This window comes from Chaetodon trifascialis, chromosome 9, assembly GCF_039877785.1.
Source record: "Chaetodon trifascialis isolate fChaTrf1 chromosome 9, fChaTrf1.hap1, whole genome shotgun sequence".
In the NCBI taxonomy this organism is placed as follows: Eukaryota; Metazoa; Chordata; class Actinopteri; order Chaetodontiformes; family Chaetodontidae; genus Chaetodon; species Chaetodon trifascialis.
Genome location: NC_092064.1, coordinates 29098605 through 29166889, shown reverse-complemented (window position 1 = coordinate 29166889; position 68285 = coordinate 29098605). Strand labels below are relative to the sequence as shown.

At 46.7% G+C, this 68285-nt stretch overlaps 7 protein-coding genes across 11 annotated transcripts in view; 4 read left to right on the top strand and 3 right to left on the bottom strand.

Moving 5' to 3' along the window:
• plekhg2 (pleckstrin homology domain containing, family G (with RhoGef domain) member 2) overlaps positions 1-8071 on the top strand; it is a 61847-nt gene extending 53776 nt beyond the window's left edge. The window contains exons 16-22 of the mRNA XM_070969737.1: positions 630-779; positions 1099-1224; positions 1648-3664; positions 3800-4301; positions 4612-5538; positions 7499-7745; positions 7943-8071. Coding sequence (XP_070825838.1) covers positions 630-779; positions 1099-1224; positions 1648-3664; positions 3800-4301; positions 4612-5538; positions 7499-7745; positions 7943-8071 — 4098 coding nt within the window. The remainder of the gene's footprint in view (positions 1-629; positions 780-1098; positions 1225-1647; positions 3665-3799; positions 4302-4611; positions 5539-7498; positions 7746-7942) is intronic.
• Positions 8072-14036: 5965 nt separating this feature from the next.
• Positions 14037-20672, top strand: il15l (interleukin 15, like). 4 transcript variants are annotated; one of them, XM_070971104.1, is made up of 4 exons: positions 14037-15509; positions 16025-16072; positions 18047-18178; positions 20458-20672. In XM_070971104.1, exons 1-4 carry the CDS (start codon positions 15366-15368, stop codon positions 20563-20565), a joined length of 432 nt encoding a protein of 143 aa, XP_070827205.1. In that variant the 5' UTR covers positions 14037-15365; the 3' UTR covers positions 20566-20672. The 4 variants fall into 4 exon arrangements, with proteins under 4 accessions (XP_070827205.1, XP_070827206.1, XP_070827204.1 ...); XM_070971105.1 differs by having other exon boundaries at positions 14734-15509; positions 16028-16072; positions 20458-20671; XM_070971103.1 differs by having other exon boundaries at positions 15273-15509; positions 16028-16072; positions 18044-18178; positions 20458-20636.
• Positions 20673-25169: 4497 nt separating this feature from the next.
• Positions 25170-26675, bottom strand: triap1 (TP53 regulated inhibitor of apoptosis 1). The gene has a single exon (XM_070970679.1). It carries the CDS (start codon positions 26568-26570, stop codon positions 26346-26348), a length of 225 nt encoding a protein of 74 aa, XP_070826780.1. The 5' UTR covers positions 26571-26675; the 3' UTR covers positions 25170-26345.
• Positions 26676-27302: 627 nt separating this feature from the next.
• Positions 27303-41390, top strand: supt5h (SPT5 homolog, DSIF elongation factor subunit). Of its 2 annotated transcripts, XM_070970116.1 has the most exons (29): positions 27303-27425; positions 27617-27718; positions 27922-28072; positions 28171-28239; positions 31902-31971; positions 32426-32494; positions 32718-32783; positions 32880-32910; positions 33058-33126; positions 33412-33663; positions 33856-33945; positions 34078-34148; positions 34235-34340; positions 34476-34566; positions 34755-34891; positions 35006-35161; positions 35330-35476; positions 35582-35728; positions 35876-36001; positions 36185-36269; positions 36725-36832; positions 36934-37036; positions 37131-37258; positions 37374-37479; positions 37577-37735; positions 38084-38252; positions 38390-38587; positions 40260-40355; positions 40862-41390. In XM_070970116.1, the coding sequence occupies exons 2-29, from the start codon at positions 27635-27637 to the stop codon at positions 41000-41002; spliced, it is 3225 nt and encodes a 1074-aa protein (XP_070826217.1). In that variant the 5' UTR covers positions 27303-27425; positions 27617-27634; the 3' UTR covers positions 41003-41390. The 2 variants fall into 2 exon arrangements, with proteins under 2 accessions (XP_070826217.1, XP_070826218.1); XM_070970117.1 differs by lacking the exons at positions 27303-27425; positions 27617-27718; positions 27922-28072; positions 28171-28239 and adding an exon at positions 30958-31785.
• Positions 41391-41946: 556 nt separating this feature from the next.
• Positions 41947-47129, bottom strand: rnaset2l (ribonuclease T2, like). Its single transcript, XM_070970952.1, has 8 exons — positions 46938-47129; positions 45917-45984; positions 45617-45674; positions 45442-45509; positions 44975-45088; positions 44659-44707; positions 44438-44512; positions 41947-42272 (listed from the first exon to the last, which is right to left on the bottom strand). The coding sequence occupies exons 1-8, from the start codon at positions 47127-47129 to the stop codon at positions 42075-42077; spliced, it is 822 nt and encodes a 273-aa protein (XP_070827053.1). The 3' UTR covers positions 41947-42074.
• A 1448-nt stretch (positions 47130-48577) lies between these two features.
• Positions 48578-53110, top strand: cox7a1 (cytochrome c oxidase subunit 7A1). Its single transcript, XM_070970826.1, has 4 exons — positions 48578-48637; positions 51498-51584; positions 52204-52288; positions 52857-53110. The coding sequence occupies exons 1-4, from the start codon at positions 48623-48625 to the stop codon at positions 52910-52912; spliced, it is 243 nt and encodes an 80-aa protein (XP_070826927.1). The 5' UTR covers positions 48578-48622; the 3' UTR covers positions 52913-53110.
• A 1631-nt stretch (positions 53111-54741) lies between these two features.
• On the bottom strand, positions 54742-58194 carry chp2 (calcineurin-like EF-hand protein 2). Its single transcript, XM_070970866.1, has 7 exons — positions 58095-58194; positions 56732-56804; positions 56412-56492; positions 55916-56028; positions 55748-55809; positions 55091-55213; positions 54742-54843 (listed from the first exon to the last, which is right to left on the bottom strand). The coding sequence occupies exons 1-7, from the start codon at positions 58159-58161 to the stop codon at positions 54790-54792; spliced, it is 573 nt and encodes a 190-aa protein (XP_070826967.1). The 5' UTR covers positions 58162-58194; the 3' UTR covers positions 54742-54789.
• Positions 58195-68285: the final 10091 nt, after the last annotated feature.

The following is a 68285-nucleotide window of genomic DNA, read 5'->3' as shown; positions in this document are numbered from 1 at the left end:
GCAGAGCTGCTGATTCAAAACACGAGACCAGATCTGCTCCGCTGATTCAAAGGGATTTATTTTTGTCCAAGTGTGAATGCCAAGTTGTTAAGAGGATGTCAAAATATCATAACAACCTGATAACAGCTCTGTCTCTCTGCTCCCACCCACCTCTTCATCCGCCATGCTCTTCTTCTTCTCTTCTTCCTGGAATCCTGCAGCTTTGAAGGTAAGAAATGCATCAGTGCTTTCATGCTCCACTGACTGTGAAAGACATCTGGCATGCTCCTGTTTGTTTTGGAGTGTTGCGCCAGCTGTTAGTCACAGACTGATGTGGTTCAGATCCTCACAGTCAACCGGCAGCTTCCTTACTGACATGGATAATATAAACGTTAAGCTTATTTTTAACAAGTGGATTTCCATCCAAAAACTGATCTTGAGTCAATTACCCATCGTGTTGAGGGCCGTTGTCATTATCACTTATAACTAACTGACATGTCATGAAAAGGGGACTGGACTGAGGAAGGATCTGGTTCAGGAGTCAGTGTATTGCTGACGTAAACACCAGCCAACATGGTGGCCGTGCTTTCTCGGCCCTGGCAGTGGTCGTCTTTTAACGCTGCCTTCACGGTTTGTTGATGTTCCTGCAGCAGGCGGGCAGCGAGGGCGAGCTGTGCCAGGCAGACAGTCTGGGATCAGCAGGAAGCAGCAGCACACTCGCGTCCTCCGTCATCGAGGTGGAGGCCGAGAGGCCCGGACCTGGCCTGATGTCACAGCTGCAACCAAACCAAGAGGAGGAGGTACTTTACTGTGACAATGACATTAGATTACATGACTTTATATTCATATTTATGTATTACTGCTTGACTGCTGTGATGACGCTAAATTAGAGGAGACTGGATGTGACATAACGTGACCTGACTTCATTATATTGTTTTATATTAGAGTACATTAGAGTCGATCATAAAGATGGTGTACAGAGATAAATGTTTAAAACTGGCCTCAATCTAAAGCCATTGCCATCTTTAACTTGAAAGATGTAAAAAGACTTCTGCGTGTTTTAGTTCTAACAGTATTTTATCGTATTCAAATGTATTTTTTCCACTCTGTTCGGATGAGGAGGAAGAAGAGGACTTGACCCCCCTCAGCCCTCCCCCCACCCTGTCCATTACAGAAGAGATCCTGGAGTTCATCAACCAGAGTAGAGCCAGAGAGGGACTCGCTGCCATTCACACTGACACAACGGTGAGCTACACCCAAACAGCTTAAAGACCTGCCGGCGGCCCCTAGAGGCCGTCATGTGCTTTAAATACCAAAGAATAAAGTTTTGCACAAAATGAACAAAGTTCGTTGTTCTTAGCGTCTTGTCAGTAGTGAGACGTCTTAAATCTCACAAGTTTATCAAATTTGGGTTCATCAGGGGAGCATGAATAGGCTCAGTAGGTTTAATGTAATGTGCCTTCTAGGTGGTGATATTTATTAAATGTCTGGTGATAGCATTGTGGAAAGGTTCATCCTCTCTGCACCATGAATTGGTGATATATGTAATTTGGTGCTGATAGACGTCTTCCAAAAAGTCTCTTACGACATCTACCTGTTCGACTACTATTCAGAGCAGAGTTCATGATTGACTCATTCTAAAACACCTTTGTTTTACTTTTCTTCCAGGAGCAGGTCTCAGATCAGCCCAAAGAGAGTCCATCTAACCAGACCAACTTCACCTGTCCACTGCCCCCAGTTGCCTGCCCCTCCAGCCCAGAGCAAAGACCCACAATGCAACAGGAACAGGAGTGCGCAGAGACGGAGGATGACAGTGCTCTCCAAAGTCAGACTGGTGGTTCTGAAGAGGACAGTGGAGTTGAGAGACTTGATGAGACAACAGCAAATGAAGAAATCCCAGATGCTACAAGTCAAGTGGAAAAGGCAGTTGAGGCGGATGGGGAGACACAAGGAGATGTCATTGAAAAAGGGAAAGAGGAGAATAAAGGAAATAATGAAGAAGAGGAAGAGAGCATGATCCCTGCCCCCACATCAGATCTTCATCCCTCCTCAGCAGAGGAAGGAGGCGAGAACAGCAGTGGTTGTCACTCACCCAGGGAGGAGGCGAACACTGAGGACGCCACCTCCTCCGCAAATCCAGATCTCCTTCACTCCAACCAGAGACGCCATCCACCCACGAGAGGCTCTCACCTCACCAAACGTGACAAGAAGATCATTGAAAAGATCAGGAGTTATTACGAGGCAGCAGCCGAGGCCAAAGAGGATGAGGCAGGGGAGGAAGATGAACAGGGAGAAGGAGTAGCATCAAGAAGGAGAAACAGTTTCTCACAAATCCCATCTGGCTTGGTGAAGGACTCAGTCTCACGCTTTGATGTGGGTGGACCCCAGGGGGAGCCAGAGAGTCGACCGTCCAAGGATGAAACAACTGAAGCAATCGATAGGGAGACTGCTCCAGAGTCCCATCCCCCCCCTGACCCAGCCTCTTTCCAGACTCCACTCTTGACAGATGCAGAGAATGATGGGCAGACAGATAAACCAATCAGCTGCCTGGATTTTGAGGCAGAGGGCCCAATCAAGTCACCAAACTCTAACTTCATGCTGGACAAAGAGACCCCAAACCAAGTGGGTCTGACCCTGCAGTCGAACCCAAACAGCCCTGTTGGAGAAGAGGCTGAGATACATGACAAAAATGGAAAGGTCTGCAAAGGACCACTGGAGGAAGGACTGGAGGCAAAGCAGGAGGGGGGGGCAAGTGTTGTGGCTACTGAGCAGCAGGGTGGAAATTCACTGCAAGACATGAGACCTTCTTTTACCAAACAGTACAAGTGCAGAGATGGAACAACCAAAACCAGTGCTGGAAACCATGCTGTTATGAACGGGAATGAACCTAACCCAACAAGCCCAGCAGAATTGAATAGAAGCCACAAAGAAACCTCTACACCTTTGCCACCTACAGAACAACAGCAAAAAACTGAGACCAAAACTCAATCGTCTTGGACTACAACCAAACACAGAGAGCTGGCCAAGGCCAGAGTGAACCTTGAGGGTCTTCCCAGTCAGATAAATGTAGGACGATGGTCCCACCACTCCAGAATTGTCACAGTGAACCGTGCTTTATTTGAGGGCATGGGATCAGACGTGGCTGGTATTGGGTTATTTGAGGCCAGCCCTGTGGTGGACCCCATGTTGATGGAGAACTCAGAGCGTATTCTAAGCAAGGTCCAGACATTGGCCCAGATGTACAGTGCCAAAGCCAGCACCATGAAGGTCCCACTGCATCAAAAACGGGCCAGCACTGTACGTAACCCATCCTGGAGCTCAGGTAGACTGTCTGGACACTTAACTCAGACCCAGACTAGGAGTCAGACACAGGCTCAATCTCAGGCTCAAACAAAGACCCTGACTGAGTATCAACAACTAAACCAAATGGAAAAAGGTCAATCAGATACTCACACCGAGAAATATAGAACCCAAACTCAGCCATTTCAGAGCCAAACCACAACACAAACCAGGCAGCAATCGCAGATCCAAACAAAATGCCAGAAGTGGAGTCAGGCAAAGACACATTACCAAATGCAGAACCAGACAAAGACTTACAGCCAGCACCAGACCCAAACCATGAGCTGGCAGGACCAAACGATCCAGGAGGAGAGGACAATCAAGAGTGCAGAGAGCCTGACAAATGGTACGTGGCCTTTCTAAAACTACTGTCAGACTAGGTAACATTAATGCCCTAGAACCATGCAGCTCCATATTTTAGCAAGTGATGTCTTTGTGGTCAATTTCAGTCCATTTCTGAGATTTGTTCTCTATTGTCTAGATTTCCAGGAGACAGTGATGACTCCCTGTGAACCTCTGCTCGTTGGCCATGTGCTTGTCAGAGAGCAGCTAACTTCAGCCTGTCACCACCAGACAAATGGATTCACCCTCTCTAGGCCCAGGGACTTCATCTCTGCCTTGGCCAAAGAAAGAGACTCCGGTGTGAGCTGTACATCAGATGACAACTCCCAGACTTCCACCACGCCTGAGGAAAGTCCATCCATCTCTCTAAAAGTTCAGCCATCCAGCAGGTACACCTCCACGGATGCATCCTTGGCTTCTGCAGTATCCAAGAACCAGCTCAGACCACAACCTGAGGATCAGCGCTCCTCAATGTGCTGCTCTGCCAGTAATGGTCCCCTGATGTCAGCCATGACATTAGACTGTAGAGTCACCGAGTTCAGGGACTCCTGCTCTACCTCTTCCACAGGGCAAGATGACGCCTTGGGTCAAAACGGGGACATTTATTCAGATACTGAAGGGACAACCAAAGAAAGAGAGAGGTGAGTGAATAATATTTACACAATACAGAGGTGGTAAAATGACCAAACAGCAAAATGAGCTCAAAGGTAGGAATAGAAATGGCTGCTATTGTGGGAGTATCAGTGATAATTATACTGAATTGTGGCTTGAAAGGTGCAAAGATGATCTTTTGACTTCTATTGTAAATAAAGAATTTATTCAAAGGTGAAATTGGAAAGAGAGAACTTTTTTTGGAAAATTTAAACAAGAACAGCTTTAGCAGCTTTTTCCTCTTTAGCCTGGATGTATTTTCCAAAGGCATAATTTTATTCTACTCCTGGTTTTCTGCAGGTCCAAGCTGAGCCGTGGATGCCTGGTTGACTCAGTGAGAGAAGACTCAACCTCTGTAGACATCATTACCCAGCAAGCACACTCTGAGTCAAACCTCTCTGCTCACAGCATGCCACCGTGGGAAATTTCTAAAGATGGAGATGAGCAGGACAAATATAAGCAGGGTATACCAGCTGCACGAGATGTACAAGGCACACATGTACCAGAATGCAAAACTTCCACGGGGCATAATGACATCAAAGATGCGTCAACCAAAGATGTGCAGAGTATTCATACAGAGCCTGAATACTTGGTTTGCACAGGACCCAGGGATGGAGAGGCATCCTCAGGAGAGCTGGTAGCATCTACGCAGAGACTGGCTGCAGAGTACAGCGGGTCCACCATGCCCACTCACCCAGGACTGGTTGCAGAACAGGCCGATAGAGGAACTCTGTACCTGGTGGAGGGAGGCGCCACAACCCTGGGTTTGTCTGGAGGGTCGAAGAAAGATGAGCCCCAAAGTGAGCAGATGAAATTAAATGAGACAAAGAATGATCACTCTTCATCACAATCGAGGATGATTCTACAAGGTTCAACATTGATCTTTACAGGACAGCCAACTTATGACAGATCCTCAGGAGAACTGGTTGTTTCACTGCTGAGCCAACCCTCACACATGACCTTTGACCCCTCACAGGATTCTAGTTGTACAATCACAGAAACCCCTGGGGATCACAAAGGACAGGCAGCACCAAGTCCATCATCAATGGCTCACAACTCAGAACCGAATCTTACCCAGCCACGACTTCCATCAGTTCAGAATATGGACTTTTTACCAACGTTCACGAGCCAGAGGCCACCAGACCTGCCCACTACCATGGGTAAACGGGCTCTGTCTAACACCAGGAATATCACTAACCCTAACACCACTCCGAATGAACATAACAGGTACGTCTTTGGCAACCCTAACCCTAACCCTAAGATTACCTCCAGCCCAGACAGGCTTTTCAATTTTAGCACCGAACATAACACAGTAAGACTTTTACAGTCATTGTAATCACTTCAATTGGATTCTAAAATAAACAGCAAAGGTGTCCAAATGAAGTTTGATTCACTCTTTTGCCTTTTTCTATCCTGTGCAAACTTGTTTTAATCCACAGTTTATCCCCCTTTGTGTCCTTGATGTTTTTTGATAAAGCAAAATGTTAAATATAGAAATCTATTAGCATTTAATGTGGGTGTTTTTGTGATAAGGGTAAGCAAGGCCACGTGTTCTTTAAAGAATGTGCCCAAGGGCTGCGCTGCTCATGCCAGAGATTAATAACTCAGTATGGAATGTCATGGGGCTGCACGGTGGCGCAGCAGGTAGTGCGCGTGCCTCACAGCAAGAAGGTTGCCGGTTCGATCCCCGGGTCAGGCGGGGCCTTTCTGTGTGAAGTTTGCATGTTCTTCCCGTGCATGCGTGGGTTCTCTCCGGGTACTCCGGCTTCCTCCCACAGACCAAAAACATGCTCATTAGGTTAATTGATGACTCTAAATTGTCCGTAGGTGTGAGTGTGAGTGTGAATGGTTGTTTGTCCTTGAATGTGGCCCTGCAATCGGCTGGCGACCAGTTCAGGGTGTACCCCGCCTCTCGCCCATTGTAGCTGGGATAGGCTCCAGCCCCCCGCAACCCCGAAAGGGATAGGCGGTATAGATAATGGATGGATGGATGGAATGTCATCTTGGTTTGTCATTGGTAGGAAATTTGCCTTCAGCCATATCAGTGAGCTGTGTTACACTTTGAGTCTTTTTACGTGTGTGGGCTGATAACAAGTTTAGAGTTTTACCAAGCTAAAGGAACAGTAGCTGGTAGAAAACAGAATCAACAGCACAGAAGCAACTGTGGCTTTTTATTTTCCAAACTCAACCTTTTGAGCCCTGGGTATCATTTTCTGTTTTAGAGGTTTTATAGAGTTTCAGAATTATAAAAAAACAGTGACAAAACTGTACTGCTTACTGCACTGTAAACCATGATGTATTACTCAATCCCTTTCTCCTAGTCGGAGCTATGACTCCACAACCTCTCTGAGCTCACATGAGCCCAACGGAGACAATAGAAATATAAAGGATCGCTCTGTTTTAAATGCTACATATGGTGTCAATGATATTTGTGTCATGCATCTGGACCAGAGCACCAGCAATGGCTCCCATACAATATTCTCTTCATTAAATTACACTTTGTAACATGACCAGATGACAGACAGATGTTACCACAGCAGTATCTCTCTTTTTAAAACAATAACCAGCTTGTGAGTTCAGTCCACGGTCTCACTTTCCACTTTGCACCTCTTCACATGATCAGTCCTCTCTCATGGTGGACAAACCCAACAGACCCCAATACGCATGGATAGGTGGAACAAGTATAACCCATAAACCACTATACTTCACTCGCACACTACCCAGGACCTCCTCAGCCGATTGTGCAATGGGGGCAGTCTTTTTTTTATGTACAAAGTTACTCATATGCAGTGTCTTAGCCTCCACCTCTTTATTGCCCATTAAACTCCCACAGCATTCTCAGCTTCTTCCTGTTTTGATACAAGGTCTGTAGTTTTGACAGGAAACAATTCAGATTGCTTCTGATTCACCCACTGAGATCTGAACTGTGGTCGAAACTGAGATTGAAACTTCAGAAGTATCATTCAGGTGATATTTCAAAAGAGGCAGAGTAGAGAAAATCAAACAATCAATGCGTCAGAACCAACCGATCAATCAAAAATGTTTTTCTCAAACGCAATGTCAAGTAAGATGTGGATACAGCTGCCATGTTTATGATTATTCAGTCCTTTTTGTCTTTATTCTGTAATGAAAACACATCCTGTCACTCGAAGTAAACCACTGTTAATAATCTGCGCTTCTCTGTCAGTTCCAGGGAAACATACCAGCAGGCCGATGTTTCCATTTCCAGCCTCCCTTCGGGCACCTGCCAGTCCAGACCCTCCTCGGAAACATCCAGCCTGGTGGAGAGACCTAACCCAGCTATTGCCATCTCTGCCCAGGACACAGACCACACCACAGCCCCCTCAGCCTTCACACCCAGCCTCAGACATAGCTCCCCTTCCCCCATTAGAGCTTTCCCTTCCTCCTCCTCCTCCTCCTCGTCCTCTGTCCAGGCACCCCCTCATTCCTCACCATTTAGGATTGTTCCAGCATCATCTGCTGAAGATACCTCCCTGAACACTGTCTCCGGGGCTCTTCCCTATTTTTCTTCTACTCCCTCTTCTGGGAGGGGTTCCTCAATGCAAGCCCCCCCTGCCTCCTCTCCCACACCCTTCTCTTCTTTCATCCCCTCTTCCTCTTCTTCTGGAAGATCTTCATCCATAAGAGCAGGTCCTCCTTCCTCCCCTACCCCGTCTTCTTCTCTCCGCTCTCCTCCATGTTCTTCCCCCATCCCTTCTTCCTCTGCGTTCTCCAGATCCATAGCTGCCTCCTGCATTAGCCAGTCGATCAGTCAGAGTATGGCAAGAAAGAACTCTGGCCTCCAACAAGCCCCACCAATGAACACAGTAAATCAAAGCCCCTCCTCTCATCTACGCCGCCGCCCCCCCTCACCTAAACTCCCTGCTGGTCAGCAGGGTCCCAGCATGCCTGCACACACCCAGCAGGGGTGCACTCAAGATGGTTACCAACATCCAGGTTGTCCGCCATCCTCACATTGGTCGTCTTGCCCTTCTCCATCTCTCATGCAATCATCTCCTTCCTCTCTTTCCCTGCGCTCTCCCTCACCATCTATGAGTCTGGCCCACCATCAGCTTCCCTCCTCTTCCCCCGCTTCTCCTCGGCCCTCATTCATTCACTCTAAAAGCAACGCATCACAGAATGCAAACAACAACAATAACAACGTAAGCTTAGCTGCTGCAACCACAGCCATCAGCACTGTAAGTAATACCAGCAGCTGTAGCATTAACCGTGCCATCAGTAATGGGGGTTGGTCAGTAAGTCCGCAGAAAGCACCAATGGCTAATGGTAGCGCTAACACTCCAGTAATGCAGCAAACCCATGATCCTCTCTGGTTGGGGTCACACAACCGTGTAGCTCGACCTTTTTCTGCATCCGAACCCAGCTCGCGAGTTCAGTCTCCATCTCCCTCTCCAACCTCTGCCCCCTTTGCTCGCCTCTGCTCCCCACCCCCTCAACATAATTACTCCTCCCCCATGGCAAACAAACCTCCCCACCCCCGGAGCGCACGGGTCGGAGGTGCAAGTTCCCATAATCCACTAGGACTCACTTTGGAGCTAAACAGGGCCTCTTCAGCAAGCTTGGCATTTGGGCAGTCTTCCTCATGTCTGAGCCCTCGGATCCTGTCCCCGCCTCCTATTGGCGTGTCAATGAATGTTTGGACAAATAATGTTGCAGCACCTCAACCTAGAAACCCTAGACATGCTTCCTCTTCTCCATCTCCTTCCTTTTCTTCCTCATTGGGCTCACCGACACTGGAGAATGCCTCTTTCCCTACTTCCTCATCGTCTGTGTTTCCAATGCGTAGTTCAAGATCTTCCTCCCCTTCTGCACCCTGTCCTCCTGCACCCCAAACAACCTCTCAAACCCTCCGCAGGTCTTTCTCCTCCAACCTGGCTGACACACCCCCTAGCCCAACCCGGAGCAACCCTAGTGGACTGCGCCGCTCTTGGGTAGAAAGCAGCCGCAGGTCCCTTGGTTTTAGTGGTAGTGGGCGAGGGTCCTTTGACCAGCATGAGTCCTGTCCAACCAGTCCAAGGAGTGGATGGTCCTCATACGGCAGCTCACCATCCTGCCTCAGCCCTCGAGCTGGGCTTCAATCCCCACTCTTACCTAGCAGGCTTACACCAGGGAAGGGCACCCTTGGGGGGCAGCATTTCACCAGTGTGCCCTGGCCAGATGTACGAGAGCTTTCAAACAAATATAATGGAACTGATAACCTTGATACAAGTGCCACTTCCACCAACATCGCCTCCTCTCCCTCCCCTCTCTCCTCACTCTCTCACACCCTCCTCTCCTCTCCATCAGACAGCCAGACAGACTGGGGAGACCCACAGCTAGAAGAGGGTAACTGTCGTAGCCAGCTGATCTGCGCCTATGTTGCCCGGCCCTCCCATGAACAAAACCTCTCCACCTCATGCGTGCTTCTCTCCTCAGGCCTGACCTCCCCTCCAGTTTCCCCCTTCCAGCACCACAACTACCAATCCCAAGTTAAACCACAGCCTCAGGTCCAAATCTCCAACACAACACCTCCTATGCCCCCAAGCCCTTCCTCCTTGCCCTCAAGCTCATCACCACTTCATTATGGCCATTCATCTCCAACCAAACAGGGGAACCAGAAGACCAGTTATGCCACCACGGTCAACCTCCAGATCGCTGGAAGTGGCCGAATAACTTGCTTCAGCACTGCCCAAGTCAGTCTGACCCAAACCCTGCAGGGTGGAGCCGGAGCTGGAGGACCAGGACAGGGGCAGATGACAAGAAGAGTGAGCATCAATGGACTTTCACATCTTCCGTCCCCTCTTCCTCAGAACATCAACAGGCTATGAAAGAGTCTTTTTTTGTGGCCCAACAAGTCAAGAAGGGCGAACAGAAAAGGTGATCGAAAGAAAAAAGGCATTAGAAAAGACTGTAAATACACCCCATACCGCCAAGACACAAAGTCAAAAGACACAAAGTTGTGTCACTACTGGTTTCTAGTCTGGTTTCAGTGGTCCAGACCTCCAGAGCTATTCCCTGGCTTGTTGTTAAACATGAACACCCCTTACGCCATGAGTCCACCACGCTGAAAATGATCTTCCTCAAATGGGAGTGTACTTCCACTTGGGAATAATCTCACATCTGAGGGACTTAATGAATGTTGTCAATCTTATTCAACACTGATTTTAAGTCATTCCCCTCGGCCTGATAGGATGTGTTTTGGGTCACTTCAGACTACAAGCTGAATCTTGGTGACTTCTGGAAAAGCGCAGGCAACCTTCCAAGAATGAAAATTCTACCTGCACATGGCTCATAGTTTTCAATCTGGATTTGTGACTTTGAATGGATGCTAATGGAATAGCTTTAAAGATCCTAATATAAAAGTAAAGAAATATGGTGAGTGAGGAAATGAGTCACTTAGCTGTGATATTGCTTGATGAGCACCCAAAATCCTTAATGTCCACCAGCAGATGCGATGAATTCGAAGAGGTGGCAGTCTAAAGATCAGATTCACGAAGCTTCCACAGAGCTCAGTTTCTGAGCTGTGGAACAAGTCATTTTAGACACTTTTGTAGTAGACATTTAACTCTTTTAGCATTTAATGAGCTGGAGTGCATCCATTTTTGCTAATCCTGCAAGCGCAGACATGTTGAAGGTGTCTAACCAGTGCTATATGCAATCACAGTTACTTAATGTATTATTATTATTTTTGTTATTATTTGGTTTTTTTGTTCTTTCTCTATTTTTTTTTTTTAAATAATCTGTTGAACAAACTTCATTGTCTGGCTATCTGAGGCCGGTGTTTAATGTCGGTGATAACTGTGGTTATTAATAATCTTCTTTTTAACCATTTTATTATCTGTTTTTATTTTATTGTTTATTTATGAAGTTAGTCTTATTCTCTTTGGCACTTATTGTCCTTAAAGTAATGTTGGTATTTTGCACAGTGTCCTCAGCTCTTGGGTGCATGCATCAGGTGTGTGTGTGTGTGTGTGTGTGTGTGTGTGTGTGTGTGTGTGTGTGTGTGTGTGTGTGTGTGTGTGTGTGTGTGTGTGTGTGAAATGACGTGTCTGGGAAGTTCTCCTTTAACCTCAGACCAAGCCAAATATCTGTGTTTTAGTGCTGTGTTTGTTCCCACTCTGATGTACTCAGGTGGTTTGTGGACTTTGCGCTCTCCCCTGTTGTCAGTGTCCTTCAGAAACCTTCATCTTGAGCTTCACTGGGTTTTCAAACGTTCTAACAGAAAGTCAACCAGCTGGAAGATGCTGCACACAATGACAGGATTGACTTTGTAGTAGTTTTGGCAACACACGGGTAACGTATCGACTTTTTCGTATGATTTCCGTAATGCATAAGGCTTATTGTCCGTCAATAAAAACACATGTGTTTATGCCTCTACACCTTCATGATCTGTGTTTCCTGTTGACAGAAAACACTCTTTACATTTCCTCTTGCAGTGAGCACATCCACGAAAACATCTGAGGAAACACGAATGAGCTGATTTGATACCAGATTCTGTCAAAATCAAACTAGTTAAAGACGCTCATGGCATCTTTTAAAATCCAATTTTATGGATTACTGAAAGTGTGATTTTATGCCAATTAAAAATTCAACAAGAGCATTTTTTGAAGTAAAAATGAATAAAATAACACTGTAAAACTCGCGGTTGTAAAGTGTTGATTCGGACGGCAAATCTAAAAAAATAAAGGGATGTGTGGTGTCTGCAGGGCGCTGCTGACAAACTGGAGAGATCGCTCGTTTTTTGGGAGATGGTGAAAAGGGAAATATTAAGTAAATCTGCATCCAGTATTCCTCATAGAGTCAGTGAGATGTTTGGAAAATAAAGGTATGTGGTGCAAAATCAGAATGAAGTGAGTTTTTATTCACTGTGTGTTTATTGGCAGTGTGATGGTGCGCAGATGAGGAAACAACCTTTTTCATGGAGTCTTCTTCTGCTGTGTCATTTGTTTTAGCTTGTTTGTCTCCACCCATGACTCCACACCATCAATCATCTGTCACATTTCTTGATACTGAACCATTGTGAGTCACACAGTCCCAAACTAGGCTTTGCAGGAGGTCTGATGGTGCCTCTCAGAGAACGGCTGGTAGACGAGCAGCGGCCTTGCACGTTTGGTTTCGCTGCGAGCTCAGATCAGACTTTGTGCTGAGTGGCTGCGCTCTAACCTTATCAGCGAGGTCGCGCTCTGCAGGTATTTTATCTGTCTGATAAGTGCAGCATAGTTTTGCTTTTGGTTTACAGCCGACGTGAAGACGTTGACCGCAGCTTTCTTTCTTTCTATCTATCGACCTGCAGTTTATTCTGTTCTCACAGGACGTCTCTCAAGGTAACTACTCGTCTTTAGTAGAGCTTCTACTGGTTTGCAGTTCTGAGCTTCTCTGTAGACGTGTACTTACCAGACATGTTGACAGATAAGGGAGCTTCATGCATTAAGACTTAATATGATTTAGAAACCTCCATTTTTTCTGGTGAGAATCCATCAAGTCACTGCACTGGAAACACCTCTGCACGCTAACCGTCGTGAACCATGCTGTGTTGTTTTTACACTTTTTCTGAACGAACGAGACAAAACATGTTCATCATTGAGCTTTTCAAGCTGCTTGTAGGTGGACTTTGTTTCCTTTGGACAGCACTTGGGCAAGGTGTTTCCCCCTGTTTTCCTGTCTTTATGCTAAGTGGTTGGAATACATTGGCAGCCAGACAGGTACACGTGCCACATGACTGCAATGTAGCTGGTTCAAGTCCAGCTTTGTCTCTCTCCCATGCTTCCTGTGTGCCTCTGACTTGTTCAAAAAAGCCCAAATTCCCCAAGAAATAATTATGAATAAATTAATAAAGATATGAGAGTGGTATCAGTGGTCAGCGTAGCAGCAAATGTCAAAGTATTCCTTTAATATCGGGTACAGAAGATAAAATATTCCTTTATTAGTCCCACAGTGGGGAAATTTCCAGAAGCTTTTATGAAAGTTGATCTTGATGTCAATGGTTTCCAGAGGATTCTTATGATTTTAATGACCTCTTCTCTTTCCTGTAACATGTGTGCTGCAGACTTACAGTAGATGATACCTGATTCCTCCACTTTCTCTATTCCACCTACACTTCACATGAAATTCAGCATTACCTATTACTCAAACCTGAGAGTGTTTCTCCAGTAAAGTCTAGGAAGGAAGTCTCAGGAAAAACAGTCATGGAATTTCCCGCTTCTTATTTTCTTTCCCACATGCATGTCGACCAATCTGCAAACTCTGGTTATCAGCGGCGCTCATTTTCCAGCAGTCAGTCTGCATAGTTGTCAGATACGTATCCCCGAGCCAGACGGGACCAAACATCCGGCCCCCGTGCTTCATTTCAAGTCGCTGTGGGCTGGAAGTATCCCTGCAGTATAATCCATTTTGCAGATGTCCATTGAGTATTTTCAGCGCTTCAGCTCGCCATCATGCAGCCTTTTGCTTTAGCACTATGTTTTCACAACTGTAGAACAGCCGTGCTCCAACGCAGAGGCACAACTGAGTGCACACTCTATTACGATCCGCTGTTTGGCTCAGAAAGAGCCTTTGCAGATGGCTGTTTTTGACGTGTCCTGCACTTGAGTCATATTTGATTTGACTTTGCAGAGCCAAAGGCAGTGAAGTGACGTGACAGATATAAATTTAATATAAATAGAGACTAAGGGGAGAAACCACTGTTCACCATCAGTCAAAGGTTTGCAAAAGCCTGATTCAGTAGTCTAAGAGGGCGGCTCTATCTCTGTAAGGTCCTGCAGGTTGTAGAAAGTCCTCTTTAAGAGACCATGCTATTTTGTATGAAGGGCTGCCAACTGAGAAAGAGACCGAGATTCTTCTGAGCAGCAGTTCATAACAGCCAGTCGAAGCTTTGCATCAAGATCTGCAGATTTAACGGGACCAGTTCCCGTTTCAGCGTCAAATGCACAATAATGTTCATAACAGCTGGACGTTACAGCCGAGATGCAACCACAGCTGAAAGCTGCAAGTTTGAATCCTTTTATTCTTCTTTTGGGGCCAAAACTGATTAAAATGTAAATAAGAGCTTTGGTGTCTGAATTCTTATTGCAGGAAAGAAGAAAAACCTCAGGAGATGACAGGTGATTTGAGCAGTTGAATACATCAACCCACCAGCCAGCTGTGCTTCTCACGATGCAACTGTTTCTCCTCTAACTTCATCTACAAAACAGAAATCTCAGGAACATCTGGTGATTTACGGAGCTTTCACTTCCTGAAGACGAGGAAACTGCTCATCCAAACAGTGATGAGGTGGAGAACCCTCAGAACGAAGAGGAAGGAGGTGGGAGCTGCAGCAGAGTGATACTGAGCTCTGATCCTCCAGCCAGAGGAGGAGGAGGAGGAGGAGGAGGAGGAATGGGAGGAGTGAGAAAGTGAAAACAGGAGGACGAGAGAGGGGAAAGTGACAGAGCAGAGAGGAGGAAGGAGGGAGAAGCTGCTCTGCAGCAGACTCCTGCTGTCAACCACGTGGAGGCGACACTCCTCAGCTCCTGCAGGAGGAAACTTTCCTCTTTTTGCTCCTCAGCTCTGAGATTAGTGCTGAACATCTGGATAAGCAGCTGTTTCTTTCACGGATCTGGTTTTGGATGTTTTCAGATTTCAGCTGTTTTTCTATTTCGGCTTCATGTTTTTTTGTTTGTTTTTTTTGTGATCTGTTCCTGCAGTAGATCGTCTGACTGGAGGATTCACTGTGGATCACTTTGATGTGAACCACCCTTCATGGAGGAGTTTTACTCCCTTTTTTGGAGCCACTTTGAAGTATTTTGGCATGCTCTTCAAAGAACTCCTCACCAGAGCTTGAAAGCTTTACTTTCCTGATCGCTGCCATCCAGCTGCTTTGCAGCGTCAGCCACAGTGTGGAAGCTGCTGCCTTGCTGGAGGGCACCTCAGCAGATTCTGACAGCTGACCTGGGATTAAAAGCGGTCTCTCGTAGGATTACAGGAACATCTGCCTGAACCTGGAGGCTGTTTGTGTCGGTGAAGATGCAGCGGTGTGAGGATACTGTGACGCAGGTGATGGTTTAGCTGCCCGTGCCATGCTGAGAGGGAGTCTAGCTCTCGTGAGTGTGCATCTGTGTTTCTTCTGTCTATCCGCCCTGATGCCACAACCTGCCACCAAAGTCTGCACCAAAGACATCATGAAGAATGTCCAGTTCCTCATCAACAACACCTCCGACCTGGTAGGAGTTTCACCTCGTTGAGCCTTACTCACCTTCAAAACATGCAGGAAAATCCAGTGATGATTATGAGGGCAGCCATCTTTGTTATCATCCTAACATCTTTATTGAAAATTTTATCATATTGTAAAATAATTACTTGCAACACAGTTCATGTAGCGTTAGAATGACTCATGTAGAGCAGAGGTGTTCGGTTATGAAACACCTGAGGCATGTGTCACGTCAGGACAAAGAACGAACATTTAAATCATTTCTGCACAGACTGGAAATGCTGTGTAATTGGCGTAATTGTTGTTAGAGATCCTGCAGATCCTCGCTGGCTTTCAGGACCATAGCGAGACTAACCGTGACGAGTTCACTGACCTTCATGAGTAAAATTAGCGCAATGGCTCTAACATTTCTGTCAGCAGCAGCTTCGCAGAAACAAGTGGACTGTTTGTCCGTCTGAGGATTTGAACAGATGTGCAGTGAGCAGACCTGTGCACATGCAGAGCTGCTAACTTTCTCTTTCTCTTCAGAAGCTGTTGGACTGCAGACTGTACACGCCCAACATCAGTGACTACCAGGTATGAGCTTCCACATGACTCAGTATTCACTCTGACGCCTGAACCTCGCGTTAATCTTATCGTGACATCCATGTCATGGATTTTATACACAAAGACAAAGGTCCTCCGCTGCTCCGTTGCTTCAGTTAAACATTAATAAAAGCCAAAGGACTGCATAAGTTCTGATGCAAATGAAAAACAGGACTCATGCAGGAAGCAAGAGAAGGAAGGCACAAACCGACATGTTTAGTTTGGATGAAGTGACTTGAATCAAAACAGGGCCCTGCAATCGGCTGGCAACCGGTTCAGGGTGTACCCCGCCTCTCGCCCATTGTAGCTGGGATAGGCTCCAGCCCCCCGCAACCCCGAAAGGAATAGGCGGTATAGATAATGGATGGATGGATGGAATCAAAACAGGTGACTCCGTTACACCGAGAAGGTCTCGAATGAGCGCCGGATCCAGCTGTCTCGTGTCTGTTTTGGATGTCCGGCGTGGCTGCGACACTCTCTGTGCTCCTTTTTTATTTAGCTGAAAACTGGAAGCATCACGGTGGCGACGTCCTCTGATCCTCCGCTGGCTCACAGTTTTCTCCAGCTGGTTTTTGTCTTTCACACTGAAATGACAGATCTGGGATCAACAGATTCGAGCTCCGCCTCCTACAAATGATTGTGAATACACCTTTGTTAGGGACACGTCTGCCATGTCAGGCGCAGGATGATTACTGTATTACCACTGAGTGAAACTGACCTGAACAAAAAGCAGTTAAACACTGCTGAACTTAGCTGCCGCTCATTGCTAATCATTTTCAGAGTGAAAAGTTGATTGTACAAGCCAAAAGTATCTGCATGGGCGGATGAAACTAGTCCAAAGTGAGAAGACTAAAACCTTCTCGGGTTTGTTAAGAGCAATGGAGCTTCGTGCAAAAACACTTCACAATTCTAAATCACTTTTATCCGACGTTTGTTCCTCTGAATGCTGCTGGTGGGATTCACCGAACCGAACCCGGTTCACCAGGAGCTGTGTTCAAGTTTCATTCACGAAAATATTTAACCAAGAGTCAAAAGAAGAACTTTATTATTTTTTAAAGCTTTGTTTAACTAGGAAGTCACACTGAGACTGAAACCTCTTTTAGAAGTGAGAACCAGCCGAGACAGATTCAGACAGCAACATCAAACCACAAGAACAAGAACAACAGAGACACAGTTCATAACGCGGCAGCATCAAATCAGGCAGGCAGTTAGCAGAGACCACTTCTATTATCCTGACTTTAAAATCCTTCAAAGAGTCTGAAGTCTGAGCTGGACCTGCAGATGGTTCTGGATCAGGACTTCATGGGTTTGCTTTGCCAGCCTCTGAGCTGATAGGAGGCATTTAGGCCTTTAGGACTGAAATCATTTGGCTTCAGGAGGCAGGAACTTCACCTGAGCTAACCTCATAGATTCAGAGGTATCAGTGCTGCATTGTGAGGGATCACCGTCCAACCATGTAAGGTGCAGCGTCACGGATACGCTACAAGGTGCAGAAATGGATCCTGAGGCAACTGACCTTTATTCAGGGACAGCTAAATGTGGCAGTTCACGTCAAAAATAATTTAATTTACCAGTTTTATAAGCAGTATAGCTGCGATGCTGCTGAGACGTGATTTGTTTCAGTTTTGGAAATGTGACTCATGTCTCTGGAAATGTGTGATTCAACTTTTTCCCATGGTTTCGTGTTGAAAAGGTCAACACAAATGAAACTAAATTGTAATCAGAATTGCAATAAGTATCGAACTGACACCTTACTCATGACATAAGTGAGACGCTCACCTGGACAGGTGCCCATGAAGACCATCAGGCAACCAGAGTTTTCCAACAAAATATGGCAATAAAAATCACCAGGCCAAAAAAACTGGCAATCCATGACAACGTTCTGTCTTCACTTTCTGTGGTTCTTGCATGAGTCCCTCATGGCCTGACCTCCTCCTCCTCCTCCTCCTCCTCTCTCTCCAGCAGAAATGTCCCAGCTCCACCATGAAATGTTTTGCTGACGAAGTCAAAGTCCTCATTGAAGAGTGGGAGACGGTTCCTTATCGCGGGTTCAGATTGAACATCAAGCTTGAAAAACTGGCAAAGTCGTTAAACCAGGTAAGGCGGGAGCAGAGAGACACGACCACAGTCTGTGGGATGTGATCTATGGACACGACACTTGATGAGGGGATGAAGGGAATGATTGATTAGGAGTGAGGGATGGAGGGATGAAGGGTGAAGAGGGAAGAGTCGAAGGGGAAATGAATGAATCAGGTGGTCTTAAATACTCGTGCAGTAGTGGGATGTGTTCAGGATGTGGTCTTTGTTCAGGACGTGGTCTTTGTTCAGGACGTGGTCTTTGCTCAGGACGTGGTCTTTGTTCAGGACGTGGTCTTTGCTCAGGACGTGGTCTTTGTTCAGGACGTGGTCTTTGCTCAGGGCGTGGTCTTTGTTCAGGACGTGGTCTTTGCTCAGGAAGTGGTCTTTGTTCAGGACGTGGTCTTTGCTCAGGACGTGGTCTTTGTTCAGGACGTGGTCTTTGCTCAGGACGCGGTCTTTGCTCAGGACGTTGTCTTTGTTCAGGACGTTGTCTTTGCTCAGGACGTGGTCTTTGTTCAGGACGTGGTCTTTGTTCAGGACGTGGTCTTTGCTCAGGACGTGGTCTTTGTTCAGGACGTGGTCTTTGTTCAGGACGTGGTCTTGGTCTATAAAACTTCATCATATGAAGTGTCGGCATTAAACAACGTTGAGTAATTTTGATCATCAGTAACTCATTTAAATGTCTTTCTTTGTAGACAAAATGCCAAACATTCATTGGTCCAGCTTTTCTCTGCTTTTCTATAGAACTGTGAACTGACTCTCTTTGGATTTTGGTCGTTTGAAGACATCAACTTGGCCTACATGATATTATTAACTGCAAATAAAAATATAATATGAGAAACAGCTTTGGTGCTAAAAATATGTCCCCAGTGGAAATTCCACTCTCGTGATCAGAATCATCCAACATTCATCAAGGTTACTGCAGCAGAAGTAATTGTGCTTGTTTCCGTAGTCATTGATATGCACTGAGCCGGCGACGAGGCCGCCCAGTCACACCACAGCCCTCAGGCGAAATACTTACATGTTGATTCACATGATGTTCGGATCCAGCTGTTGGCTCGCTGCTCCACAGGAAGGAGGCCTTAGTTTCTGAGCTTCAGTCTCTCTGCACACTCTGGATCTGTGTGACTTTATGAGGACCAGGTTTAGACCTCGAGTTACAACATTTTTCGAAAATTACTACATGTTTTCCGGTCCTCGCTGCCTCAAAGAACTGTTGGAGGACTTTAGCGGGGAGGCCTGAATTAGGTTGGGATAAGTTTAGGATCATTATGTTTATAACTGAGGACAAAAACTGCTGCATCCTTCTGCCTGCATGTTAGTCACAGTCCCCGTGATGACACTTCAGTCATTTTTTCTCTTTTCTCAAGATGAGCTCCACTTGGGACTCGCTCTCGGCCACCATATTGTAAACACAGCACATCTGCATTGACGCTGGTTTTACTAGAGATGCACACACAAGCTCAGCAGGCCATGAATTAGCTTTCAGAAACTGATTGGCCAAACAGAAAAGCATGTTTCTGAAAGAAATAATGCTGAAAGGCAAGGCTCACCATGAGGTTTTGTAGCCTGAAGTTCTGATCCGGATCACTTCCTTGTGTGCTAAAGATAAACACTCACGTCAGCTGGTCAGCAGGAGGAACTACGAGCCTTTTCTGCATTTCTGTTCTTGAAGGTTCGGGTTGTTCTCCTCTGATTGGACAACAGAGAAAAAAATGCAGTAAGTTGACTGTAAATGTGCTAAAGGCCAATTTCCAACTGTTGTTCCTTGGCTAGATGTTCAATTAGCCCTTAAAATGGCAATATACATACCGGTGAGGTGCCATTATTAAAAAAGGATTATGAACTTTAAGAAGATATTCTGACCGAAGCAGACCTTGTCTATGAAGTATATTACAGTGATGGCTTATTGTCCTGACTGTTTGTGTAAAGGTGTAAAACACATTCATGAATAAATAAAGTGTGGAAAGCACTTTGTGGTCATTTCAAATATGTGTGTGAGTTCAGGAAGAGCTTCTTCTTGTTGTTGTTTCCATCTAAATATATATCACTGCATCATCTGCATTGATTAGAATATCTGCTAAAATATATACTGAAGGTATTCGTGTAGGAGCTAAAGAGCAGAGGACCTTATATCGAGCCCTGAGGCACGCCAACATTTCAGCTGAGAGGTTGTGATGCTGGTTCTGAACGTTTTGGGTTAAAGTCAAGCTGGGATCCAACAGCTCTTTAGGTTTACTTATTTGTGTTTGTCTGATTAATAATATGTCTCTCTCCATCTCGCTTCCTCTCCACAGACAGAGTCAGAGTGTCTTCAGTGCGAGTTCTTCAAGGAACAAAAAGCAGAAAAGTTCCTCAACGATCTTCATTTGACTCTTCAGAGCATGAACTCTCAGCACTGTTAACTGCTCAACGTGATCCTGAAGGACTTTCTCAGAGACTTCATGACCCCATTTCCTCCTCACGAACTTTTCATATCCTCTGAGCACAAATAAAGTGCACCATGCATGATATCTGAGCATCTCAGTGGTATTTCATTCACAGCTGCAGGATGTAAACGGGGGTTTTCAGTTTAGGTGGGTGAAGAGAGAAAATACAGAGTAGAAAAACATGGAGGTAGTATATGTGTGATCACATGCAGGATCACTGCAGATCCACATCCAGATTTGGGCAGAGTGGACAAGGTCTCTGAGGCAACCTGAAACTCCTGAGGTCAACAGGTGTCAAGTCGACCTTCTTCGTCTCTTTATACGACTGCTGAAGCAAAGTTTGTCAAAAGTAGACTCAGCTCAGTTTTTTCATGGTCTAGTCTGGATTTCATGAGCCTCCGTGAAACAGGCAGTCTGTCTGTCCGTCCATCTGTCCGTCTGTCCCATTCAGTCACTGAATTGGGGACTCTGATCTTCAGTCTGTACTGATTGTTCAGATCTTCTTAGCTGTCGGTTGAACATGTGTGTGAAGTTTGTAGCTTCTCTGCAGCAGTGTCCATATTTGAAGCATCGTAGTCCATTATTTTTCTGATGCAAACCACCTGATGGTCACAGCAGGAAAACCCCACGTTCAGGGGCTCTGGGCTCCAGATCACGACCCGATGGAGCTGATATGTTAATTAAAGTTGACTTCCTGTTTTGACTCCTCTGGGGTCTTTTCATGATCTGGGACGTTAGTTGGAACAGAGGAGATCCACAAACTCCCAGCAGAGTTATAAATAACTCGAGGTTTTCAGGTCAGTTTTTAAGGAATACCAGAGCACCTGTTTTATTTAACTTAACACTTCATCACCAAACCCTTAATCCTCCTTCTGCCAGGACTGGAGAGCGAAATGTGCTGTTTTCATGAGAACAGGCATGTTTTGATCCTTCTGAAGAGTCTCTGCAGCGGATTCTCTGCAGACGAGCTGAAGTGTCGGTCAGCTCGTCTCTGCAGTTGGTCGTTATCTTTGAATTTACTGTGAATTTTTACTCTTGAAAAGAGTTTAAAAAAGGATTTGGGGTATACATCAGAAATGTTTCTTCAGCCTTCATGTCTGTGAGATGTTTGATTGACAGCTGAGACAGCGGGGGGGTAACATCTACAGTGAGCTCCAGTTATGTTTGCAGGTCTGTTTTCCAGCTGTTCAGTGTCTTATTGTCTGATCAGCTGTGACCAACACACTTCTCCTCAGTGGATGTTTGAGAGGCAGCGTCCTCCAGATAAGATAAGATAAGATAAGATAAGATAAGATAAGATAAGATAAGATAAGATAAGATAAGATAATCCTTTTTTCACACCACAGCAGTGAAATTCACAGTGTTACAGCAGCAAAGGCTGTCATAAGACGCAGCAGTGAAAGATCTGAAAAAAGAGCCTGTCGGTCACCAGGTGAGTCGATCAAACACTGAATCCAGGTCAGCACAGACGAAAGTGAACCAACGATAGCTGTTTGGTGTCAAAACTCGCCTCCTTTTCATACTTTAAGCAAGTCACAGCCAAGATGATAAGCAGGACAAACTACAGTGACTAACTTCCTGTTGCTTTTAAAAGCTCGTGGTTGCCCTTCAGGGGAGACGCCGATGACAAGGAGTGATTGATTCATGGCAACAGCATCAGTACGATGTACTTTGATTTTTCCAGTGCGTCATTTTCTGTATTTGCCAAAATGCAGAATTCTATTACATGTATATAAATTTTAATTGATCATAATTATATGATGATGCTGTGGTGACTCGGTTCTGCGGGCGCCATCAATCAAAGCAGGTTTGAACGCCCCGAGGACAAACTCAGAGCTGAGAAGCTTGAAGTGAAGCATCTGTCTGAAGCTGCTGCAGAGCAAATACATCATAAATACCCCGTGACCCCAAGCCGGGGCCGTCACAGGGAGGCCAGCAGGTCCTGCGTGGGCTTCGACGCGTCATTTCACGCTCATGTGTCAGACGACATGCTCCTCTTGAGAAACGATCGTTCTGATAATCAGAGTTGTTCAGCCTCTTCGTGAGCTTCAGTGTGAGACGGCGGGAAACTGCTGCGAGCTGAGCTGTTGATTCTCCGTTGATGATTGGAAGCAGATGTATTGGCAGCAGCTTTGATTGTTCGTGCAGCAGACTGCACTAACAAAACAAGTGAGTCATTTTGAACACTCTGGGTGTGCGCGTCCTCAGTCGCAGTCTTAATTTACCTCAGGCCTTCTCCTTTTCCCACAATATCCTCAATGAAGCAAGAGGCAGCATCTCTGGAGCAAGAGGACTGACAGGTGACGTCTTCTAATCGCAGCTGTAACTGAAGGATGTGGTGAGGGAAATATTTAGTGGTGAAATATCAAAGGGCAAAATCAGACTGTTAACGAAGTCAGTCAGGTACAACATTCTATAATTACCTCTTATTTTTGTTGTGACAGCTCATCTGTCTCCAATCAGAGTCGGGTTAATTACAGAGCGCATTTAAAAACAACAAGTGTTGAACAATGTGCTTACAGAGACATGAATAACAAACACAAACCCACGTGATACTCAACATAAACCATCATGTCATCAGCTGAATCAAAGGCATTTCCAACGACTACGTTTTCAAAGCTGAATCAAAGATGGCGCTCAGATTTCTCACATGTGTATGAACTTTAGAGGACAGAGGTGCAACTCTGATGATGAGAACCTCTGTCTTAGTCTAACGGGGCAATTTGATGTTTTTGAGAGAACGATGATCACTGAAGGGGAAATACAGCAGCGTGTCGTCGGCGTAAGGAGGGATTTTTAATGGGGCCTCAGATGGAGCCATGGGGTACACCACAGGAGGCTGATGTATGTCGCAGATAACAGTCCCCTCAAACAGCGTGAGCTGACCTCTGAGCTGAGGTGAGACGAACCTGCAGATGCTCGTTTGTCCAACGGGGTCGAACCCGTCCCCCTGCATCTAGACCACTTTGGAACTGGGGCTTCAAATTGAGTCCGTTTCTGAAACCCGACGGCTTCACGCAGCGATCGGTCCTGTGTTGGGATGTGTGGCTTTTCATGCCCTGTGAATGCCTCTCATGTCTGATGAACAGGCTGAATGCTTGTGCTGTTACCCCCACCTGAACTGTGCCTCGCCCCACTTTATTACAGCCAGTCCTTCCTCCATCAGTGTGGACAGTTTGGACGACACACCGTACAAATTAGTTTGGTTTAAGCCTGCAGAGGCTTCTCTCCTCTCTGAGGTGTTCACTGAATAAAGCCCTATTATTGAGAACATAAATAGATTCTGGCGCAGGATGTAGATCACAGTGGGAAGCGGTCCTGTGGATCAGACGCCTCCAGTATGAAGGAAACTCCCGCGGAGCCCAAACACTGAACAGAGCTGGAGATTGGAAGGACTTCTGATCGGAGGTGGCAGGCATCCACAGTCCAAGTGGTGAAGAGAGAGCATTTTTTAAATTTGACAGCTGACAGACGATTGGCTGAAAGTGAGCGTGTCATATTGTGATTGGTTGAAACTCTTCAGACTCAGAGGGTTCGTTCAGGGAGGAAGTCTGTCACTAAGCTTCAGATTTGAGATATTTAAAACAGTCGGTCGTGTGCTTCGTTGTGCTGGTAGCTTTGAAATCCTCCTTCGTTTCTCCTCTCTCAGGTTCTCCTGCACGCCTCCTCAGTCGTCCTCCATGACTCTAATCAGAATATTTCATCTAAAATAAACATGTGCATGCAGCTGCTAGTTCAGCTTACCGACACCTGCGCTGTTCAGTTCAAACTCGCTTCAGGTGTTTTGACAGAATATGAGTCAGATTGGAGGCATTAGGTGAACCTGTGACCTGTAGTGACACCATGTTAGTGCTGAGGAAGTCTTATTCATGATGCAGCAGACCAGAGGCAGCTCGATCCTTCGTCTCCTGTAGATCTGTATGAGTGTATGGAGATAATCCTCATTGTTACACAGGATTTAAACACTCTTCACTGCGTTTCTAAAGGGACATGATGGACATGAGGGAAGAGATTGTGTTCATAATATTAACATTTTCCCTTAAACTGACCTCTACTTTGATACATATTCCTTTAATGTTTAACTTTAAAATCTAAATGTATCCATTAAATGACAGTATTTCATCAGATATGAGGAGATCATCGATAAGGAGTACGATTGTGATGGTATTTTATTGAATTATGTGCGTAAACGTCTTAAAAGCCATCACAAATGTTAAAAAGTGGACATTCATTCAAGGGTTTCCATATCTTTTATCTTTTACTCCTGATAACATGAGACAGAATCCCTGAATGTTCTCCCTTAAAAGGTAAAAAAGGGTTTTTTCTACCTTGGAAGTAAAACCCTTAAAACACCTTAACACCTGTCTCTGCTGAGGGACGGTCTGTGGACGTGAATGTCCTCCCTGATCGTCCTTTAGACACAGGAAGAAGAGATATTCTCAAAAATGAAAATCAGATTTCTGCTCATATCTTTCAGGATGATCACAGTTATTCATTTCTTTGGGATCGTCTAAATAATATGAATTATGGGAAATCAGTCAAACAGGATGAAAACACACGAGGAAGAAGCAGCTGTCAGAGAAAAGGCTTTATTTTATAACAAGCATCCGTCTTTCCGTCTCTGTACGTCTGCTGCGTCATTAAACATCACTTCAGCTTCAGGTTTGCAAAGTCCAGCATGTGAAATGCTGCAGGTGTGTGATCACCTGTGCAGGTGCTAAACAGCACTGAATTTAACTCTGAAAAATGATTAAATTAAACTCTCTTCCAGTTATCTGTGTCCAGGTCGAGTTGACTGATCAATCACATAAAATACTGTCCATAAATGAAAGCACAAAACGAAAACTGAGAGACGTGAACTCGTCAAGAAAACTCCACGTCTCAGTCTGAACAGGTGAAATTCTGGAAAGGTGAGTTTAGCAGGTTGATTCATGGCAATTCTGCTGTTTGAGGAGGTTTCAATGTTTGTCTTTTTACATGAATGAAGCCCAAATCACAATATTTCAAAATCAGTTTTAGTAATATGTTAAATGTACGTTTGCAAATGCGATGTCCTAAATTTCATGTGCACACTTTGATTCAAACATTTTCTTTTAAAATAGAAATGATCTCGAAAAGAAAAAGAATAGTCTTAATTTAAAGAGGAAAATGTTATGAAATGAAATGAAATTAAATGTATGACTTCCATCTGACCTTTGACCTGGTTCAAAGAAAAAAAAAACTGAACAGAATAAACAAAGAAACAGGAAATCAAACATCAAAATAAAGTGAGGGCAGAAAAGTCATCTTTACAGACAAAATCACTTCAGAGCTCAAATTAACGGTCAGTACGTGAGAAAGCAGAAACTAATTTCCATGGCTGACTGACTGATGTAGCAGATATTTCTCCAGTTTTTCTTTATTCTTTTAGCTTAGAAAATGTCTGAAAGCAGCGTCCAAAGCAACGGAAGGCTCGAGCCCTTCAGGCAGCGTTCAGGGAGGCAGCGGCCCATATGACTCATGTTACAGAGGTCAAAGGTCTCAGCAGAACATCAGAACACACGAACTTTAATGAAACAGAACAAACTCTCCGCTCTGGGATCAGTTCTGTGTCTATACTCTAAATCCAGCATGAACACGCTCAGTGTCCACGTTCAGTCCGCTGACCGTGTGTTGTTGGACGTGCTTCTGCGCATGCTCAGTGGCCTCGTGAATGCGCTCCACGCTCAGTCCGTTGTACTGATATCAGTCTTGATGATCAGCCTGCTTCCTGTGGATCAGCTCTCGGGCTTGTCCTTGTTGGGGCCCATGAACTCCACTCCGTCGATCGGGATGTCTTTCTCCTTGATGGCCTTCTGCACGCACCGCTGGTACTTCCGGAAGGTCTCGGTGCACGGGTCGCCGCTCCGGTCCCCCTTAAGGAACTTCTCGGCGAACCAGCGGTTGAAGCACTGGTCGTACTCCTGCTTCAGGTCGGTGCAGGCCTCCCCGACGCTGTTCATGTCCGACAGCGACCTCAAACACGACGACGAAACGAAATATGGAGGATTCCTTCCACTGTTTTCAAGAGCAGGACGCGCACACTCCCTGACTTTACTGGAACCGCGTGATACGATTGGCTGGTTTGAGAGTGTCGTCTGACGTTGCAACGTCACGACGTAGAAGAGATAGTATATCGGGAGAATATCTCACTCTCACTAAACCCCGAGGAGTTACACGCTCGCTCTTGTTTTAAAGCACTTTTTACATGACACTAAAGCAAAGCTCATGAGATTGTACCATTAAAATCTTTGAATACATTTAAATATCGATACCCCCCCTCACTCTGACCGTGTTCAATGCATGTTATGTATGGATGCTGTGTTGATGAAATAGCTAAAACGTTTTATTTAATTTATTGTAAAAATAGTATGGAAACACAAAGTATCGCATTGGATATTCATGTTTTATTAAACATTTTATTGATGCTTTTTCTTATCAATATAGTAAGCGAGTTACAACGTTGTATACAGGTGCAGTGGCTGACTGTTAATACAACAATTTGTTTCTGTGAGTGAGTGTCTTAAAACTATGATTTCATTTATTTCTTTATGTCTTCTGCAAGAATAATGTTCTACGTTTCTAGGACGTAAATCCGTCTATGGGTTGTAAGTTTCAAAAAATACAGGCGGAGTGACACCTCATGCTTTCTAGACCCAGCCGCCGTCCAAAACTCGCGAGACATTTGCGCAGCTTTTCGAAATCTCGCAGTTCGCTAAGACGTAAGAGGCGTTCGACTAATCTCAAGAGAAACTAAACTAAACTGAAATTTACATTTCATCGAACAAGCTATAAAGCCGCAGCGGGAGTTAAAGCACGTAAGTAGCTCATTTGCTAACTTTTGATTACAGCTTAGAGATATCTGGAACGTTACGTCTGTTAGCATGCTTTGCTAGGCCGTGGTGATTGTTATGGCCGGATGTTCGGGGCTGCTAGCTTAATGTTAGCCGCTTAGCCCGATCTGATTCAAACCAAAGTCCTGTGTTTTGTGTTTTTTGCGCTGCTGCAGTCTGTCCGGGGCTACAAGATGTCTGACAGCGAGGACAGCGACTTCTCTGACAACCAGAGTGAGCGAAGCAGCGATGGAGAGGCCGAGGAGGTGGAGAATGAGGTATGCTAACCGCTAGCTAGTTATGCTAACTGCGCTGTGTATTCAGGTAAACATCGTGATTGAGTTTGACCGTTTATAAAGTGGATTAAACAGCTGGAAGTAGCGCCTCTGTCAGGTTTGAGTAACATCAGATGCACGCAGAGAGAGGACACGGAGGAAACTGCGCTTTGCTAAGGGTTAGTATTGTTGTGATCCGTCATCAGGAGGAGACGGGCAGCCCCGTGGGAAGCGACAAGGTAGCAGAGGAGGAGGGGGAGGACCTGGAAGATGAAGAGGAGTATGACGAGGAGGAGGATGATGATGAGCGTCCCAGGAAAAAGCCGAGACATGGAGGGTTCATCCTGGATGAAGCCGGTACGAATCGACCACTTTCAGCAGTTTCTTCTCGTTTCTGTGGAGCTCCACTAAGTTTTAATACTTCCTGTCCTTCTGTTTCTCTCACTTCTGTCCAGATGTGGATGATGAGTATGAGGATGAGGAAGATCAGTGGGAGGAGGGTGCTGAAGATATTCTGGAGAAAGGTGAGTAACAGAGCTTTTTAGTGTTTTACTCATCAGGTGTTGTTGGTCGTCTTTTTGGGACAAACTGTCGTTAAAATGTAGACTCTGTTGGTTTTTGGTGTTTTAAATCAAATGTCAGCAGAAACAAAAACCCAACAAATCCCCAAAACACCACGAGACAAACGAGACGTCTGGACGGGGATGTTTTCCTCTGATTATTCGGTCCGATCCGAGACGCTGGCTCTGATTAAAGGACCACACCAGTGTTTTTGACGTGTTTTAGCCTGTTTACTACGAGTCACACGTGCTGGTTTTCCAAAGCATGCTGCTCTGTTTTAAATGTGTTTTTATGTATTTTAAGTTGCCGCTGGTTTCACTTCATTTCAGGATCATTAAACCTGCAGAAACAGTTCAGAGAGGATGTCGAGCAGAGCGAAAACGCTGCCGGTGCTGATGAAACAGAGCAAAAGAAAAACGTTGTGTTTGTTTGACAGTGACATTCAGATCGATCCGTGATCAAAGCAAAGAAAAGAGCTTTGACAGGAGCCAGACCGAGCGACTGGGACGGATTTCATGCTTCCAGCGAGCAGATTTTCATGTTGCTCTGACGTGAAGTCGAGCAGAGAAACGTTCTTTGGCAGAAAACCGGTGACCTCGTCTGTAGTTAATGGGCTAAAACTCGCAGAGCGCTGCTGCTTTCAGTTCAGAGAGTTCACGGTCTGATTGGACCATCCATCACACCTAAACACACACAGACCTCGAGTGAACCGTGTGGGCGGAACATTCAGCCGGTCTGTGTGTGTGACCTTTGACCTCTGCTAAATCAGCTTCACATTCACAAGCTGAGCTCTGACTTCGGAGGCCAAACTGTGATTACATGTGAATGCAGCACGCTGGCAGATGATTCGATTGGCCCGTGGCCTCTGCTGTGTGTTATTATTGGCTGGGAGCAGATGCAGGTGATTCCATGTTGAGCTGATCACTTCCTGGTTTCGCCTTTTATGAAGTAAATCATTTGCTGATTCCAGGTTTGAAAATGGACTTTTCTTTGTGTGCGCTGATCAGAACGAGTCCTGACCACAGATGAACACCTGTGGTCAGGTGGGCTGTGGTTGTCACTCTAAACTCACTTTTAGTTTTTAAGTGTTTTCTCGCAGCGGACATTTCGACTTGAAACAGCAGCACCTGTGACCTGAAGCATGAACGAGCGAATCACGGCCGCGATGAGCCCGTTAGAAATGTCTGCTGTGAGAAAAGTCTGTTCAGCTGTCGGAGACAAAATGACCCCCACTGGGTGTGACGTTCGCTTGTTTGTCCCCCGTCGTCATTGTCGTTACTTTGAGCTCTTTAAAAGTTTGGAAGTGTTAACGTTAAATTTGTCGCGGTCGTCCCAAAAATCAGAACATTTCCACGTCTGTGTTTCTGCCGTCAGTTAATCACTGGGGCTGGATACTGTCTCACCTGTCCCACCTGTCCCAGTCGGTCCACACACCGAGGCGGCGTCTCGTAGGAAAGAGGCCTCCCTCACAGTCTGTGCTGTTTATTTAAACACAGGAGAATTTGTTTGTGACAGAGAAGACCGCTGTGTCTCCTCGTCCCTCGGTAAAGCCCCGTTCACACAGGACGAGTACTTCCTGCAGACCTCGAGGTCGGTGTGATCTTCCTCCAGCGTCATCCTCACACAGCCTGAGCCACACCTGGATGTACACCTGTAACACCTGCAGAAAGACTCTAACCTTCATCATTAATGAGGCTGCTGAAGAGCAGACGCTGCCTCTGAAGCACTGACGTTAACGCAGAGCTTTGAGCTCACGTCTGAGACGCTGGGGGGGTCGTGTGATCACCTGTGCTGCCCCTCCTGTGTGAACGGGGCTGCGTGCTGCAGGTGGATTGATTGCAGTGATGAACGAGGCTGTTGCCTGCCTGAAGCAGCTGAAACGGTGTGAAACGCCGCCGAGGCTCTTCAGCTCGGGCTTCAGAGGAGCTGATGTGATGCAGTCTGAGCAGCTGATCATGATGTTTTCTGACTGAACTCTCTCTGTCTTATGGGTGTCACTCGCTCTCATGCATGTCCTCTCCAGTTAACGGTAATTCTACTCCGATACTCTCCCGCCCTGATGTTTCCATTGATATCCATGTGTATCTGAAGCAAATGGAGCATCAGTTTCATCCATGTGATAAACCCCATGTGGCCGAATGTATTAACCCACCTCATCCACGCACAGCTGTACCTGTGAGCGTGTAGTTCACTGTGAGGAAGCACTGAGGGCAAATCCATCATTGGCTCCTGCAAAGACCACCAACACTTCCTGTTTATTTCCCTTAATTGGCTTTAATTGGCGTTCACTGATTAGTCCCAGCTGTTCTGCTGCTCTGATGTTTTTGGGCCGCGGCTCAGAGCGAGCGTGGCGCAGCGTCCAGAGGTTTGACGTCGCAGAGAACGTTTCAGGGTTAATCTCAGCGTGCTGTGAATAATCCACCTTCAAAGAACCAAGTGTGATCATTTGCCTGACCCTGCTACCTGGTAGAAGACGCCATGTTTTCCTTCAGGTGTTTAGACTAACAGATGTGGTTGAAGCTTTTTATGTGGCACGTGGTTCTGCAGACCGTCGCTGGAGGAGGAGGAGTGCAGCGGAAACGAGGCGGCGTGCTGACGGCCGCTGAACGTCCGGTTAACGGCGGCGCGTCGGCTCGTTGCCTGCGATTCAGACACGGTATGTGTCGCGTTCGATCACAGCTGAGCCAATCGGTGCTCTGCAGTGCTCTGAGTGGGCGGAGCCACAAAACAGACAGGAAACTGGCTCACGGGTTTGAGGCTGAAGCGATAAGACGAATTCGGCTTTTCTCCAAAGACAAACGTTAAGACAACAATTTTTTTCACTGAAAAGACCAAAAAAAATCTGTTAGCAGATACTTTTTGGTCTTTTTGGGCGTCGTGTCAGTCGTCATACCAGGCGCTGTGTCATCGCGCCGGGCGTCGTGTCATCACGCCGGGCGTCGTGCCGCGTCTGTTCCCGCTGTACTCTTCCTCACTCGCAGTGACCCTCACTGGCCTCATGCTTCTCTGTGCCGCACACTCACCATTAATCTGTTGGTTTCTGTTGTGTTTTTCTCCCATCATGCTTTGTGTTGCTGCTGCCTGCCTCTGCTCCTGTGTGCCCTGCCCTGATGACAATGTCTTTTGGCTTCATCCTCCTCTTCATCCTCATCCTCTCTCCCTCTTTGCTGCTGCTACGACTTAATCCTACTTGTTCTTCTTCTCTTTCTTTCTTGTCATCCTCTTCTTTTTCTCAATTTTCTCTCATTCCTCCATCCCCCGTCCTTTGATCCTCCTCCTCTTCTCTCTTCATCCTTTTTTCTTCTCCTCCTCATCTCCTTCCTGTTCTCTTCTCTTTTACTCTTCTTTCTGTTTTCTTGCATTGCTCCTCTACACTCACTCCTTTCACCTCCTTGTCCTTCATCTTTTATTTCCCTTCTTTCTCCGGCTCTTCCTCTCGCCTCCTCTTTCGTTCTCCTCTTCCTCTCTGTCCTCTGTCACCGGTTGGTCCTGAGCAGAAGAGGCTGAAGGTAAGTCTGCTCTTTACCTCAGCAGCCACAATCGTTGTTCGTTAAGCTGAATTCATTGTGTTTGGTTTGAGTTTCTGTGAAACTCAAGTGTAACCGGCCTCCTCTCTCGCTCTCAGTGTCGAACATCGACCACGTGGTTCTGGATGAAGATCACTCTGGATCCAGAAGGCTGCAGAACCTCTGGAGGTATGAAAGCTTCAGCACACGCCATCAAACAGTCTCAGGTCGCTCTCACACCAGAGCTGTTTGGTCCGCTTTAAACGGACCAGAGTTCGTTTCCTCGGATAGTCCGCTTCGTTTGGGCAGGTGTGAAAGCTCATCCGAACTCTGGTGCGGACCAAACAAGCGAACTCTGGTCCGCCTGACAACGTCGGTCTCGGTTCGCTTGCCAGTGAAGCCTGGTTCGGTTCGTATGCAGTGTGAGAGCTCAGCGGACGTGACGCTAACGCTAACGCTAACGCTAACGACTGTCCAAACAAACAGCAACGTCTCGCCATGCAGCGTTTTGTCAGCGGCGGGATTCATCCCTGCAGATTAAACACAGCTGAGGGAAAGTCGAGTGGGACACAAGCCACACACACACTGCTTATTTTATGTGTTTAATTGTGTGTGTGTATGTGTGTTTGTGTGTGTGTTACAGAGACTCCAGAGAGGAGGCGCTGGGTGAATACTACATGAGGAAATACGCCAAGTCCTCAGGAGGAGAGCAGTGAGTGTCTTTGAAGATGTGTTGATCTACTCAGTGTGATGGTGTCTGCACAGTGTCTCTAACGCGTCTTCAGCCGCAGAGACACCTGGCCTGTCTCTGAGTCTGTCAGAGGCGTCCCTTCATGTCTTAGTCAGATGTCTTCTGTTTTCATTCACACAAACATTTAAAGAGTTTTTGGATCAGAGATCAAAACCTGCTCTTGTTCTTCTTCTGTGGTGTGCAGTTACTCCGGGGGGTCCGAGGAGCTCTCTGATGACATCACCCAGCAGCAGCTGCTTCCTGGGGTCAAGTATGTGAAAGCTCATCCGCCAATCAGAGCGGAGATAATGAGTGTGTGCTGACCATCACGCTGTGTTAATGTTAACAATGTGTTTGTCGCCTTCAGGGACCCCAACCTGTGGACGGTCAAGTGCAAGGTGTGTGTCCTCCAACTCAAACACACACACGTGTCGTCACAACCAGAAAACACACATGTACACACACAAACACACACACACACACACACACACACACACACACACACACACACACACACACTCCCTCAGCATATCGTGTCTTTTCAGATCGGGGAGGAGAGGGCGACGGCCATCGCACTGATGAGGAAGTTCATCGCCTACCAGTTCACCGACACGGTAATAAAACGCACTGTTACACATGTGAATGCTATGCTGTGATTGGCCAGCAAGGCTGAACCCTCAGGTGCTTACAAATCGTACCACACCTGGAAGTGTTGGTGCCGTGTCTGATACGGCAGCCTGTTTGGACAGAAGCGTGACGACTCAGCCTCGTGGTCGGCCTTGTAGTCACTCCAGATGACGGGAAGTGCGGCCTGAACTGGATTGAATTGACCCTTCCTGCTTCCTGTAGCGTGAGTGTGAACTCTGTTGTAACTGAGCCGTCTCCCGTCCACCTCGCAGCCTCTGCAGATCAAGTCCGTGATCGCGCCGGACCACGTCAAAGGCTACATCTACGTGGAGTCGTACAAGCAGACGCACGTCAAGGCCGTCATCGAAGGCATCGGCAACCTGAGGATGGGCCTGTGGAACCAGCAGATGGTTCCCATCAAGGAGATGACGGACGTCCTCAAGGTGGTCAAAGAGGTCACCAACCTGAAGCCCAAGTCGTGGGTCCGGCTGAAGAGAGGCCTGTACAAGGACGACATCGCTCAGGTCGGTCTTTAAAGAAGCAGAGGTTTCATGTTTCAGACATTTGACTGTTAGCACGGGAGGAGCAGGTGAGACGTTTAAAGACGTCCACTGATTGACAGACGAGACACAGTGATCATGAAAATGTGGCGATGAGCTGACGATGGCGGCGATGAGCTCGGCTCTGATGTCTGTCCTGTCTTCTTCGTCCTCCAGGTGGACTACGTGGAGCCGAGTCAAAACACCATCTCTCTGAAGATGATCCCTCGCATAGACCTGGACCGCATCAAGGCCAAGATGAGCCTGGTGGGACACACACACACTGACACGCACTAACACACACACACACTCCTTTCCTCATATCTGACTGACTGACTGACTGACTGTGTGTGTGTGTGTGCGTGTGTGTGTGTGTGTGTGTGTGTGTCCATCCTGCAGAAAGACTGGTTCGCCAAGAGGAAGAAGTTTAAGAGACCGGCTCAGCGGCTGTTTGATGCCGAGAAGATCAGGTAGACACCAACGATCAGCTCATCTGGTGAAGGTCAGCGTGATGATAATCTGGAGTCAGACTGGCTGATGATGCTTTGATTGACAGGTCCCTCGGAGGGGAGGTCAGCCACGATGGAGACTTCATGATCTTTGAGGGGAACCGTTACAGCCGCAAAGGATTCCTGTTCAAGAGCTTCGCCATGTCGGCTGTGGTGAGGAGGGTCTTTGATCCCAGAACACTGCTAACACACACTTAGCCGCCGCCTCGCTCCTCCAGAGAGACGAGACCAGGTTCCATGAGTCCTGACGGACCGTCCATCACCTGCTGTTTGCTTTCTGTCGGACAGATCACAGATGGGGTGAAGCCCACGCTGTCAGAGCTGGAGAAGTTTGAGGACCAGCCTGAAGGAATCGACCTGGAGGTGGTCACCGAGTCAGGTGCTGCGGTCACCACGCTGATGATTGTCAGAGGTTAAAGGTCAGTTACGATGGCAGTAAAGCTAAAATTAAATGTGTGTGTGTGTGTGTGTGTGTGTGTGTGTGTGTGTGTGTGTGTGTGTGTGTGTGTGTGTGTGTGTGTGTGTGTGTGTGTGTGTGTGTGTGTGTGTGTGTGTGCGCGTGTGCAGGTAAGGAGCGTGAACACAACCTGCAGGCTGGTGACAACGTGGAGGTTTGTGAGGGAGAGTTGATCAACCTGCAGGGAAAAATCCTCAGCGTGGACGGAAACAAGATCACCATCATGCCCAAACACGAAGACCTGAAGGTACGCGCACACACACACAGTAACACGTGCACACACACACACACACACACACACACAGCTAAATGCCTGACTCCAGACCACCCTCCACTCACATTGTCATGCGTCTCCTTGCAGGACCCCCTGGAGTTCCCGGCTCACGAGTTGAGGAAATATTTCCGGATGGGCGACCACGTGAAGGTGATCGCCGGGCGGTACGAGGGTGACACGGGCCTCATCGTCAGAGTGGAGGAGAACTTCGTCATCCTCTTCTCCGACCTCACCATGCACGAGGTACCCGCTCTGTCCCGTCATTCAGTGACATAGAGGTCAGCGAGCGTTGAGGTCGCTAAATGTGAGCGGCTTCACGTTGGACCGCCGCTGACAAGTTCCCTCAGTTTAACGTGCGTGTGTGTGTGCGTGTGTGTGTGTGTGTGTGTGTGTGTGCGCCCACCCACTCAGTTGAAAGTGTTGCCCAGGGACCTGCAGCTCTGCTCGGAGACGGCGTCGGGGGTCGATGCGGGAGGGCAGCACGAGTGGGGCGAGCTGGTCCAGCTGGACCCACAGACGGTCGGAGTCATCGTCCGACTGGAGAGGGAGACGTTCCAGGTAATAGTCTGTCCCGACACACGAGCAGCACGAACCAACTTCTTCTGTCGTTAAAACGCCGTCGACACAAAAAGTAGTTCAGCGAGCGCCTCGTGTGTCTCTCAGGTGCTGAACATGCACGGGAAGGTGCTGACAGTGCGCCATCAGGCGGTGAACCGCCGGAAGGACAACCGCTTCGCCGTGGCGCTGGACTCGGAGCAGAACAACATCCACGTGAAGGACATCGTCAAAGTCATCGACGGGCCGCACTCGGTGAGGAGCAGAGTTCATTTATCAGCATCTGTCACATCTGGAAACGAATGTTTGTGTCAACGTCAAGTCTGTCCAGCTCGATGAGACTGTGTGTGTGTGTGTGTGTGTGTGTGTGCACGTGTGCGTGCGTGCGTGCGCCTCCTGCAGGGCCGTGAAGGGGAGATCCGTCACTTGTTCCGAGGCTTCGCCTTTCTCCACTGTAAGAAGTTGGTGGAGAATGGAGGCATGTTCGTCTGCAAGACCAGACACCTGGTGTTGGCTGGTGGATCCAAGGTCAGCGCCTCATTGGCTGATTGATAATATGTTATGGGTTCCTATTGGTCAAAGTCTGCAGCAGTGAATAGTTTTAGCAGCGTGTGTCACAGCCTCTGTTGTTGGTGACGCATTTTGTCGTCGTGTTGTGTGTTTTTATCTCTGTGCAGCTCATCGAGGTTTCTTTCTGTTTGCCTCTTTCAGCCCAGAGACGTGACCAACTTCACGGTGGGAGGATTCGCTCCCATGAGCCCTCGGATCAGCAGTCCGATGCACCACGGTGGAGGAGGTGAGACGGAGTACAATCAGCTGATAATTAGCCTGATCAGCCTCCGACAATATCAATACAAACACACATTATTAGACCGTAAACCATCAGTTGAGCCAATAACTGAACAGTCAGTGACGTCAGATGACCTCATCATATGTTAGCAGTTTAAAAACACGTTAAAAAACATACATACAGTATTTGAAGTAAAGGGAAGCTCCTGCACTCTGTGGAAACCATCACACCAAACTCCCTTTAAGAAGTACGACATTTTAACAAATCCTGACGAGTCCACAAAAACACTTTACTGCAGAAACACGAGACAAAAGACAACGTATGTCCACAGTCTGTTTGTCCATTCGGCATTAATTCAATCCATAAACATGAACTGTACTTCCTGTTTGTTCAGCTGTGCTGCTTCAGTGGGAGACATACAGGCTGGTTGGTGGATCAGATATATGCTGAATTCCTTGCAGGTGCTCCACAGAGAGGAGGAGGTGGAGGAGGCATGGGGCGGGGCCGAGGACGCAGAGACAACGAGCTGATTGGTCAGACGGTCCGCATCTCCCAGGGTCCTTACAAAGGTGAGCAGCGGCGTCGTTGTGGAAACCTTCAGGTGGACAGAGTTCAGTCTGCGCTCTCCTCACTTCCTGCTGATGCTGATGCATGTGACTACATTTCCCAGGTTACATTGGGGTGGTGAAGGATGCAACGGAGTCTACAGCCAGAGTCGAGCTGCACTCCACCTGTCAGACCATCTCTGTGGACCGCCAGCGCCTGACCACCATGTATGTACTCAAACTCTGCGTCCTGTCAGTGTGTCTGTGTGATCAGCTGTTTGTAACGTCTGTCCTCCACCCTGACGCTCCTCTTCTCCTCCAGGGGAGCCAAGAGACACACTGGAATGACCTCCACCCACGGACGGACTCCCATGTACGGCTCCCAGACTCCCATGTACGGCACTGGATCCAGAACGCCCATGTACGGGTCCCAGACGCCGCTGCACGACGGTAAGACTGTCCGCGTCTAAGTTTGATGAACCAATCAGATCGAGTGTGAGGAGTCAAAGCTGACCAAAAATATTACCCACAATCCCGCTGACTCAAAGTGTCATCGTTCAAACAGGAAGCCGTACGCCTCACTACGGCTCTCAGACCCCGCTGCATGATGGGAGCAGGACGCCTGGCCAGAGCGGAGCGTGGGACCCCAGCAACCCCAACACACCTTCCAGGTAACACACACACACACACACAGAGCTCAGTGTGTGCGCACGTTTGTTTTATTTCTGTACGTCCTTATTTCATATTTTCTTCCATTTCTGTGTCCAGGAATGAAGAGGAGTACGACTTCGGCTACGACGACGAGCCCTCTCCGTCCCCTCAGGGCTACGGCGGCACCCCCAACCCCCAGACCCCGGGTTACCCAGAAGTCCCGTCTCCACAAGTCAACCCTCAGTACAACCCTCAGACCCCCGGCACGCCCGCCATGTGAGTGTGGACACGCTGACCGCAGACTTCCAGAGAAGTCTGAGTTTTGTTTTTTTTCTGTGTTTTTCTCTCCAGTGAAAGCAGAAACTTGATCAGAACTGGTCCAAAACATCAGCCTGTTTCTGAGTTTGTGTTCAGATTCTGGTGATAAATAGATGTTTGGAGGAAGCTGAAATCCTCAGTTCACACTGGAAAAAACGCTTGAACTCAACAAAGTTGTCCCTGACGAAGCTTCATTCGGCGTGTGTGTGTGTGTGTGTGTGTGTGTGTGTGTGTGTGTGTGTGTGTGTGTGTGTGTGTGTGTGTGTGTGTGTGTGTGTGTGTGTGTGTGTGTGTGTGTGTGTGTAGGTATAACACAGAGCAGTACTCTCCCTATGCGGCCCCGTCCCCTCAGGGGTCCTACCAGCCCAGTCCCAGCCCTCAGAGCTACCACCAGGTGGCGCCCTCGCCGGTTGGCTATCAGAACACACACTCTCCAGCCAGCTACCACCCCACGCCCTCCCCCATGGCGTACCAGGTCAGAGTCTTCACGGTGTTTAAATTGTACCTAAGACATTTGTCTGCTGACAGATTTCAAAGGGACGACGGCCTCGGTGGACAGTCTGTCTCCTCCGTCTTTATCTCTGGTGTTAGTGACTCCTGTTGTCTCCACAGGCCAGTCCCAGTCCCAGTCCTGTGGGCTACAGTCCCATGACGCCTGGAGCACCCTCTCCTGGAGGTTACAACCCTCACACCCCGGGCTCCAACATCGAGCAGGGTGGCAGCGACTGGGTGACCACTGACATCCTGGTCCGGGTGAAGGACTCCTTCATGGACCTGATGGGACAGACCGGGGTCATCAGGAGCGTCACGGTGAGGAATCGTCTCGTCCTGAACGTGGTCGGTTCAGGCTGAAACGTTCAGAGAGACAGATCATGTTTCAGCTGGTCAAACGTGAGGATTTGAAGCTGTTTCACATTCGTGTGATGAAACTGAATGTTTATTTTAGAAGTCGGACAAAACAAGACGTTTAGACGAGAGCCTGCGGGACATTAAGGCTCAGTCTCATCTTCAGTCCAACTGTGTTATTTTAGCTTCAGTCGACCAAACCTTTGAGACATTTTGTCTTTTGTCAGTCGTCACATTAAGTTGAAGGTCAAGCTCGTCGAGCCAGTTTTTAACCAGCCAATTTCATCAGTATCTGATGATGAAGATGACGTCATATGAGACAAAGAAAAGCAGCGAATCCTCCAATTTGAGAAGCTGAAACCAGAACATTTCTGCTTGAAAAACAACTGAAGTGATGAATCAATGACCGAAGTAGTTGGCAGTTAATTTTCTGATGAACGATTCACTGAAGAATCTGGATTTTCTTTGGTCTGATTGGTGTTTTTGCTCATCTTCAGAAAATATACTGATGTGAAAATTGGTGTGATTGATGTGACAACTGGTGTGATTGATGTGGAAACTGGTGTGATTGATGTGAAAACTGGTGTGATTGATGTGGAAACTGGTGTGATTGATGTGAAAACTTGTGTGATTGATGTGAAAACTGGTCTGATGTGAAAACTGGTGTGATTGATGTGAGAACTGATCTGATTGATGTGAAAACTGGTGTGATTGATGTGAAAACTGGTGTGATTGATGTGAGAACTGCTCTGATTGATGTGGAAACTGGTGTGATTGATGTGAAAACTGTTCTGATGGATAAACTGGTCTGATTGATGTGAGAACTGGTGTGATTGATGTGGAAACTGGTGTGATTGTTGTGAGAACTGGTCTGATTGATGTGAAAACTGGTGTGATTGATGTGAAAACTGGTCTGATTGATGTGGAAACTGCTGTGACTGATATGAAAACTGGTGTGATTGATGTGAAAACTGGTCTGATTGATGTGAAAACTGCTGTGACTGATATGAAAACTGGTGTGATTGATGTGAAAACTGGTCTGATTGATGTGGAAACTGGTGTGATTGATGTGAGAACTGCTCTGATTGATGTGAAAACTGGTGTGATTGATGTGAGAACTGGTCTGATGTGAAAATTAGTCTGATTGGTGTGAAAATCGGTGTGATTGATGTGATAACTGGTCTGATTGATGTGAAAACGGGTGTGATTGATGTGTTAACTGGTCTGTTAGATGTGTTAACTGTTTTTTTTTTGCTGCACTCAGTGCTGTGAGCTTCACAGTAGAGGTTTAAAGAGCTGCTCATTGGTCTTCTTATTATAATTCATAATGACAAACATATTTGCTCAACACAGAACAAAATTCTGACTCTGACTCAACAGAAGGCTGTTAACCACTCACACGTCACCATGTGGTCATAGGGAATGTGTTTTCGTCCAATCAGAAACCTGCATGGAAAGTGGCTGAAGTGCACTTTTCATGTTGGTTTGGCCTCAGATCTGGATCTTTATTAAAAATGTTGGTTTATATAAACATGAATGTCAGCCAATTTATGTGTGTGTGTGTGTGTGTGTGTGTGTGTGTGTGTGTGTGTGTGTGTGTGTGTGTGTGTGTGTGTGTGTGTGTGTGTGTGTGTAGGGGGGGATGTGTTCGGTGTTCATGCAGGAGTCGGAGAAGGTGGTCAGTATCAGCAGTGATCACCTGGAGCCCGTCACTCCCACCAAGAACAACAAGGTAACACGTCGAGCTGGTTCAGCCTCTTCATTAAAACACATTTGAATAACAGAGTTTGGTGAAGCAGAAACGATGATGATGATGATCAGTAACACCTACAGAACGATGTGTTTCACCACATTAGATACAGAAAAAGGCCAAAGTATGTGGACGTCCTGCTCTGGTCTCTGAGTGAAGTACTAGTACTAGTACTGCAGCATGCAGTCACATTATGGGACTCTGTAGGCATTAAAATGCGTTTCTGTGTATTTTTACACATTTTCCTCTCATTCTGGCTCTTTTTCTGCTGAATTTCTGGATGATTTCAAATGTCCTTCTTCAGGTGACAGAACCTAAAATTTGTTAGATTTGTTCAACCTGCAGACTTTTAGAAACTCTGATAGTAAAATGTAGATTTAGATCACCGACATTGTTTTCTGTTAGTTTGAAGCCACTTTGACCATTGGGAATATAAACTGTCCCCACTAAGACGTTTTGACGCGAGTCCATTGTCCCCGTGCGTCCAGGTGAAGGTGATCCTGGGAGAAGACCGCGAAGCGACGGGAATCCTGCTGAGCATCGACGGAGACGATGGCATCGTCCGCATGGAGCTGGACGACCAGCTGAAGATCCTCAACCTGAGGTTCTTGGGGCGCCTTGAGCACTGAGACGCACGGACCGAGGGAGGGGAACTTGAATGCGGTGCGGACACAGCGGTGCGGAGAGCGGAAGGACGCGCCGAGGATGGTGGTAGAACACTGTGGGCTGCACACCAACGTAGAAAGGCATGCTGGGATCCCACAGGCTTTCGGCTGATGACTTTCAGGCATAGGAGGAAGCACAAACATTCTGTCCTCTCTCGGAGTCTCTGCGTCCAGCGTTATTTCCATCAGTAGTCCAGCAGGTCTTTTTTTCTTAGCTTTACTGTTTCCTTAGTTGTGGTCTGAATCTGTTTTTAGTGCTTTCTGAATGTTTCTGACAGTTTTTTTGACCCTCCTCCCCCCAGAAAACCAAAAGTACTGAGTGTAACATGTCAATAAACCGTGAGCCAGTCCACGTTTGTCTCTGTGTTTTTAGCCCCGTGGTTCTGCAGGAGGTCGTGCTCAGGGAAGTCTGCCTCCACAGGTGGCAGGTGGGTCAGGTGATCTCAGGCTGTGTGGAGACTCAGACTGAAGAGCAAGTCTTTAAAAAGCGCCTCAGATATCAGAAAACGGCTCAAACAGCTGCTCGCTGTAGGAGGAAGTAGAGCTTTTGTTGGGACTATTTTCAGCGGCGGATGAACCCACGTGTGGTGCTGTGGTGAGTGTTTGTGGCAGCAGGATGGGGTGTGTGTGTGTGTCTGTGTGTCTGTGTGTTCATGGTGATGAAGGAACATGTGTGTGTGGCTCACTGATGTGTTTTAATGGAGCTCAGAGGAAGAAGTTCATCAGGCTGTGATAGGCAAACAGTATCTGTTAGCCGTTAGCGGTTAGCATTCACTGCTGGTTTTGTTTTTTCGGGGGATTTGTTGGCAAGAAAAAAAATCTCAGACTCACTTTCAGTGTCTCGTTAAAAGCTTTAAAGGTCTTTAAACATCTTGAAATTGAAAGGAAGCCGAAATTTAACAGCAGGTTTGAATCCTTTAAATCTCTTTACACGTCAAGCTGTTACACTTTGGTTGATCCGCCGTTTTAGTCTTAAAGCCTCACGTTCGGAGTTCCTCCCTGAAAACGATAAAGACGAGCTGCTGTGGAGGCGCTGTCAGCCACAGGGCCGCTGGGGCTGCTGGTGGTCTATGGGGTAGTAGTAGAAGGGCACCTGAGGAGGGCAGGGGTGCCCCAGGGAGGCCCTCCGTCCTGGGCCAGACGGGGACGACGTGTCCCTCTCTGTGCGGTGGTCACAGCTGACGGTCAGGTTGCGAGACAGAGGGATCTTCACCTGAAACCACACCTCTCTGTCCTGAGGAGGAGGAGGAGGAGGAGTGTCACATATTTACAGACTTCATCACATTTAATAACAATCAAAGAAGAAGTCTTTTCAGTGGAGGGAGACGACATTCAGCCACCGTCACGCTGCTGAAGAACAGCCAGAAGACAATCATCTATAAAAACGTCTGATAGCTCAAAACTTCAAATTAAACCCAAAACTAGGAAAGAACAACAGACGAGTCATGAAAACATGTTGTTTAAGAGGGCGAATCGGCGAAAACAGGTTTGTGAGGACGGCGGTGACATGAGCGCTGCTTCTCATTAGAGATTAGTGGTTGCAGTTGTGCCACGTTGGCCACATGGAAGCAAGTAACGAGTCGAGATTAAAAACAGCATCGTAAAACCAGACTCACGTGGCCTTTAAAGACCTCTGCAGCCGCTGATCGCAGCTTTAGTCCTTAAGTTCTCTTCGTTCGTTCTTCCAGTGAGGAGCGCCTCGTTCTGCACTCTGACTTTATCTGAAGTTAAGACGTTATTCCGATCAGGTGAGTAGGATCTGATTGGCTATCGAAGATGCTGAAATTTGCTGTGCTAGCACGGCTTCAAAATGGATTCAAAATGGCTGACTTTCTGTCGGGTTCAGGCCTTAAGAGGCTTTTTTTGTAAGTCTGAACGTGAGTCGTGTGTCCACCAAATTTCGTACATGTAGATGAAGCTAAACATTGAGGTCAACTTTCTTGAAGTTTTGTACAAGATGCCATCGAGCCATTTTTCCACATCTGAGCTGCAGAATCCTGACGCTCGTGCCACGTGTCCTGAGTTTTCGAACCTCCTCAACAACAACTTCATGTTTTCTTCATGACGAAATTTTTCCTGCGGCCACGGCAACGATGTTCTATAAAAACTCACTGCCTTTACAATAAAGCGTCAACGTCTGAAGGCTTTTCAGACCTTCCTTGAGGTGGATCTGGTCCACCTGCTCGGAGGAGTAAGTCAAAGCGTTAAACATGTCATTTCCTGTCACCAGTAGGTGGCGCGAAACGTCAAAATCCGCTGCTGTTCAAGGAAAACTCAAGCTTTTGACAGCTTTTAATCACAAAGGCATTAAAGTCGACTGAATTTGAAGTCAGGCTTTTTTCTTGACCGAATGTTGTACATCTAGTTGAAAAATGCTTTTTGTGAGTTTTTGAGCACCTTTGAACCCTCAGAAACGGATTCCCTTCAGCGCAGAACCAATGATCATTCCTTCCCTCACAGTCGGGTCTTCACGCCTTAATGAAATAAAAGGAATCTTTCTTGTGTGCCAGTAGAAATATTGGTGGTTGGTGTTGCTGGATTTGGGCTCAGAGCGCAAACACTTCACTGGAAGTCACTGCTGGACGTTTTGGAAGGACTCACTTCAGATCTCATGTCGTGCAAACCAGACGAGAGTCCCGACGGACAAATCCACAGCAGCGCCGCAACCTCGAGATGCCGCATCAGTGATACAGGGAGATTTATGTTCTGTCAGAGGTTTGGGAAAGTTTCAACATGTCTGACCCTGTTTGGGTGATCGATGAATGACGGGGGCTCGAGGCCCAGTCATTCGGTTCGCTTTGATCGATCTGCTGTTTTTGACCTCATCATTCGCTCTTTTTCACAGCTGCAGTCAAATCTCTCGACTTTTCGAGACCTGACCGGGCTGAAGGCTTTTGTCTGGACAGAGTTATGTTATTAGAGCGGCTGGAAACACAGCGAGTGTTTCTAATTGCGTCCATGTGACCCCACGTGTCAGCAGTCAGCCAATCAGACGACTGTGGTGAAACAATAAGCTGGTTGTCAGATGATGAATTGGCAACGATACAAACATTCTGTGGTCACAGCTTCTCATGTGGATGTTTGCTGCTTTTCTTTGTGTTTTATGGCTGAATGTTTTTTAGCTCTGGACAAAAGACTTTTGAAGATGTCAACTCTGGAAACTTGTCTGGTGTTTTATGTCCTGAAAGATTCATCAGGAAAATAATCGACTGATTGATCAGTAATAAAGTTTTTAGGTGTGAAACGAAAACATCTTTCTTGACTAATGTGTTGTTTCTGACCATGAAAGGTTGGAAAACTTATCCAAGTTGACGTCTTCAAAGGTCACGTTGATCTTCAGCTCACTTCACGTCACCGATTGGACTCGACTAACGCACAGGTGAAGACGGAAGGTCTCACCTGCTCATCTGTAACACACTGGATCTCGTGTCTGTCGCCCAGGTGTGGAGCCAGGACCTGATGAACCTCCACCACCTCCAGCAACACAGCAGAGACATTAACCATAAAGCAGCTCCTGAGGGAACAGACGCTCACAAACAGCTGAGACTGTAAACAAAAGCTCACTTTAGAGGTTAAAGTTTGGGTGTTTAGAGGTCCTTCAACTCTCAGCGTGTGGTTACCTTGTAGAGTCGATCGCAGGACGGAGTGATGCCGGCGTCCTCCAGCAACCTGCAGAGAGAACCCACAATGCTTTAGTGATAGTCGCCATCTTTTCTCAGCAGTGTTTGATTCATACACAAAAAACCCACCAAGGACCAAGGCGTCCTTTCTCCAACGATCGATCGATCGATCGATCGTTTGCTTCGGAAACATTGAGAAAAGTGGTCACAATGAGCCCAAAGTGACGCCTTCACCATGTTTGTTTGGTCCAACAGTCCAAAGCTCCACGTTATCACGGACACATTCACATCATTGAGAGGAAACGTGTGAACAGACCTGTGGACGTCAAACCGTCCTCGTAGTTTCAGGCACATCTGGAAGTATCTCAGCGGAGAGTTCATGCCTTCCACACAGGCTGCACATGTTCCATGTTTGTCCCACTCGTCCCTCCTGTTCCACACAAACACACCAACACGCTCACGCTGAGACACCGTAGCCACATGCTAATTATGGTCTGAGTTCATCTAAAGTCAACGTCAGAGCTCAGAGCGACCGTCTGTTCAGTCTGTGTTATTTTCTGTTTTCCGATCAACAAATCTCGTGTTCGACCTCAAACCAACGATGTGTTCAGTCATCTCTTAGCGCTTCCTGTCTGGCTTCCTGTCTGGCTTCCTGACTGTGTCTCATTGGTTCCTCCTTAAAACACCTGCTCACTGAGGCTTTTATCAGACAAACAGGAGGAAGAAGTGAACTTGTTTGGGACTACTTTCAGCGGCGGATGAATCCACGATAACATTTCATACCAGAAGTGGAAGCTGGATTTTATTTTCAGTAAGGATGGCCAATGTTCATTCAGCTCTGCTTCCAGCTCCTGGAAGACACAACATCAGCCAATCAGCTCTCAGCCTCAGATAACGTCTGTCCCCAGATGTTGGACGTCTCAGGTAACAAGGTGAGCCGACCCTGACTGGGACTCACCTGGATGTCAGAGTGGAATATCGGCCAGCAGTTGCAGCAACGAAACACCCGCAAGGGCCTGCAGGCAGAGACACGAGACCAAATGAGTCCAGACCGAAACCTTAGACCAGGTCCAGCAGGAGTCCGGTTCAGGACTCTGAATGTGGCTCTGAATGACTCGGTCTTCACAGGTCCTGAACTCTGCGTTTCAGGTCCTAAACTTTGCTTTATGTTGACTATATGTGTCCTCTGTCCTCTGTCCTCACCTTTGATGCTTTGTCTCGTGCTGAAGCTTGAAGGACCTGAATGTGTGACACTCACCAAAGACCGTGGATCGTCCAGCTGTTGACACTCTGAGGGATCCGGCAGAGATCCTTTTTGTCCAAAGACTGAAGGAAGGAAACAAGGAAGGAGTCTGAATCAGTGTGTCCTACTTCCTCACTTCCTTCCTTACGCCCTCCTTCACTGTACTTTTTCCTCCCTATATTGTTGTTTTCCTTCCTTGTCCTTGTCTTTCCTTCTCCACCTCCTCCTTTCATTTGCTATCCCCTCATTTCCTCCCTTACCTCCTAATTTCCTTCATGGCCTCTTCCCTTCCTTCCTTTCCTTCTTGAGTTCTCCCTTTCTTCCCTTATCTCATTTCCTTCCTTTTGTCCTTCTTCCCTGTACTTTTTTCTCCCAACATTTTTCCTCCCCATCCTCTCATTTCCTTGCTTACTTTACCCTTTACTTCCTTATCTGCTTCCTCTGTTACTTCACTACCTCTTCTTTCCTTCCTTACCTCAACCTTACCTCACCTACCCCCTTGTTTCCTTCCTTCCCTGTTTCTTCTAATGTAAATATAGATTTTTTTAAAACTTTTGTTTTGTTTTTTCTTGTCTCCTTATTTCTTTCCTTCAAATGTCTCTCTCCTTATTTCCTTCTCCACCTCCCCATTTTCTCCACTACATCCTTATTTCCTTCTTCCTTGCCATCTTTCCACACCCTATTTCCTTTTTCCTCTTTACTCCTACTTTCCTTTTATGCCCTCACCCTTTCTTTCCATACATCCTTATTTAATTCCTCTTCTTCTTTCCTTATGTCCTCCTTTACTTAGTTTCCTACACCATCTCTTCTTTCCTTACCTCCTCCTTTCCTCCACTATCTATCCTTGTCCTTTTCTACCCTCTTGTTTCCTTTCCTACCTTCTAATTTCTTTCCTGCTTCCTCTTTTCCTTCCTTCCTCCCTCCTTTCTTGCTCCTCAGGAACTAATGCCTCCATCTTGTCAGCTGTTTTAACATGATTGGCATTGATGATGATGATGATGATGATGATGATGATGATGATGATGATGAAGCTCACCTGACAGAACCCTGCAGGCCACTGCAAAGTGAACTGGAGGCATTTCCAGGAGCAGTGCTGCTTTGTCTCGGAGTCCCGGCGGCCATATTTGTAGTCCTCCCAGTGTCCCTCCTGTGTGGCGGCGCAGTCAGGAAGCTGCAGCAGAAGCACAACCGCAGGACTCAGACTGAGCAGCAGCGCTGAGCACCACATCTCCACCATGATCAGAGGTGAGCTGATCGAACAGCAGACAGAGATCAATCGATCAATATAATATCAACACGATGCACAAATAACTTTTACACAGCGTTGGTTTGTACTCGTGTACTTTCACTGCTGATACTGCAGTATTAGTGAAGCTGTTCATCACACCAGGCTTTAAATTGACTGAAAATAAATATTTAAAAAGTCTCTAAAATAAAGTTTTTCCTTTGAATCCGAAGAGAAAGTCAGACAAACAGAGATCAGAGGAACTCACCGGAGAGCTGCTGCTGCACCGAGCGGCTGTCAGAGCGTCTCTGCAGCGCCTCGCACAAAGAAGAAGTGAGAGAGAGTGTGTGTGTGTGTGTGTGTGTGTGTGTGTGTGTGTGTGTGTGTGTGTGTGTGTGTGAGCTCAGACACACCTGACAGGTGTCAGAAACGGGATTTTCCACCACTCTGTACATGACGTTTAACAGGAAGCTGATGCTGAATGTGTATTTGTAGTAGATTTACTGCGTCTGCCTGCCAGTGGTGCGAAATACTCTCACTCAAGTACTGTACTTGTGTATAATTTTGAAGTTCTTCCATTTTACGCGTCTTTCTACTCCATCACGTGATCTGACACGCCATGCTTAATGAGATTATTATTCTCCGTGTTAAACCCATCCCGTCACGTCCTTCCTTCGCGGCAGACCAGGAGCGGTGGGCTGCCAGCCGACAGCGGCGCCCGGGGACCCAGTTCCTGTTGTCACCACTGGTCAGGTGGTGAGTTTTGTATGGAGGATACCCCAGGTGAACACGGGGAGAACATGCAAACTCCACACAGAAAGGCCCCTTTCCTCGAGCAGCAGGCACCTAAAGCATGGTGGCGGGAATCAAACCTGGGACCTTCTAGCTGTGAGGTGGCAGTGTCACCACTTGTCCCACCGTGCCACCCATGCATCAGAGATTCAGTACAGAATGAGTACTTCTACTTGTGGATACTTTGAGTACAGTAAGTAACTTCTGATGAGTCGACTCGTCCTTCAGTCAGAGATCTGAATGATCTTTGTGCAAACTGTGACATAAACACATCAGGAGGTTTGCAGACGAGCATCAGAGTCAGCTCAGCTCTGATTCGCCCTGCAGAGCCTTCAGAGTCGCCTCCTGGAGCAGGTCCACCGAAAACACAGCGAGCTCTCCGAAAACACAGCGAGCTCTCCGAAAACACAGCGAGCTCTCCGAAAACACAGCGAGCTCTCATGAAGGTGGAATGTGCGTGAAGTGAAACGCTCGCGCTCCAGCAGCGTTAATACAATCTGTTTGCTTCCTGTGCTGCCGAGCGCAGACAGTTTGGCCTCTGCAGCAGATCGTAGTTTGGCAGAGATTCAGAAACACTGATACTGTGTGTGTGTGTGTGTGTGTGTGTGTGTGTGTGTGTGTGTGTGTGTGTGTGTGTGTGTGTGTGTGTGTCCGTCCTTGCTCGACTGAAGCCAGACGCAGCCGCTCGACACGCCGCCTCAGACATGAACCACCTGCTGGTAACTACGACTCTTTTGTTTTCCGTCTCGCTGCTCAAACTTCTCTTTTCTCTCTGTTTGTTTGTCTGAAGCCTCGGGACTCGATCCAGCTGATAAAAGGTAAGAAAGGAGCGAGTGAGCGGGAGTTTGTGCAGGAGGAGCGAGCAGGGCCTGACCTTTGCACCGGGACGAGGGGTCGGACGTTTGCGGCTCCTTTATTCTGTCTGTGGCCGCTGGGCCTCACAGTGCCGGACGGTTCTGCTCTATAAATACTGTCTGCAGCCATGACGGTGACCTGAAGACAGTGCAGCTCAGCACGTACACACACACACACACACACACACACACGCACACACACACACACACACAGAAAGCTGATGCGTCATATTTTAGCTAACATGCTTCTTTCTGATGCAGATTTTTGTCTTTAAATAATGTAAAAACTGAGTTATTTCACCTTTTCCCGCTTGAGTTTTATCGTCCAATCAACAGTTCTCTGGAAGCAAAGGTCCAACAGTCAGATCTGCTGATTGGCCAGCTGTGCAGAAGTGACTCTAACATTTATTGATCACGGACAGAAATCTGCAGGTTAATTTCACACTGAGAATCGTTTCCAGAATGTAAATATCTGCATTCAGCAGAGCTAACACAGCTGACATCTGATTGGCCGGCCCGTTATCCTACAGTCTGATTGGCTACCTGCTCGGTGGGAGGCCTCAAACCTGCTGCTGGTGAATGTCTTTGGACTGCTTTTGGTGGAACAGTTTCTTTTTGGCTTTGTTTCTATTGGTTTGCTGCCGCTCTGCTGTGTTGTGATTGGTCGGACACATTTTAAACACTGGGATGTCAAGAGGACGCAGTAATGTTTGAGTTAAAGGAGACAAACGGCACAGCAGAGGCTCTCTCTCATTGGTCAACAGCTCAGAGGAGAGCGAGCTCCTCTTCGTCAAGGTCTCACAGACCACGAGACCCCCCCCCCCCCCCCCCAGATCTGGTCGTAACTCAAACCAATGGCCGTGCCTGCAGACAGAAGTGTCAGGTTCGGAGGCTGTGATTGGCTGTGGGGTGTGTCAGTCACAGCCACAGAGGCCTGATGTGACCTTGGTAGTCGGTTAAAAAGTCAGGCAGCTTCTTAAAGCGACAGGCGGCTGCAGGAGACGACAGCTGAACTGTTTCACTCGGCCAATCAGTGTTCAGCTCCTGGAGGTTTGTTTGAGTCTGAGGTGAGGAAGAGTCCACAGGTGAGGAAGAGTCCACAGGTGACCTCTCACATGCTTCTGTGCCACAAACCAGAAAACATGAATCCTGGTTTTCGCTGGTATGAATGAATCTAAACCAAAACCTCCATGAAAACCTTCATTTCCTCTTTAAGCTGACTGAAAACACTTTGCAGGTTTGTAGAATATTGAATTTCTACGAGAGTCTCAAAAATCACCCAAATGTCTTCGTTCACTCAGATTCGAACGCATTAAAAAAGACAACTTTGTTTAAAAGACCTTTACAAACACTGATTATCGGCCTCGTCGTCTTAATGCTGAGATATTTCCTAATGTTTCTGATCTTATTCGACTCTATATTGAACATATTTTCAGTACAGGTACGAGCTGATGTTTGGCAGGAAGCTCAGCTGTGCTCGTTAAAGCTCGTTAACGATGTCATCTCAAACAGACGACCAGCTAACGTGGTCAAAAATAATCTTAAAACGTCAAAGTGGAAACAGAAGTTTGGTCCGGAGCTGGACCGCAGAGCGTCAGCTCAGCAGACCAATGACAGCTCAAACCTTCAGCCTGAACTCGTCACCAGACGCCGTTCAAACATCAGCGTCGAGCTGCTTCTCGCTGGTTTTTAGAGCTGTTCACTGAGCTGCTGCTGCTGCTGCTGCTGCTGCTGCTGCTGCTGCTGCTGATGATGATGATGATGATGATGATGATGATGATGACGATGACGATGATGACGTGATGATATGGTGAGAGTCAGACTGGCCTCAGTTTCACTCCTGACTCTGATCACATCCTGTGTGGTGGAAAAAGGAACAGAGAGTTTTCAGGTTTTTAGTTTCCAGTCACCACAGTAACCAGTGAGGCTCCAGCTGGAACCAGTCTGGAAACCAGAGCTGATAGAAGCTCACAGTCACTTTCCCGTGTTTCACCTGCCTCGCTTCAGCATCGCAGCGAGTCGTTCTGCAGGCTGAACTATCACAGGTTCAACAGACTTCAGATCAGATCATTGAGCGACTTTCAAAGACACTGAAAGCAAATCGTCAAACAGAAAATCAATTAGAGGAAATGTAGAAGGTTTGAAACCAGAGGCCTGAGACAGAAAATGTATTTTCTGTTTATTTTAATAAAATGGTGACTGACACCCACAATTTGAGTGATAATATGATTTATCTGGCAAACTGGTGACGGTCTGTTATTGTCCCAAAGCACAGTTAGTTAGGTCATGATATAAAACTTGCAGAGGAAACGTCGCCAATATCAACGCAAGGAAGCAAAAATGTGAGAAACCTGCAGAAGGTTTCATTGACAGCAGCTTAAAGGTCCAGTGTGGAGGATTTAGTGACACCTAGTGGTGAAGTTTCAGAATGCAGCCAGCTGAAAACCGTCGCCTCACCGCCCGTTACTCACGTCCAAGTGATTACACGCTAATGGAAACATAGTCATGAATATATCAGTTTGTTGTCCTCATGAATCGGAGCTGTGACGTGACGTCAGCTCCAGAGACGGCGAGTTTGGACATGTGACCTTTAAATCTTCACTGTTGGTCAACAGGAAGCTACGACAGAGATCTCCTCACAGTTCGGGCGTCTCTAACCTTTCACCTTTCCTCCGTCCTGTCCCTGTTTTCCCTAACTGAGCTTCTCGTTTCTTTGTGTTTCCAGAAAGTTCCACTTCTGGCCGGACGTGCTTTCAGCAGCTCTGCCAGACAGCTGAAGAACAAGGTCCCCGAGGCCCAGAAGCTCTTCCAGGTAGCATGACAGTACAGAACCTAACCCTCAACCCTGAACCCTGAACCCTGAACCCTGAACCCTGAACCTGAACCTGAACCTGAACCTGAACCTAAACCTGAACCCTGAACATTTCCAGAAGGTAAAGAAGGAGCTCAGATCCTCCACATCCTGCAGCTGCAGGCAGTCGTTATTTCACCTCAGCATCATGAAACATGAGGCCACAAACAGTTTGAGGCCGGAACAAGAAACAAAGGAGGACTTACAGAGGATTGTCTAATGCGACCACTCAGCCAAGTTCCACTGAAACACGTCTGTAAAAGGGCTTCTTCAGCTCCTTCTGGACAAACGTCTCCGTCCAGCTCCAGACTGGCAGAGACAGACAGACGGTTTAATAATGCACCGTCATGTCTGTAGCTTTGTTGTATGAGGGTCTGATTATATGAAGACAGCAATGAGGGACATTTCTTCCTTGAGTTTGTCTTTCAGGCAGCACTTCCCATCAGGCACAGAAAACATGTCATATACCTGCGTAAAAGCACCACCACACCTCCGGTTAGCATGCTGTGTTGAGCAATATTAGCTCAATACTAATGCATTAGCATACACAGCTTTCACTGTGTGGTTTCTATGGTTACAGGAGGACAACGGGTTGCCAGTCCACATCAAGGGAGGAACCAGTGATGTCCTGCTCTACCGGGCAACCATGACAATAAGTTTAGCAGGTAACATTCAGACGTCTGAGGAAGAAATTCAGAAGTTTGATGTGGAAAGCTGCCAAAATAAAATGTCGACGTGCAATCTGCCCTTCAAAATAAAAGACGAAATGCAACCCAGGACGTCCAGTTTGACTGACAGATACAGAGTTTTTAAGTGTCCATGTGACAAAGTTAAAGTACAGTCACATCAGGTCAACGAAGGAAGTGACATCACAGCTCACATGTGGGTGATGAATAAATAACGTTCAGGGTGATAACGTGTCTGAGAGGGACGTTACAGTTTCATTAAACACCATCTGAAACCACTTTGGTGACCTTTCAGAACAAACTGCGTTAGCAGAAAGTCTGCAGACTGTAAACTCAACAAGCCAAAAACTGATTCCCAAAGGTTTGATGGTTCAATGAGAGATGTGTCGGATTATTTCTCAGAAATACACACAAACATGCTTTTAGTCTAGAAAGGTATTAAGCTGAAGAATTCATTGCTGAGCTACTAAAAACTATGAACAGATAAGCTAAAAGAAGTACTGAGAAGTGTCCTCTGATGTCTTTGTTATTCGCGTGTCCTCTACAGGAACCTGCTACTCGGTGTACTGGCTGCTCATCGCCTGCATGCCGAAGAAAGCTTAGAGAAGAACCGACGCCGGGCTCGGTCTAACGCATGGAGAACGACGCCCGGCTCCGTCCAGCACTAACGTTTGTTGTGTGAATTCTGTTTGATTCCTGTCACACTTTCAGTTTGGATGGAGGAGGGAAGGAAAGAGTTCAACAATCTGTCACTCAAAGTAAAATTACGTGTGTGAAAAAGGATTTTGATGAAAATAAAAACAGGTCAGTTAAAGAAAATGTTTCATATTCGTATTGTGTGCACGCTGTTGGATGCTTCAGCCCACATGAAGCTGCATCGTCCCGTTTTATTTACCACAGAGGCATCAGGACACTTTCACAACGCAGCGTTTCTCAGAAAGGTGGTGCACACCTGGAGAAAGGTAGGAGTTCCTACGTGAGTCAGTGCTGGAGGATCCGCCTCGAGCCTGTCAGTCAGACCCAGCATCTGCCTGCTGGTCTCACCGTGGGTATGTTTGATTTGAGACACTCAGTGTGCTCGCTGGGTGGTGCTTCAATGGATTTTTTCACAGATCAAAAACAGGGGTTGAGATTTGAGGATCAAATGTGGGTTCTTGAACATTTTGATCTGGATTTTCATCTCCATGTGTCTTCAAGACCCAAAGTCTGCAGGATTTCATCACCTGACTGATCTTCAGCCAGAGAGGAAGAGGAGGAGGTAGCTGAGAGAAATGAGCTCACATGTTTAGATGAAAACCTACTGAGTTTTTCTTCTCGGGGCTCAAGATCTACTCAAAGAAGAACGTCGACAACACAGAACAAATCCACGATGGAAGCTACCGACGGACATGGCTTCGATAGAAATTTAATTTTTATTATTCTTTAATTATTTCATATGAGAAAGAATTTAAAGAAATGAGGATTTGAGTTTGAGAGGACGACTGAATGTTTCTCTAATCTTCTCCAGCTGTTACACCATTGGCTGCCAGAGAAGAAATATCCAGCAACAGCTTTACCTAGTGGTGAAAAACAGGAATTACAGCACTCTTTCTGTGACCATGTTTTCTAAGGCTGAAATAAAAATACATTAACTTTACATTCAACTTCTTCATCACCTTTCATGTACATTACATGGCCAAAAGTATGTGGACACACCTGTATTTTGGGAAGCTTGGACTCATGGATTAAACCTTTTGAATGAACTGGAACGCCGATGGTCAACCAGGCTTTAAGGCGCTGGCACACTGAACTTTGTCCAGTTTCTAATCTGAAGAAGGAGACTGTGATTGACAAAGTAAAAATCACTGATACAAGACATGAGTTTAAAGGTATTTATTTAAGACTAAATGCACACAATCGGACACTGAAGAGCACAGTTCCTTGTGGTAGGCGGTCGGTTCCAACCTTTACAATCATTTAAACATGAACAAGCAGGTTCAAGCCGAAATGCTCAGACTGAAAACCTTTTAAATGTTGGTTTGTCTTTGGTTAGACTGTCCTCTTCTCTCACACTGTCTCTGAAATCATCCCTGTGGAGGCTGCAGGTGGACATTTTGTCAGCGTTTCTTCTCTGTGAGCATCATTTCGCAGAGAGTCGTTGATCGAGTTCTACTCTGACATGCCGAGCTGGTTTTCTGGTTGTTGGATGTTCAGTGGTAGTGGTGGTTTTTCTGTACCCTTACAGAACTGAATCCTGGGTGGAAGACGAGAAGTTTACCCCTGTCCCCCCTCATCCATGTGTCAGTGCTGCTAGTGGTGCTCGGTGTCAGCGCCTTCCTGTACCATGATGGACTCCTGAGGCTTTTCTATTCTAATTAAAAGATTATTCTTCAGTCGTTCTTAATCACTCATTCCCATCTTGTCCCGTCTTGCAGGTTTTAGCAGCTCTTCAGACTGTTTCCGACCGTCGTGGGCTGGAAAAATGTTTGCAGGTTGTGTCTTTATCTCAGGAAGCGAATACTCATCTTGTGATCGATGTTCACTTTCTCCAGTGACTGAAAACAAAATAATAATAATGATAATAACTCAAATTTTAAGTTATGTTACTTTACTTTTCTATTGATACCCTGAGACATTTGGAGTGTCCCCTTCAGGATGTTCGTCATCTTTTTGGACATTTAATATTTAGAGTTTATTTCATTGTTGAAAGATGTTTGAAGAGTTTTAATCAAAGAAAAGTTGAGGAACACAAACAGCAACATTCAGATTAATAACCCCAATTCTCCGAGTCGACCCTCTGACCTTTCGGAACTCGTCGAAGGAGATGGCATCGTCTTTGTCCAGGTCGGCCTCCTGGATGGCTCGCTCGACGATGCTCTGCAGCTGCTCCTCCGTCACCTGTATCCCCAGCATCGCCCGTAACACCTGTGATTTACAACTGATCAGTAATCAAGTAGTTCAGATCTCTCTGACAGACATTTTTCTGTAGAATCTAGAAGCTTCATTTCCTCGTCCACAAAACTTACTTGTGGTGCACCTCAGGGGTTGATCCTGGGCCCTGTTTTCTTTTTTTATTTACTTGGTTCCTCTCATAATCACACACATAATCAGTAGAGATAATATATCGCTTCATTTCTATACAGACGATACACGATTATATGTTCCTGTCATTCCTTGTGATAGAACTAGTTCGGTTGCCCGAACAGATTGCTCTGGAGGACATCTCCTATCGTACTTCAACTTAATAAGGATGAGAATGATAGAATTATGTCGAAGACCTTTGAGGAGATGATTTCAATTTTCAGTTTCACTTTAATGTTTTTTGGATTTTCAAACCGACAAACTTTTTGTTGCAGTCGTCAGCTTTTTGCACTGCAGGAACTCAGTGTGGTGAAGTACTGATGTTCTGTCACAAACCACGTCAGTGCAGAGACAGTGATGAGTTAAAGAGCTACAGACCTGAAGAAGCTCCGCTCTGGAAATCTTTCCATCTCTGTCCTGATCATATAACTGGAAAGCAACTGAACACACAGACAGACAGCTATTAAATCATTTTCTGAGAGGAGCTAAGTGCATCAGAGGTCTAGAAATGAAAAGTTGAGGCATAACATGCCAAACTGGACCAACATTTGAGTTTCCTGGTGCTGCTCTTGGCCGGTTCCTTCTGGGTTCGGTTTGTTTCTGAAGGCCGGAAATGAGCCAGAATCCGGACGAAGGAGGTGAAGTCCACTGTTTCCTGTCTGGAGAGAGAGAGACAGGAAAGGGAAATGTTTCCTGTTTCCTGTTCACAGTAACTAACAAAACACAGGATAAAACATGAGCGGCTGTGAGTGAGTTACGTTTGCCATATGAAGGAGTGAATCTGTTCATAAGTCATAATTGTCCTCCATCTGATCTGCTTCAGACAGCTTTGTGATTCAAAACCAACACAAATAACAATGTGATGGTTTACACGACTGAACATAAAGCTGCCGGGCAGCAGAAGAAGTCAGTCAATATGTACGTAAAGTAAGTGTCTGTGTGATGTCGTTAAAGGTCTAAAACTGAAGAGAACAGCATTGCGGTTCTTTAATTTTCTAATCTAATGCAGTCTGAAAGCAGAAGCATGAGCAGGCTGCCGTACCCCGGAGAGAAGAAGCTGCTGATGATTCTGTCTCCGATGGGGTTCAGGGCCAGTTCCCGAAGTGCTCCGAAGTCCTGAGGCCTGAGACGCAGACAGAAAGCTTTTAGTACGCTAACGCCACGAAGCCGCTGATGTCAGCATAACGTCATCCAACAGCATCAGAAACTAATGAGCTGAATCAACGCCTCTCCAAAATAGAACTTCGAAACCTTCATGAAGGCAAGAAATCATCAACCCAATCACCAGAATAACTGTTAGCTTCGGACTTTCTCTGTTCATTTTGTCTCAGTTTGTGGTTTATCAGAGAAGCTGTGACCAACCTGAGCTGTCCACTCTTGTCTTTGTCCAGGAACTCAAACCTCTCGTAGAGACGAAGGATGGTGGCAGCAGAGACTGGAGCGAAGACAACGTTTGATTGGTTAGAGACGTTAACAGCACAGAGGATCAGCCTCTCCTCCAGCCAGTCAAAACAGAGCTTTCAACCAGTAAATGAGTAAATGAAGAGGTGGATTGTGACGGGTAATTTCTCCACAGGAAGCTGATTTTTATAAAAATTAACCGACTTCCTGTCTGTAGCTTTCAGCTTCAAGCTCATTGGTTCCCACTGAAGATGAACTATTTATAGATAGCTCATAAATATCTAGTTTCATGTTTAAAGGGTTCCTCAAACAGCTGTTTGCTGCAGTTTTTTTGATGAAATAGAGCATTTGTTTGGGACAATTTGAGAGACAAACAGTCGCTCCTGAGCGAAGCAGCACAGTGAAGGTTTGGACGTCCTCCAGCGTCTTTATCAGTGAGGACAGTTCAGGGTGTCCACACTCAGACTGAGATAAACAGCAGATGAAACGCAACTGATGAGTTTAACAACACCCACTGTGCTGCTCACACACACACACACACACACACACACACACACACACACACACACACACACACACACACACACACAGTTAGCATGTTCATTTATTTTAGTGCTAATACTGCAAGAAATGGTACAAATTCATTCATACTTACATTCTTTTATCTGTTATTTTTAATACTATTTTCCTTATTTTGGCTGTATGTTAAAAATATGATTGTAGAGAAAATAACAGACATTATTTGATTGTCCAAAATCCTAAATGAAAATCATCAGAAATGTTAAATATGAATGATAGAAACATGTTCAGGACTATTCAGGCAAATTAAATTATAGTAATTTTACAGTAAAGTTAAGTTATTTTCAGCTGTGTATAGAAGATCAGTTAATAGAAAACCTAGTTTAAAGGTGTGAAGCACTGATAACAGATACGAACGACTGATCTGTTGAGGACGTAAACAGTCAACAGAAGCTTTATGACACACTGTAAAAAGTGTTTGTGAGTAATCAGATTTCAGTGAATGTCTGTGTGATTGTGCTCGCTGTGTTTTCTGTCGCTGACTTTAAAAAAGCAGATGAAGTGCAGCAGGACGCGTCCTTTCCGCCAGCTGTGGCTTCATGTTTCTCAGCTGTCGCCGTCCTTCAGTGTGTTTGGATTCAGGTCAGACTTTAACAGATCGAACAGCTGCGATGACTCATGGAGGCTTTTTCCAGCTTTTTAAAGACTGACAGAAGTTAACTTTAGTCTAAAGATTAAACTCTCTTCCAGTGGTCCTCAAAGTGTCTCAGAAGCAGCAGCTGAAGGTAAAAATGTCTGAACTCACATCCAGTTTCCTGCATGAGCTGCTGGCCGCTCGGGACGTCGTCCACGCTGGAGCTGCTGGAGCCCATCCTGCTGACCTGGAGTCAGCCTGCCTGTCGTCTGCAGCTTCAGCCCGCCTGCGTCTTTCTGTCTGCAGTCTGTCCACCGAGCACAGGCTGCTCAGCCAATCACGGCTCGCCTCACAGCACGCACCGACCAATGAGCATCCTCGCCTGCTGAACGACTCACACACTGCAGGTGGATGACATGAAGCTGACAAACTGTCACTTTAACGGAGGTAAAAGTAGAAATATCACAGAGTAAAAATACTCCTACAGAAGTATCACCAGCAACATGTACTGAAAGTATCAGCAGTAAAAGTACTCGCTAAAACGCTCCTTTCAGTTTTCACTCATCAAATCTTCAGAATCCACTTTTTCTCATTTTATGCACTCGATTTTCTCACGTTAATGTGATGTCACAGCTACAAAAATATTGATTAGAGTTCATTGATCTGATTCTTCATCTGCTGAGTGTGATGAAGATGAGCTGGGTGCAGCACTGCTGCAAACTGGACACGAGATGGAGCCGTTTCCACACAAATACACTCGTCCACTGTCCTCAGCAGTGCTGCCGATCATCCCGCTGTGACTGCTGGGACGCAGTGAGGACAGCAGAATGAGGACACGTCCGTCCTCAGTTATTGATTAGCAACAGCAGAGGTGAAACTCAGCGTGGACAAACTGAACAGAAACTAATGATCAATACGTTTTTATATCAATGATTTGATCCTAAACAGGTGTTTTATTAATGTGTTTAACAGCTCTGAATCCTCCTGTGAGTTTAAAATTGTATAAAATAAGTTCCCATGTTGGATTATGAAGTATTAGTATACTGTGAAATGTACTCATTACATTAAATATTTCGTTTGTGATACTCATAAATGAAGTATTTAGTCATAAATACTCCTTCTCTCTCCACTGATGAAGGTCACAGCACGTGGCTGAAAGCTCCAGAAGGTTTTATTTCCATATTTACAAGCAGTTTCAAAATGCAAACACAAACTTCAGACTGTTTGAAGCTGCAAACTGAGTTTTTATGTGAACTGCACATTAAACGACTGATAAACTCAACCCGCTCGCAGTCAGAGACAAACATGAAGAACGTGGAGCTTCTATAGATAACGAGCCAGACGTTTCCCTGAGGAGCAGAGCGAACACTTCATCCATCAGCTGGATGCTAACAGCTTCCATGTGATCTGCCTCACAGCTTGTTCTGCTGCCCTCTAGTGGCCAAAAAAATCTACCCAAGCAGCTTTAAGTGTGCGTGTTTGTTGGTGTTTTGTGGTCGTATGAGCCGTGTTGGAGCTGCTTTCATCAGAGTTTACAGACAAATATCAATAATCAATCAATAATCAGGAAAATGTTTTCTTTTTCTTCATCAGCTTCTCTCTGTGGACCAAAAAGGAAACTAGGTCAAAGTCAAATTCCAAACAGTTCAGAGCACACACACACACACGCACACACACACACACACACACACACACACACGCACGCACGCACGCACGCACGCACACACACACACACACACACACACACACACACACACACAGTGTTTGCATTCCTCTCTGGTCACATTTGCAGTTGATTTATTAACTCTGTTCATGGAATAAAGAGCTGCTGCAGGAGGATTAACCCTCTGTTTGACTGACCTCAGCTGCAGCTGAGACACCTCACCTGTGCCCAGGCTGTTCTTCGTGCATCTTTTCTGCCGTCCATCGTGGCGTCCAGCTGTCCTGCTTTCTGTCTGTCTGTTTCTGAGAATTCACCCCCTCACCTTCAGTTTACCTGTTGCGGTTTTTCTGGGCGTGAGAATGAAAGTGCAGGTGTGTTGGGCGTGTGGAAGCAGGTGACGGGCGACACGTGGGCGGCAGCAGAGATGACAGATGACAAGCCACGTGGCAGAGCGCTCACACTGAGCGACATGAAAGAAAGACAGACAAGGACAGAGAGACACGACGTCCTGACCGCAGTTTGACACATAAGACATTTCTCTCTGTGTCAAAAGGGCCTCAAGTCAACTGTCACCATGTTTGCGTCTCTGGTACTTAAGACAACGTCTCCGTTGGCAATCCCACCCACAGAGCTGTGATTGGCTGAGTGCTCTTCCAGCCAGCCGTCAATACAACAGCAGAGCTTTCAGCAGTGAATCACAACTAAAAGTCAGCAGGACGAGAAGAATCATCTGTGATGATCAGCTGGACTGATCGACAGCTGGACTGATCGACAGCTGGACTGATCAGCAGCTGGACTGATCAGCAGCTGGACTGATCAGCAGCTGGACTGATCGACAGCTGGACTGATCGACAGCTGGACTGATCAGCAGCTGGACTGATCAGCAGCTGGACTGATCGACAGCTGGACTGATCGACAGCTGGACTGATCGACAGCTGGACTGATTGACAGCTGGGTTGATAGACAGCTGGGTTGATCGACAGCTGGGTTGATCGACAGCTGGGTTGATTGACAGCTGGGTTGATTGACAGGTGATCGTGTTGATGGATTTCTGAATCGCAGGTCGACACAGACGCAGTTCTGCTCTGCTGCTCGGCTCAAAGGGTTTTTATCCCGACTGTCACAACTAATGAAACAAAAAGCATGTCAGCATGTGTGTGTGTGTGTGTGTGTGTGTGTGTGTGTGTGTGTGTGTGTGTGTGTGTGTGTGTGTGTGTGTGTGAGAGAGTGAGTGTGTGTGTGTGTCTGTTGGCTCACAGCCAGCAGGAAATGAATGAAGTTTTCCTGGCTGAGTGAACTTTGACCCCCTCCCTGCTCCGCTGACTGCCTCCTGGCTCTGATGCAGACAGAAAATACATCATGATACACACAGTAAGTACACAAGAATACTTCAGGAGTACAACGAAAAGTATCTGAAAGCCGCCCTGACAGCTGATGATGTGTGCTCAGGGTTTATGATACACGTTAAAAACATCTGCAAAAGTTATCGTTGATGTTGATAAAAATACCAGAAATGCTGAGACGTGTTTTCTTAAAGGTCGTCTGGTTCAGTGGATCGATGGAGGCCACAAGCACACCTGTACCTGTCCGCACCGCTCTGTGGTTGGAGCCTTTGGCGAGGATGTCTGTGATCTTTGGCTCAGATTCATGCATTCATACGTCAACGTTTCACTTGTGGTTCGCCCTGAAATGCGAGCATGCACAGATTCAGTTCAGATCTCACCACGCCCCAACACACACTAAGAAACGTGGAAACGACCCCCATCAGGTGCTGGTCTCAGCGAGGACTCTGCAGTCCTGCTCACAGGTGGTCAGCAGGAAACACGTTGAACTGGCTGTTTGTGTTAATAAAGCTTCAGATAAGAGCTTTAAGAGCTCCGTGATGAACGCAGTCGCAGGTTTAATAAGGAAATCAGAGCGCTGGCTGACTGGTTGTACTGGTCAGCTCCCAGTCTAACAGACTCGCTGTGTAAGAGGCTGAAACTTTGTCTCGTTAAAACCTATTTTTTGTGGAAGTATGTGAAGAATGTGGTTATATAACTGTGCCATTGTTTCCAGAGACAAATGAGAGGTGACACTCAGCAGTCCAGCGTGGACGGAGAGGAGGAGGAGGAACATCCCACCGAGTCCAGGCGGGCCGGTAATGAGAGAAAATTCCTGCCCGACGCAGGAGAGAGAGACACGGAGGGAAACCGGCATGTTCCGGTGATACTGATTCATCCATTATTAACCCGAGCTGTCACGTCTGAGGTCAATCGATGTCTCCACAGACAGTGAGGACAGTCCGGAAACAGTCAGCCGGTAAATCCCGACAATTCCTTCAGGCCAGCGTTTCCACTGGGACACAAGAAGTCTTCATCACGGATCCTGTTCCTGCTCTCCAGAGGACAATCCCATCAGATTTCAATGAGCTTTCCTCGAGACATGCGCTGTGCTAGTCCTTTATGTCTACTGAGGTTCAGTGTGTCCAACAGTTTCCAGCAGAAACCTTTTGAACATGCAAAAGACCAACATACCTCAGAGTGAATCATCTTAAGATAAGATAAGAGGTGTTTATTAATCCCACGCTGGGGAAATTATGTTACTGCTAGCAAGTCCTAAAAATCAAAACAGCAAAGACAGAGCACAGAGGAGATAAAGAGGATAAAGAATCAATAAATCAACTATGTACAGATTATAAAATACTGCTGCCAGTACTCTTATGAGGAAAACCACCTGTGCCACGTGTTGAGAAACGCTGTTGCATAGAAAGAACACTGAATTGCATGAGTCTAAATGTGCAACATGTGCAAACACTGTTGCCAATATGGATAATAAATACAGTGTTTGAACTGCTGAAAAGATGGACAACAAATTAAAAGTTGCATCAGATGTAGACCGCTGCACAGAAACCTGCAGAGGGACCACAGAGGACCTCAGTCGTCCGAGCAGGTGGAGACGACTTTGGACATCTGTGTTGTTTGTCCAGTTTGCGGTTGAGGTGAACACCCAAGTATTTGTCCACGTCTCATGTCCAAACCTGGATGCTGACGGTGTAACCTGTGGCACAGTCCTTCAGAAATCAGTCACCATCTCCTTCATGTGCAGGTGGTTCAGTCCAGGTGACAAAGTTGTTGATGATCTCGCTGTATTCCCGTTCGTTAAACACTGATTTCTATCAGTAAACTGCCACGAGATCAGTGGTGAAATGAAGATATTCTGCAGCCTCCTATGTGACGGATCAATGGCGACCAATCCAAGCCAGATGCAAAGAGAATGACAACTCCAACTTCTGCTGTCAAGATAACTGAAAGACTATAATCCCATTAAGATTAAGATCAGCTGCAGCTTCATAGACGCTGTGTCTTGGAAACAGGACAACGGCGTCGTGTTGCTTAAGCATCAGACATTTTTATCCTGAACTTCCAGGGATGAAGGTTTAGTTTCACAATGACGCACTTCGGTCGTTGCCCCTGAATTCCTGCTCGCTGTCAGCTCTAAGTGGATGGATGAACGCATCGTTTCGGTCAACGACCTCCATCAGAAACCAAACCCACAACATAAAAATGTGTTTTTAGCAGAGCCACAGGCTGAATATGAGACTCAGGCTGCTCTGCGTCCATCGTTCTTCTGTCTTGATGTTTAAAAATCACTTATTTTGCATGAACCCTCCAGTTTTGTCTGCGAACCATCCCTGCCAAAGGTCACGCTCAGCAGCAACAACAACTGGATGACATGTGATTCAGATATTCATGTTCCCCTCACATGAGCTGACTTTTCATCTAGCGCCACCATCAGCTCAACATTTAATGTGCCAGGACTTTATTTTATGAGCGACCGCCTGCAGAACTGGAGACTTTCCCATCAGCCTCGGCGGGATTTTGTTGTGCGATGTTGAACATGGTGACATTAGACCTGCTTAACTTTAGCAATGTTGTATCCACACAGAGGTGGAGGCGGGTGGAGCTGAGGCGGGCCGGATGAAGCCTGGCTGAAACCTCGCGGCTAGAGGGAATTGATCACTTTCTTTCACAGGATTTCATTTGCCTACATTTGAGTCGCACTTCCTAGAAAGCTGCTGTTCTTGGGTGTCAGCGATCAGTTGCCTGGCAGCACACGCAGCAGTCACATGACCGTGATCTTCCTCTTGGAGGGCTGTTAGCGTAGTGACGCTGGATTCACATCCTGTTTGATCTGCTGATGTCAGCGCTGGACGCAGTGATGATTGTGTGTGTGCAGCTCACAGCGGCTGAGGTCAGGACATGCGTAAGGAACGCCGACAGCTCGGTGATGGCGGCCTCGGTTTGGGACCTGCTCTCACAGAAACGGTGTAACTAAAGCTGATAATCATCTCTTTTAAGATCTTATTGTTGAACCGGCTTTAAATTCCCGGCTGAAAGCCCCGTCGCCGCCTCTTCCACTTCCTCCAGCTCATGCTCGGGAGTTTCCAGTTGTGTTGATCGCTGAACTGGTTTCTGGTTTTCTTTTTCAGCTTCAAGCCGAAAGATGTGATTTACTGTAAGTTCCTAAAGAGTTAAACACCGACTGAGTCACCGCCCTCTGAGGCCAATCACACGTCAGCCGGTATCCGCTGAGCTGATGGACGCTGCAAAGGCAGATACAGGAGGGACGTGTTTCTCTTTCATTCAGTCCACATTTCATTTCATCCTGTGAGCCGTCTTCATCTGGACTCACTCAACAAACCATCGTTAAAGCCTGCGTGTTGCCTAAAGATCAGAGTCTTTATACCAACTGTGAAAATGCACAAAATTTAAATTTTCATCAGGAAAAAACAAGAATCTCAAAATGTTTCCTTGAAAAAATGACAAAACTGTGTTGAACGTCTGTATTTCATCTAAATAATATAAATGTAAAAAAGAACGTAGTCGGCAGTTTCTGATGCTTAAAATCAGACGTAGAACCGAAACGTAACTGTACTGATCTGCAGTCGAATCTCATGGTTGACTGTAATAATCACTGGAGGTCACTTTGTTTGTCCTGACGACATTCTTTCAGTCTGAATGTGAACCGCTCAGACGCTTTATTTAACGTCCGGTCCAAACAGTGCTCAAAGCTCCCAGGCTGCCGTCTTATGCAATGAAAGCGTGAGTCAAGTTATACTAGGCGATGATGTCAGAGCGCAGCAGCCATGTTTGTCTTCACACAAACAGTCTGTGACTCACCTGCCCGACAGGTTTCAGAGTGACACAAACCTCCGACGACGACAGGAAGACGTTCGCTCCAACGACTGATGTCCAATGTCTTTATTTAACTTTTCCCAGAAATCAGTGTTCATGGAGGCAAAAACAGTGGAAGAAGTACTCAAAGTACTCATTATGCAGTAAAACTCCACTAAAAACATACTGTGTGACTGGATATTTACTACATGCTGTGACTGGTTAATGTGCATCAGATTTTAGGAAGTGCTGTCACATGAATGAGAAGCAGTGGAGTAGAAAAGTGTGTACAGTAGTACCTTAAAGTAGTACTTAAACACAGTACTTTCATCATCGAGTCACATGCTCGGTTTCTACCAGCAGTCTGGAAACTGGAATTTAAGTTAGACAGACGAGAGGACGGACAGCGCATTCTTAAGTTTGACTCCAATTCTTAATGCAAGACGTGGACAAAGAGCGGAAACATGGCGGGACCATCGTCAGTCCAACAGACAGACAGACAGACAGAAGACACGTCAGACCACATCTGGAGGCGGTTTGACTCACACTGTGATCAGATCTCATGTGGACGCACATGGAAATAAGCTCCAGATGAGCCAGAGGAAAGAGAAGAAGAGCTCATACTGCAGCAACGCTCCAGGAAGTGCTGCGAGGGTCATGTGACCGAAGCTAGCACGACTGCTAGCATGACTGCTAGCACGACTGCTAGCAGGCCTGTCCACTGGCTACAATTAGCTTCCCACAGGAACTTCAGTCAAAGACACAGACACAGCCCACAGAAGCCGTCTCCGTCTGTCTCGCCAGTTTGTGAATAGTCCTGAAATGTAATCTACAGGATTCGTGGACGCGAGTTTCCATATTTGTTGTCCTCCCACACCGCTGGTCAAACCTGGATGTTACACCTAGATAACGAGAACACTCGTTAACAGCAGGTGTGCAAAGACCCGATGATGATGAGACACGTTATGCAGATGCAGATCACGTGTCAACACCTGGTGGAGGAGACGGACGGACGGACGGACGGACGGACGGACGGACGGACGGACGGACGGACGGACGGACGGACGGACGGACGGACGGACGGACGGACGGCGGAGCGCTGAACAAACATTCACCTCTTCAGAGAAAAACAAGCCAAAGGTCAGTTCAGCCAGCGCTCAGCCTCAGTTTTGGTTTCGTTATTATCAGAAACCGTTAACTGATCTGACCTCAGTCTGCTTCACCTTTGTGCCTGAGAGGATTAAAGGAACCGGGATCGCCTGCTGGCAGGAAACAGGAAGTGACCAGTTTTCTTATCACGTTTGCCCGCGTCCAGCCGGTGACGCTGCGTGCCGCTCTGCGAAACCATGAGGAGATCAGCTCTTTGACCCTTTTCATGGAACTTCCTGGTTTCCTGTTTTCTGGTTTCTGCCTCAGCGAACGGTTTCTGCTGAAGTTTGATTGACGCAGCTGATAAACGGCTCTCCGCTGAAGTGGAATAATTGTTTTTTAATGACGCTCTCTTTTTATGTACAGCAACGAGACGCTTCACATCACATAAAACACTCAGTGCGTTCTCAGTGTTTCTGGTTGACGGATCCTCTTTCTGTGGTTTTTGGGGAAGTGGTTCACATCCACAGACCGTCGTGGCTCAGGTCTTTCTGCGTTGAATCATCACATTGCCGTCGTCATCAGGAGGCGACGTGATTATCACTGTTTTACTTTAACTTCAGTGAATAAACAAGATTTTATCAGTAATTTATTCTGCTGCTTTTATCATTAATGCACGTTTCAACCAACGGCTTCAGCAGCTTTCTTAAATACACGTTTACGACACTTTAGCTTCAACTTTTTACTGTGTTTTTATTAGAAAGTGTTCCTGCAAACAACCTGTGAACGTTCACTGCCTCCAGGAACACTGAGGAGGTTTTTCCACAAAAAAACTTGTTGTCTTGTTAAAATCCAAAAAGCTGCACCTGCTCTCATTAAAGCGTCCAGAACGTTTGCGTCCTTCCTCGCTGTAAAGCTCATGCTCAGTGTTTGTCCTCCACGTCGTCCTTGTGGACGTCGAACACCGAACCGGGATTGGCTTCCAAACCCCCTGTGATGTCACAAATCCAGCTGGTCGGCCCGCCTCCTTAAAGGCAGGTGCACTCTGAGGTGAAAACGAGCGCTCAGTGTGAAACTCTGTGAAGCTCAGACGTGAGGAGCAAGAAGGAGGCGACCTCGGAGGAGGAGGAGGAGGACATACCGATGACAATAACAAACGCTTCCTGTTTGTTTTCAGCGGCCGCGGGATGTTTACAGCATCGTGGAATGTGTCGTTGTGAAGTCGGTGTTGTAATGGAGGTGAGTGTGTGTGTGAGGGGGCGAGATGTTTAGATTGGCCCACTCAGTCATTTCCTGACTTTCTGTCGCTCTTCGGTTGTTTGATGGGAAAATCCAGCTCGATGACCAGAGGACTCAGCTGTCAGACACAAACCTCACACATCCCCGACGTCGCTTCTCACCTGCAGAAGTCCCCGTCAGGTGGAAACCAGCAGCACTTCCACATTAAAGTCACCGTGATCACAAACACGTGAGCGCCGTGACCACCGCGGAGGCGCAGTCAGTACGAGACTGAAAGCTCGGTAAACTCCAAAGAACTGCGGGACATCATCGGGCATCTGAGCTGGTGCCAAAGTAAACACTGAGCTCATGAAGCAGGTTTCTAACAAAGCATGACGACGACACAAGTAAAAAATTCACCCGCTGCACAATGAATCATCAGAGCAGAGACGTGAATCACAAACCAAAAATTAACCTCCAAAAAACCCACAACAGCCCAAACTGTCCTCAGCTCTGAGGCCTGTGGCTGAGTGGAAGTCTCCATGTCTGCAAGGGGCTAACGCTAACGCTAATGCTAGCTCCAGGCTCAATTAAAACGCTGTGAGATGTTTAAAAAAGACCAGAACTGCAGCTGAACCACAGAAACCTGTTTCATTCCCACATGCTGGGCTAAACGTGCTGCCTACATTACCCACAATGCAGCTCACCCAATGACAGTTATGTGGGAGGCTGTGGTGTGTTACTCTAGGTCTGAGGAGACTGATCAGACTCTGGAGACCCTGACGTCCAGACCTCGATCCGCATCGGACCGGACGGCAGGTCGGTCCAGACTCAGCCCACGTCATCAGATCCAGGACCACAAGCTTCCCATCCGGTCTGCAGAGCGTTATGAGTTCAGAGAAGGTGCACATCAAGAGGTCCAGTCCGGACAGCGATCGGTGATCTGAAAAGTCTTCAGCTCACCTGCTCGACAGACAGACACTCAGAGAATCAGTGAGCTCATCTATTGGACGCAGGAGGCGTCACCTGGGCTGTACTGAGTCCCAGAGGAGGAGAGAGAGGGAAGAGAAAAGAGCAGGCCGATCAGGTCCATGTTGAATGTTCAGTGTGGAGTTCACAGTCAGCTCTGAAGTCTCAGATACAGGAGGGAGGAGAGAGTCTGGGCTCATCTTCCTCGGTCTAATCGCGCCCAGTGGACGTTTAACAGGTGGAGATATCTGAGCTGCTTCCCTCTGA

Coding starts and splice junctions, on each gene's coding strand:
- il15l (XM_070971102.1), top strand. CDS start 15,366: ATGCTGAGAGGGAGTCTAGCTCTCGTGAGTGTGCATCTGTGTTTCTTC. Junction 15,510..16,024: donor TCAACAACACCTCCGACCTG/GTAGGAGTTTCA, acceptor CTTTCTCTTCAG/AAGCTGTTGGACTGCAGACT. Junction 18,179..20,457: donor TGGCAAAGTCGTTAAACCAG/GTAAGGCGGGAG, acceptor TCCTCTCCACAG/ACAGAGTCAGAGTGTCTTCA.
- triap1 (XM_070970679.1), bottom strand. CDS start 26,570: ATGAACAGCGTCGGGGAGGCCTGCACCGACCTGAAGCAGGAGTACGAC.
- supt5h (XM_070970116.1), top strand. CDS start 27,635: ATGTCTGACAGCGAGGACAGCGACTTCTCTGACAACCAGAGTGAGCGA. Junction 28,073..28,170: donor GTTCATCCTGGATGAAGCCG/GTACGAATCGAC, acceptor ACTTCTGTCCAG/ATGTGGATGATGAGTATGAG. Junction 28,240..31,901: donor TGAAGATATTCTGGAGAAAG/GTGAGTAACAGA, acceptor TCTCGCTCTCAG/TGTCGAACATCGACCACGTG.
- rnaset2l (XM_070970952.1), bottom strand. CDS start 47,129: ATGTGGTGCTCAGCGCTGCTGCTCAGTCTGAGTCCTGCGGTTGTGCTT. Junction 45,675..45,916: donor TGGACGATCCACGGTCTTTG/GTGAGTGTCACA, acceptor CTCTGCCTGCAG/GCCCTTGCGGGTGTTTCGTT. Junction 44,513..44,658: donor CCTGCGATCGACTCTACAAG/GTAACCACACGC, acceptor GTGTTGCTGGAG/GTGGTGGAGGTTCATCAGGT.
- cox7a1 (XM_070970826.1), top strand. Junction 51,585..52,203: donor AGGCCCAGAAGCTCTTCCAG/GTAGCATGACAG, acceptor CTATGGTTACAG/GAGGACAACGGGTTGCCAGT. Junction 52,289..52,856: donor CATGACAATAAGTTTAGCAG/GTAACATTCAGA, acceptor TGTCCTCTACAG/GAACCTGCTACTCGGTGTAC.
- chp2 (XM_070970866.1), bottom strand. CDS start 58,161: ATGGGCTCCAGCAGCTCCAGCGTGGACGACGTCCCGAGCGGCCAGCAG. Junction 56,805..58,094: donor GCTCATGCAGGAAACTGGAT/GTGAGTTCAGAC, acceptor TCTTCGCTCCAG/TCTCTGCTGCCACCATCCTT. Junction 56,029..56,411: donor AGCAGCTTCTTCTCTCCGGG/GTACGGCAGCCT, acceptor CTCTCTCTCCAG/ACAGGAAACAGTGGACTTCA.